Here is a 60,948-nt window from a genome sequence, read left to right on the forward strand (position 1 = left end):
CAGCAACTATTCTATGGCCAAGCTCCTCCTGCAATGATTCCTCAACAGGTACTTGTTCCTAATGTTCTTTTGTTTCAAAAGGCATTTCTGGTATTCTTTTTAGATAATGGATGCAAAATGTGCTGGTTAGAATGGGGTTGGGTCAAGGCAGATGTTTTTTTGATTGGGTTGAAATGGGCTCGGTCCGAAATCCTTTTTCTCGCACAATTTTTACTTTCTATTAGATACATCTATTGTCTTCTATAGTTAAAAGGTAAGAACATTTATTATTAGTGATCTAATTATAATAAGAAAGTTACATGAGGTTTTATCATACTTAGTTGGCTTGCAGCCAGTCTTTATAGCAACTTTCTGAGATATTTACTCGGTTAACCTGAAGCAACTATTCAAACTCTAATGAACCACTAATTTTCTTCTCATTGGTGTAACATCTGTTTATTGGCCAGCCAATTGACGGTTTTCCAAATATTATATTCTTGTTTCTTGGGGTTACAGTCACGTGTTTGTTGGTTTTAGGGTGGATTTGGTTACCAGCAGCAGCTTGTACCCGGAATGAGGCCAGGTGGAGTTCCTATCCCAAATTTTTTTGTACCAGTTGTCCAACAAGGTCAACAAGGCCAGCGGCTTGGTGGGAGGCGTGGAGGTGGTCCTGTGCAACAAAATCAGCAACCTGTTCCAATGATGCAGCCACAGGTATGTTAGAATAATATGATTTTGTCTTTGACTTGATAAAAAAATCTTAGCTACAAGTCTGCCTGATTGGTATTTATTTCAGATGCTTCCAAGAGGACGAATGTTCCGTTATCCTGGTAGGAATGCAGCAGATGGAAACATGGGTGGAGGAATGCTTCCGGTTCCTTATGACATGGGTGGTATATTGCCACGAGATGGCGGTATGCAGCAGTCAATGCCTATTACAGCATTGGCATCTGCTCTTGCTAATGCACCCCTAGATCAGCAAAGATTGGTACATTCTCTAACCTTTTACTGCACTAGAAAGATATAAATTGAATAGAGTAATGTGTTAAATCTGATAACCTTTATATATGCCCAAACGAGTCAGGTTTACTGAATACATAATTTGTCTAAAACTAAGTTATGGGTCAAAAAGTGTAATACTTACCTATATTCCAATCGACTTGGGTTACCCAAAATATTGTCTATAATCTTAGCTTTCAGAGTTGAATACAAATCTAATCATGTGGTTCATTACGAGTTGTAAGTTTAGTCGTCGAACTTTGTTAATTACAATGATGGTCCATGAAATGTGGACTTTGGCTCACCTTAGCTTAATAGTTCATGTGCACGACTCTTGGTAAAGAAAAATAACCAAATTGCCTTCATTTTTTCAGCTTTTGATTCTCCTATAGCTTTTTGTTTCTTGTAAATTTAAGCTTTGATGGGTTCTTTTCTGAATGAGTAGATGCTCGGTGAGAATCTGTATCCATTGGTCGACCAGCTGGAGCGTGAACATGCAGCTAAGGTGACCGGGATGCTTCTTGAGATGGATCAGACAGAGGTGTTGCACTTGCTGGAGTCACCAGAAGCATTAAAGAATAAGGTTGCAGAGGCTATGGATGTTCTGAGAAATGTTCAACAGGTTAACAGTCCTGCTGCTCAGCTTGCTTCGCTATCTCTTAATGAAAACCTCGTTTCTTAGATTGGTTCCTAGAATGAAGGCAGTAGATGTCTAGATGATGAGGTTTTATTTTTAAATTATTTTTGCTGGAGTATTTTTGAAGATTAGAAACATCATTGGGATGCCTTGGTTCTTATGGATTGTGGTGTTACTTTTGATGTGTGGTTTTTGTTTAATTTAAGTTCTGAACCTTGTTTATGTTGATCTCCCCCCCAAAACTAGGATGGTTGGTACTTGGTAATAACTAAGTATACTTTTTATAGTTGATCCTACATTTCTTATCATTACTAACTAGTTAATTTCTAGCATTTTTTAATCAAATCGATATCAAACGTGACAATTAACTCCGTCAAGTTGCAATTTAAAGTGATTGATGTTTTAGAAAACATGCATATTATTATATACCTTAAAAACCATGAATCGTTTTACGTGTTCATTTTGTTTTGTTTTGTTTTTTTTTCACACTTTTACACCAAACTTTTATATCTTCTACTTCTAACAAAAACTTAGTTTATTTAGAATTTTAGATTTTTAATTTTTGCCACCAAACTTTTATATCTTCTACTTCTAACAAAAACTTAGTTTATTTAGAATTTTAGATTTTTAATTTTTGCCACGTGACTTTAACATTTTAACTATTTTAACTTTTTTGTCGCATAATTTTAATTTTTTTTTACTTTTGACAAGAAAGTTTTGTTTTATTTAATTTTTAAACTTTAGTTTTTTTAAGTTTCGTTAAAAAAGTTTCATTCTCTTTACTTTTTATCATATAAACTTTTAACCTTTTATTAATTGTCACATAACTTTAAATTCATTTACTTTTAGCATGAAAGTTTTGTTTTATTTTGTTTTCAAACTTTGTTTTTCTAACTTTTGACACAAAACTTTCATTATTTTTACCTTTTATCACATATACTTTTAAACTTTTAGTTTTTTGTCACATAAATTTTATTTTTATAACTTTTGGCACGAGATTTTTGTTTTATTTACTTTTTAAACTTTCATTTTTCTAATTTTTGCCATGAAAGTTCCATTCTCTTTACTTTTTATCACATAAATTTACTAAAGTTTTCACCCTTTTACTTTTTTGCCACATCACTTTTCGTTTCTTTTACTTTCCATACAAAAGTTTGTTGTATTTACTTTTTATACTTTTAGTTTTCCAACTTTTGCTACGAAAGTTTCATTCTTTTACTTTTTACAAAAGTTTTATTTTATTTACTTTTTAGTATATTACTTTGAGTTTTCGCCACATAACTTTCAACTTTGTAACTTTTTTCACGAAAGTTTCATTTTCTATAACTTTTCACTTTTTAACTTTTGTCACGAAAGTTTTATTTTAAATAATTTTTGCCACATGTGTAGATGTTACGAAATATCTCCCGGAGCAACGCCAGGAAACAAAAACTAGTTTGTATCCATTCCAAATGATGATCAGAATTTTCATAATCGGATTACTTGGTGATAAGCTAGGCGAGTATTTATGTTCACCTCTTTTTTTTATGTACTACCCTTCTCGGTGCAATGAACAAGTTTTACACATGTGCATCGATTATTGTACTTCGAGGGATGTATCTAAGAAAGGGAGGTAGAAACCGGCGCTCGCGAGAGCCCTGTGGTTATATCGAGAAGTTATTGGAGGAGTACAAATAGAAAATAGAAAATATGTCAATAAAAGAACACTCTGCCACCATTCAGGATTTTGTAAAATAGATAACATATCACTCTAATTATATAAACATTAGGTAAAACATCTTAGGTAAAACAGAGAGATTATGTAAAATTCAAAGGGAGATTATGTAATATTCAGGAGGGGAGGTTATGTATGTTTATCAAATTCAAAGGTTTAATCTGTAATTTTTTTAAAGTGACAGTACCTAAGCTTAAATGAAGTCTGCAGTACGGATCATTTTGCCTAGAAAAAATGATACATGATTCTATTCATCCTGAATGGTGGCAGGGTGTTCTTTTATTGACAGCTTTTCTACTTGTACTCAAATAACTTCTCGATGTAATGTGTATAGTAATGTAGTATATCTGTATGTATAGATAACATAACACTCTAATCATATAAACATTAGGAAAAAGGATTGTCAATAGAAAAAGTGTTCGGGAAAAACGAGGGTCTCAAAGGTCCCCCAACAATCATAGCTCAAAAATAGATAAACACAGTCAAGAAATATGAACAAAAGAATTTAGTGGAAACTCTAAAATTGGAGAAAAACCACAAACCTCTAAAGAGAAAAGATTTTACTATATGAATAATTGTTACAATCACATAGACTAATCTTTTAAACCTACTGCCTCAACCAATACACTTGAAATCCACATGTCCTACACCGTAAAATAAAGACCATGACTTATCTTCTACACATAAAAAAGCACCCCACTTTAGTTTCACTCGGACCCTCACCGACTTCTTTTTGGTATTGTTGTGACTTTTGTGACAAGTATAATGAAAGACTTCTTTGAGATATTTATACACATGTAAAGTTTACACACGACACATTGTATGTATCTGAGTATATGTGGCAATCATATAAGCTATCACTTGTATGTATACATGACACTTTGTATGTATCTTAGTATATGTGACAATCATGTGCATTGTATGTATCCGAGTATATGTGACAATCATATAAGCTGTCACTTATAAGTTTTTGAATGGTCGAATAAATGCAATACACAAGATTTAAAAGTTCATTAAATACAATGCATATAATTAAAGTTTGATACACACTATGACAATTCATGTAAAATTATTCACATTTTGAAATATTAATCCATTAAAAAAAAAAAACGCCTAAAAAGAATACGCTATCTTCGAGACTTGCAAGTATCATAATGGATTGTTCAAAATTCAAATGTAAAAATCAAATGAGAAGAAGATAAAAATATCTCTTGATAATTATATTCAAATGAAAATTGAATATACTTATCTTATCAATATTACAAAATCAAATGGTCTATATTTGTATAGCACATATGTACGTAACATATCTTTCGGGTCGCTTCTCTTTAGTGTGTGTCTACATATATATGTATATATTACCCAAAATATGACATACGCAATTTACAATATACTTCTCTTAGTTATTGAAAAGAAAATGATAACCAATCGGTGCATGACATTTGACGACTCCAAGGGGTAGGTGATTAAGCACATAAGACCTCTGCCAACAGAGAGTCACCATTGTATCACAGAAGTTTCACCATCGTGACATCATTAGCTCGAAAGGGTCATGGGTGTGTCACCGGAAATCATGTCGCCACGGAGAATATGCAACGACGAAAATTCTTGCTTTCTAATATTATTATATATATATATATGTTAATAAATGCTATTTATAATTATTTAACACATTTATTTTTATATCGTGATAATGTTTTAGCTTTGTGCATTTCAAGAAATTCGAAGTTTGTAATGTTGACGTATATATCTCATACACGTAAACTTTTTTTTTTTTAAAAACCTCTATATTTCCATACTACAATGTTTAAAAAAAAGCAAAGAAACTCGATCACCTGCTAACAATATGTGGACAAACCTATTCGAAACTCCGTTTCCATCAACCATTAATTCTTCATTTTCACCGCAAACGAGTAACCCATCAGCCATCGCCAAGAGGTTTTGCGTCTTTCTCGGACGTTAATCCACTATGACAATCTTTTTTTAATCCATCAGGATATCAACATGTCCAGCTACAATAATGTAAATTTTTTCAATATTAATTTTTTTTAATAAACATAATGTTGTTTATTTATTAATGATTTTTTTTATATAAATTTGTGATTAATATCTGTATGTTTTATTAAAATTGAAAAATAATAAAATATTAAGGAAGAAATAAGGAAGAAGTGAAGAAGATGTATTGTTGAGAAGAGTGTGTCAAGAAATTTAAATGTAAGAAATAAATGATGTGGCAATGACATGGCAACGAAAAAGAGGTGAGGAAGTGTTCATGGTTGGGAAAGTCCTAAACTATTCTCCACGATGAAAATGTGAATGTCAATAGGGCCCATAACTGGGTCGATGCAGGGCCACCCTGTCAGCATCTTGTGGTGTTAATTGCACCCATATGTACCACTGTTCGGAAAGGAACTCTAGGGTGTTTGTCTTAACCGTTTAGAATTGGAACTCTTATTATTATGGTGTATGTTTTGTTAAAATATTTGAATGTGACTAATTATAATTTGATAACATTTATTTTTAAGAAAACTTATGAGCTTACTTTACAATTACAAGTTATGATAAGCTTATAAGTCCAAATCCAAGCCACGTAGCAAAGATAAACCAAATACATAGCAAGTTAAGTACGCGATCGAACTATTAATTCTACAAAATATTAGTTAATCAACCTGGATTGATCCCGGACATTTTAATTAAAATTTTTAAAGCAAAAAAATTTCTAATATATATATGTAAATAAAGGGTAACACTCCGGTAAGAACACTATTAAAATAAGAACGGTGAGAACACTTAAAAAATAGCTGTGTATTTTATATATGGTATATTGGATTGTAAAAGTATTATTTGTTTTAGGTATATGTATTAGGTACAGTACATCACTTTAAGGAATATGGTGTGATATTTTTGAATGTATAATTCAAAATAGTTGTGTATTTATTTATGGTATATTAGATTGTAAAAGTATATATTTGTTTTAGGTACAAAATAGCTGTCAAATTACAAACCACAATTATTATGATTAAAAGTTTGACCTGCTTAGTTTGAACTTGAATAAATACCATACGAAATTACGAACATTTGATGGATTACTAACATGGAATATAGAGTTTGACTTGTTTAGGTAAAATAGTTTGACTTTGACTTTAAAAGGTCAAGATTAAATTTGATTATGAATTTAGATAGTTAAGATCTACTCTTCAAATGATTTTTTTCTTTTGGCTATGGTAGCCATATATATATAATATAATTTTGATGCATTAAAAGTTCATAAAACTAACATATTGCATAACTAACTATCATTATTTAAGTGTTTAACAACACATTGACCCGCCAACATTGAAAAAATCATGTTTTTTGTTGGATGCATCATTTTCATGAATTTGCATCCAAGATGGATGCACAAAACAAAAAACATGATTTTCTCGATTTTGACAGACCAATATGTTGTTATACACTAAAATAATGATAATTAGTTATACACTATGTTAGTTTTATGAGTGATAATCAATCCTCCTAAATTATTAGCCTAAAAATCCTCATAATTAATAGGATTGTGACATGTGGAAAATCAGGGGGTGAGATTAGGAAAGAGAATTAGTGTATTCCATGTGTTAACAAGTGAATATATTAGGAGGATTTTTAAGAGGATTGGTTAGGAGTATTTATCATTTTCTTAGTTTTATAGACTTTTAATGCATTAAAATGTAGTTTTTAAGTGTTCTCACCGTATTCTTATTTGATTGCCCTATATATATATATATATATATATATATATATATATATATTATAACTCGGTTTGGAGATATTAATGTGACTAACACAATAAATTAATAGTACCTATTGTATTAACAAAACATAAAAAGACATTACATGATATTTTATAAAAAAGAAATTTCTTTGTTCTAATATAAAATAAAAAAATAAAATAAGCATTTAATGTGTTATTTACCTTTAAAAATATTATTAATTAAATATGATATCATAGATAAAGAAAACTTTTTAAAAAAAATTATAGGCATGTCATATTATAATTTTTTCTAAATTCCCTTTATTAAATATAAAGATATATAATGCAAATTTAGATATATAAATTGGTGAGTTGTAATATTCACCTTATAAAACACATATCCTAACACTATACTTTCACACACGTATGTGCGCGCGCATACGCATAATATCATATATATATATATATATATATATATTATATATATTGAAAAGTTATTTTGATAAAATTTTTTTTGCGAGAACCTTTGAGAACTTTTCAAATCAAGCACAATTGATGATTATTCTTTACATGAAAATTGTTTTTGGATTGTATTCTGAATAATTTATTTGTAATTTTGATGTTTATAATTGTGTGGAGGCATGAATTATCATCCGTTATACAATTATGTGGAAATTTGGATTCTTGATCACATGTGCACGAATATTGCTATGATTACTTGTGATCGACTTGCATATATGTGATCATAGCAATATTCGTGCACATGTAATCAAGAATCCAAATCTCCACATAATTGTATAACGGATGATAATCCATGCTCCTCGCAATTATAAACTTCAAAATTACACATAAGTTATTCAAAATACAATCAAAAAACAATTTTCATGTAAAGAACAATCATCGGTTGGGCTTGATTTGAAAAGTTCTCAAAGGTTCTCGAAAAAAAAAAGAGTTCTCGAAATAACGTTACCCTATATATATATATATATATATATATATATATATATATATATATATAAAAGAAAATGAGTATATTGTTATCTCATATCTAATTTAAGAATTATGGTCCTGTTAACTTTTATGTCTCATTGGCGATCAATATTTTGAGAGATATGAAAGATATTATATATTTTTATTTTTATTTGATTGTGATCTTCTGTAATATTTGAAACTTTTTCACTAATTTCATTCAATTAACTTGGTAGAATTCTACTTAATGGCATTTCAATCCTAAATTTAGAGGTTTATTAAAACTTTTTTTTTTCCCATACAGAAAAGCCGTTAGGAAAGGTTTCTGTCTTCAAAAATAAAGATTTTCCTTTAAAAAGTTTGAAAGATTCAACCTATTAATTCAATAGCTTTTTACATATATCTTCAACTAAAACTTTACAATGAAACCTCTCAACTAAAACAAATATATAGTTGAAAAATGAATGATATAGTGAAAATAAAAAAGTTATTATCTATCGATCCTATCTATAACTAAAAGAGTAGGTTGGGGTAAATTTGTCACCCTAAAAATCTTTGAAATGGTACTTTCACTTCTTTCTCTCCTACTGCTTTCTTATCTTTTTTTTTTCTTTTCATTTTCCATCTTTATCTTTTTAAAAATAAATTTTATTATTAATAAATTATCTAAAGTCCAATCTATTACATTTTATAATCAATAAAGCTATTTTTTCCATCGCTTAGTTTTTTTTTTTTTGTTTTATATCTGTAAAATCACTATCAATATTATTTTTGTATAAATCTACTAAGACACGTTCATTCTTTTGATATATGAAATTTTTTCAACATTTAGTAATGATCTATGATGTGCAAAATCGAGTCTTAAATTTATAAAACTAGTTTCACCTAAAAACTGACTACTATGCACTCACGAGCAGTGGACCCGATCGTTTGTAATATAATTAAGAGGTAAGATTGTGTTCATTCGCGGTAATTGGTATGAATCAATTGTTTAGTAAAGTAGTTTGGAAAACCGGGTGTTACACAAATCTCCTTTTTGACAGAAAATAAAATTTGTTTTGAGCAAGAACATAAAATGAAGAGAACTTCAGACAATATAATTAAAAGTCATCCACCTTGACTTCCTTCGACTTCAAATGTGATTGCATTTAATTAAGAACAAATTCACAAGAACTGACAAGATAATCGTGACTAGTTAAATACTCATGTGGTACCACCAACCATGAACACATCACCAAATCACCTAGATTACTAGATAAATTACCCAAACCGGTACCACCAGTTCCAAGACAACTTTTTCCAATAACTAGTTTGACTGACTATCAAATTACCAATTGAACCTATGTAAAAATAACATGGTACCACCAAACGTTACAAATTACGTTGACAAACTTAATTCTTTCATTAAAATAATATTCACTATCATAACATGAATTAGTGACAATTGCTTATAGGCGAACAATTCTTTTCAAATCATATATTAATTCAACTAGTACCACTAACGAAGAATTAATACATAACCAATATTATAATAATTATTTAAAAGAATTAAATCACCAAGATCTCAGAACAACGGTAAATAAAAATCAATCCTTTGAATTAAATATTGCAATCACATCATCTGTCTCGTTTCATCAAGGTGGATGATAAAACTTTTAGCCACTCATGATCAATCCATAATAATAATTAAAATAGAAGAGAAACATGATGTACTAATCGTTTGAAGAAAATAAATTGCAAGACAGTAAGTAGATACGATCTAGATGGGTGCCCGTGAATCTTTAATGAATCCGCCTAAGAAATTATCTTGATTGGAGATTGAAGAAACCTTGTAGAATAGCTCCTAGAAAGACTTTTGATAGATGCAAATTCGTCCCTAGGGTTTATATTTATACTCCTCTCCAAATCTGATGCAAAACCGACCTAGGGGTCTTTTTCCCGTGCACCCACTACGGCGCAGTGGGACTGTGTCTTCCCTCACTGCAGCGCAGTGAGGTGTTGTTGACTTTGACTTCGGCTGACTGTGGCGCAGTGGCTTGCGTGACCACCACTGCGGCGCAGTATGAATCCACGACTTAATTTCTTCTTTCCTTGACTGCGGCGCTGTGGGGCAAACTTCACTAATTTCCGTGGGATTTGGCTGCGGCGCAGTGGGCTAGTGCATCCCCACTGCGGCGCAGTCAACACTTGTACAAAGCAAACTTCTTTCGATCTCGTATACTTGCCACGCTCTGCCGTTTCTTCCACTCGAATCAACCTCCGACATCATAGATCACCTCTGGGCCAACAAGTCTTCCGAAAATGCAACAAATGAACGCGTAACCTGCTTAGAGCCTGTAAACACTAACAAACACCATAAACGCGCCAAATGCATACAAAAACGACTTAAAACATATAGTAAAATGGCCAATAACGATGTAGGTAATGGGTATAAATTAGTTACATCAATCTAATATCTAAATATTCTAATCATTTTTTTCAAAAAAAAACTATAAATTATTAAAAGTAAAATTGGCTCAAAAACGATTGTGGTTTTAATTCGGGTAAAGTTTATTCTTATATATATTTTGATTGTGTTTTAAATTTTTGATATTCATTTTATTATATCTGTTTAAAAGTGACATTCTTTCATGCATAATCGTATAAACAAGTTGATAAATTATTTATCAATCTGATTTGTTAATGTAGTATAAACAAAGGGGATAACTTATATGATGTTAACATCATTTAACTAGATGATGTTCTCTTCACCAACACCATAAAATTCATAGGAGGCTATTTAACATGTGTGTAATTGATGTGAGTGCATCACCAAAATGTTAACATCATATAACATTTTCCCATAAACAAATATGATATTTTAGTTATTTATGTGATTTTGATTTAACATTTTCCATTAACTAGAATTTTAAATTATCCTTTATGCTTAATGTTTTCTAGATAAACATATACTGTTTGATTAAATGTAAATTCTTTACAAACGTATAATCTATACTATATTATAAAGCAAATTCATTTTTCAACTTTCAACATTCAATTCAACAATATACACATATTAATGCATAATGTACCATACATCAATGCATACAACTTATAAAAATTATTCCTCTAATTCTTTCAAAATCTTTTATCGTAAAACCGTACATCGATAAATTATAAAAATTACATGGGTGTTCTTAAAACTTCATGCTCTTTCATTAGAGATGTCATTTGATATACTTTCGACGAATATTTAAATCCGAGTGTGGAGCCCATACGACTAAGGCATTTGACTATGACACTCTATAACATATAACCTCCTATGACCTATCACACTTTATGACCTATCACCCTCATCATTAGACCGCCGCAACGCGCGGGTACTTGCTCTCGTTTATGTAAGTGAAATTACTTTATTGGACATATAAAATATAGGAGTTCTTGGTTCGGACTGCTTTTTTGAAACTCCCAAAATGGATATAGAACCCGTGATACACAGTGTTAAATAACAAGGTATGTGATAGACCACTTGTATTAGGGGTGAGTATGGGTCGGTTTGAGTTGGTTTTTGGCTAAAACCGAAAACCCGAACCGATCCATTTGGCTTTTAGAATACCAAGACAATTGGATTCGGTTTTTATTCGGTTCGGTTTATCGGTTTTTGGTTCGGTTTTGGTTTTTGTTCGGTTTTTCTTAAAAAAAAATTTTTTTTTACTTTTTTGTTTATGATGTTATAAATTTAATATTCAATTGTTAACAAAGAAACTATGATATAGAAACTAATATAGAGAGATGCTTTTTTTTTTTTAACTAATTATGTTTTTTAGGTGTTAAAAATGATATAACTTTTATAAAAAGAATTGATTTTATTGTTTGTTTTCATCTAAATCATCTAAAACATACAATTTATATAGATTTGTACACTAAAAAGACAAAAAGTTTAAATATATTAACATATTTATAAATTATAAGTAATAATTATAAGTGTAATATGATAGAAATATAAAATAAATTAAAATATAATGGGTTAGGTTTGGTTCGGTTTTTGATCGGCTTTTTGGCATATAAACCGAAACATGAACCGATCCGTTCGGTTTTTGGAAAACAAAAACCAAACCAATGGATTTCGTTTGGTTTTCGGTTTTTGGTTAAGTTTTATCGGTTTTTGGTTTTCCGGTTCGGTTTTTGCTCACCCATAACTTGCATATCAAGTTATCAACACATGACCTCTTTTCTCTCTCCTTTTTTTTCTTCTTCCCATTACCTTTTATTTTCCCACTCTTTTCTCATTATTTTCTTCATCTCCCTGCCCAAAAAACAGCTATAGACAAGATTCATTTTTGGGAATATTCGTACTATAAATTTTAATATATCTACCAAAAGGTACAAGCTTTATAACATACTGTACAAGTAGTTAATGCATAGTATTAATAAGATAATCAACTTTTTGATACTAATATCATCTTCCACACACACACACACACACATATATATATATATTCCCTCTACCAAAGTTCTCTTATATTATTCATTGATTATAGTTTGTTTGATTTAATTTTAATGTTTATTAATAACAGGTAATATTTATTTCCATCATTGTATGGGGTGATATTGAATATTTTTAAGAGAATTATCACAAATCGTCCATTTGGTTTGCTCGATTCGCATTTTCATCCCTCTACTTTTTTTTCTCATTAGGTGTCCCTGTGCTTTTCATTTTCATTGCCAACCGTCCCTAAAACTAACAGCCGTAAGTTTTGCTCCGTTAAACCCCTCATGTGTAGGGATGGCAATGGGGCGAGGATTGTCGAGGATCTCAATCCCCATCCCGTACCCGATTTTCACTTGTAATCCCCATTCCCGTCACTATCCCCGTCGGGAATTAAATTACATCCCCATACCCGTCCACATCGGGTATCGGGGATACTTTTTTTGAATGAACATGAATTTATCTTGATAAAAGATATGTAGGAGAATGTGTATTTCGACATTTTATTTCTATGTATAAATTAATATATATGTTAAGTAAATGATTTATAAAGTATAACTCATAAAAAGTATTAAATAAAAGTTCTAAACTTGAAATTGATTCTAGAATATAGATAAGAACTTAAAGTGATTCTAATAAATACATATAGTATATTCGGGTTCGGGTATGGGGATCGGGGATTTACGGTTTCGCATCCCCGTTCCCATCCGCATCGGGGATTAGATTTACATCCCCATACCCGTCCCCATCCCCGGTCAACTTGGGGATTCCTCGGTCAAATCGGGTGCGGTATCGGATTCCCCATCAGGTATGAATATTTTTTCCATCCCTACTCATGTGCAATGCACATGGGGGTATAATCGTCAAATTCATAACCACATGGACTATTTGTAATAAAAACATTGGATTAAAAAAAAAATTTTTATATTACTTCTCCTACACAACTCCGACCACCATTCCTGACCGGCAGGCCACCATTTGTTACATCCGGAAAAGTTCGCCGGAAAATGAGAACCACCATCCCACTATGGTTACCAAAACATTGACAAAATTCGACCATTTCAGTCCCGAAAAATATTGACAAAACAGTGATAGTTCACGGTGGTGAAAAATGGTGGTGTATGGCGGTTCGAACCAAAACCGAAGAAAAAAACATAATAATCGAGCATGCTCATATCTATAACAACCTGAGTTGAAGCTTGGACATCTTTTCTTCTTTCTAGACCGTTGTTAGGTGGTGACTGGTGGTAGTCCGGTGGTGCATGGCCGTTGTGAGAGAGAAATAGAAGGAAAAAAAAAGATTAGGGTTTTTTAGAGAGAGGGGCGAAATGAGTTTGTTTAGAAGATCGTTACTTACGTCTCATACTTTCCTGGGATGTTATGGAGTTGTGTAGTGGTGGTTGGAAAACGAAATAACAAGAACAACGACGGTAGAGTGGCTCAGCAGCGGCGGCGACGGTTTTGTGGTTGTGATTAAGTAATGGGATAAGTATCCTGAAATGTAACAAACTTTGGACGAATGTCTATAGTAGGAAATAACTAAAGTTTTGTGTATTGTATGTAAACAACTTTAAAAAATGTTTATTGTATGTAAGAAAACATACGTGACAACCATATAAAGGTGCCACTTGTCTGATTTTAATTGGTTGAATACATTTTCTTACATACAATAAACATTATTTTCAAGTTGTTTACATACAATACGCACAACTTTAGTTATGTCCTACTATAGACATTCGTTCAAAGTTTGTTACATTACAAGATACTTATCCCTTAAGTAATTGAGGCTTAGGGTTAAAGATGAAACCCTAATTGTTAATGGGGATGATGGCCGGAGTTTTTTATGGTGAAAAAGTGCGGTGGCAGGAGGCTTTAAGGGTGACCGGAAGTTTGGCTGGTGTTCGGAGTGAGAGAGGAAGGAAGATGATGAGTTTTTGTCTTTTATTACAAATAGTTGCTCAAAGATGTTTTATCACATATAGTCCCTATGGTTACATACTGGACGAAAATGCCCATGTGCATTGCACATGAGGGGTTTAACGGATGAAAACTAACGGTTGTTGGTGGCAGGGACGACTAATAATGAAAATGAAAAGTACAGGGACACCTAATAATAAAGAAAACACACAGATCAAATTGTCAATCGAGCAAACCACATGGACGATTTGTGACAATTTCTCTATTTTTAAACATGTTATTATATAATTGTTTATATGTTATCGATTTATTTAGTTAGGCGAAATTCTATACGTAGTTAATCAAAAAAATCCCATAACATAATGAAAAGAAACATACAAAACATATGTTTTAAATTTACCCGTCCATTTAACTAGATTGAAGACTAATAGTTAAATATTAGTAGAGTCATTATATAAACTAAAAACTTAAATAAATGTGCAAGTTTTTTTTGTATGAAATGTGCATGTTCTTATAGCACATAATTTATTTTTAATTCCTTTATCAACTTTTGCATTTTTTTAAACTATTATTGTTACATGTTTATTTGTTTTTTTATTTATTTAAAAATTGAGTTTGAATATTTGAAATAAATTTAGGTGTAAGTCTTTTCTTGCGTAAAAAATGTATTCCGCAACAATGTGCGTGTGCAATATCTTGTCTAAGATCTTAAAAGAAACTATAGGTGCCTTTTTGTGACTATTTCATACCCAGTCGAGCGACATAAAAGCGCTTAACGACTTTCACAACGTTGGTTATATTAGGGTGGAATCAAGTAATGCAAATACCAACTCCTAGTAAAAATGGGTTAAATGCGTATAAAAGTAATCTATTTTATCACAAATTCATAAGAACGTACAGTATTTATATTTCGCTTATACAATAATTATGTTTTCAAATATATCTCTTATATAAATAAAAGAAGATTATTTCTAGAAATTTTTTACCTATGTGGCATGCCACTATTTTTTCCTAAACTATTTTTAAAAATATATGATGTCATAATAGATTTTATTTTATTTTAAAAACTATTTTTTATATTAGGCAATATGCCATTTTTTTTCCTATTATTTTTTTCAACCTTAATTATTTTTAATTAATATGAAAAATAATATCCCAACTAACTTTAGTTTCATATCTACTATTGATTTATGATAGTTACTTTTTAATTTTTCATCACCCTAATCGGTTTTATGTATTAATGTTCATCTTTACAAGTATGTTGCTATCTCCGTATCAAATTATAATGTATTGACAACAAATTAAATACATATTTCTATATATTTTTTGGTTTTAAATTTTTAATTAAGCGTCCCGGGTTAAACTCTGATTGATTAGCTAGTTAATCAATAAAAAGAATCTCGATCAAGGATTACAACTTCGCTACCTGTCAACATGGCATGACACTTGACACATGGTCATGTAGATAAATCACATCTAATCCAAGTCCACGAATGCAAATCTAACAAATTGACTATTTCTACCATCCAATTTATAAACTCAACAAAAAATATATCCTGTAACTTAAGAACTCATTTGATGATATAATTCCATAAATCCAAGTCCTCACACTCCTTAATCTGTTAATCACTCGACACGTCCTTAATTTTGGGTTGTTTGGCAGGAGCGAATAATAGATAATAGAAATGGAGTGAAGAATAAAATTAAATGTTATGAAAAAACAATAAATATCTGAAAAGAAAAAATAGATAATAAATATAGAAAAAAAATATAAAGAATAAACAAACTATATAGAAAAAATAACAATTTAACAAAACATAACTATTTTGTTATATGATAAATAATTAAACTCAAATTAATATATAAAAAAAAACCATTGAGAAAAAAAAAAGTAACTTGAGTCTGATCTTGTCATTTTTCACCTTTTTGGAAAAAAATGATGAGAATAGAAGAGAAGTGTTTTTCATTACCTTTCCACGTACTTTTTCCATTCCATCTTACCAAATGCCCATATTCTTCAAATTTCGACAATAAGTAGGCATTGGAGCGACACTGAAGTTCCGACAAACAGTGTGGAGAACAGGGAATTGAATATCTGGAACCGGTAGTTGTGATGATGGTGAATAAGAGGGTGTTTGGCCTAGCTTTTATTTTTTTGTTTATGCTTATTTTTTATAAGTGGCTTTTGGCTTTTTTATTAAAAGTTCATAAGCTATTGTTATCGTGTTTGGATTAGCTTTTGGCTTTTGAAAAGAAAATGAAGGGAAACTTTCTGCTTTTGTTATAAAAGTTTTATTTTTTGGCTTCTTAAAAATGACTTTTATAAGCTAAAAGCTTAAGCCAAAAAGCTAAAAACAAACACTAAAAACGGCTTTTATTCTGGGGAAAAAAACCAAAAAATCATAAGCACACTAAAATAAGCTAGGCCAAACACCCCATAAGGACATGGACATAAGCTAGGCCAAACACCTCATAAGGACATGGACATGGCATGGCAAAGGAGATCTTACCTTAAAAAAACTAAGGATATCCCATTAATAATTGAAAACGTGCGTATTCCTTTAGATAAACAAAATGTAAATACTTCCCTTCAGTTAGGAATTTTTAGTAAATAAGTAACCTCTTTTTAACCCTATAAAAACCAACATCACCTTCTTCTCAAGTATTCGAGTTGCTCTAAGAAACCTTTCGATGAAGTCTCCATTTGTTGAGATCATTTCAGATTTTTTCATAAAACCTGAGACAATAACAAAAGAAACCAACAAACCAACATATTTGTCACCATGGGATTATGCCATGATGTCTACAAACTACATTCAAAAAGGCCTCCTTTACACCTTACCAAAAAACCAAGATGATTTCAACATGACCACCTACTTAGATGACCTTAAACACTCTCTTTCAACAACTCTTGCCCATTTCCACCCACTCGCGGCCCGTTTAGCCACCCATAAAATTGAAAGCCCGCCTTCATTTGTTGTTTTCATCAACCCGGAAAATAACCCGGGAGCTAGATTTATTCATGGGAAGGTGAATTTGACTACAGATGATATTCTTGCACCAAATGATGTCCCATTGATTGTCAAGTCCTTTTTTGATCATAACAACGCTATCAGTCATGATGGTCATGAAATGTCGTTGTTATCGGTTCAAGTGACCGAGCTAGTCGATGGGATATTCATCGGGTGCTCGATTAATCATATGGTGGCTGATGGTTCTTCATTTTGGCATTTCTTCAACACTTGGTCGGAAGTTTTTAAATCCAAAAGGAAAAATGGTATTTTAACTCATGGCATCTTAATTTATGAGTCACATGACTAGGCATAACCATGAAATTATCATTAACAAAGCATGAGTCCCAATTAATACATTATAATTATTTTTGTGCTTTACAAATGTTAATTACTAATTTTTCATATGAATGTTTTAGGAAAATTTTCTAGCTTCGCTCCTATCTCGCGTCCTCCACATATAAAAAGATGGGTTCCACCAAGATCCGGCCCGATACTCTCCCTACCATTTACTCATGAAGATGAGTACATCGAGAGGCCAAATCCTGCGTTGTTAAGAGAACGAATATTCCATTTATCATCTGATTCTCTTTCTAAACTTAAATCGAAAGTGAATCTAGAGTGCAATACTACGAAAATCTCCACATTGCAGTCGCTTTTTGCTGTGGTGTGGAGATGCATCACTCGAGCATGGGGGTTTCCAGCTGACCAAAAAACTTGTTGCAGATTGCCCATAAACAATAGAGGCAGACTATCTCCACCCCTGCCTCAAACGTACTTCGGTAATGTTAAACCAAAAAACTTAATCTATTCTACTTAAAGATTTCCTTTTTTTTTTTAATTAGAAACACAATATCCACAACCTTGCCTCTGGAGATAAAAAAAAAAAAAGGAAAAAAAAAAGAATTCGATTCTCACTTCTTACAAGTCTAAAGGTCTTTTTTTTATCTTAGATGAAACCTGGATATTCTTACCTTAGGTAGATATAATTAAGGCTGTTTACATTTTACTATCCCTTATAGGTGAAACCTGGATAGTCTTACCTAAGGTAGATATAATTAAGGTTGTTTACATTTTACTATCCCTCATAGACTATTGGGATCTAAAACCCCCAGAAGACGGCACTGGGTTTAATTTTATATATTTTTGACAATATCTATATGCATAGTATTCACCTTCACTAGGATTTACCATGTGTTTAGGTAATTCAATTCAAGGTTTGAGATACACAACAACTGCTGGAGAGTTATTGGATCACAATGTCGGGTGGGCAGCAAAGATGTTGCATGAAGGGGTGGTTAACCATGGCGATAAATCCATCAGAGAATTCGTGAATTCGTGGGTCAAGCGTCCATTTGTGTATAAGATGAATCAGCTATTTGATCCTAGAAGCATACATATAGGAAGTTCACCAAGGTTTGATATGTATGGAAATGAATTCGGGTTGGGGAAAGGATTGGCGGTTTTGAGTGGATATGCTAATAAGTTTGACGGGAAGGTGACGTTGTATGAAGGACGAGACGGCGGAGGAAGCATGGATTTGGAAGTCTGTTTGTTGCCTGAAAATATGGAGGCTTTTGAATCTGATCAAGAATTCATGAGTATTGTTAATGGTGAAATTGACATATGAAGAAAAAAGATAATCATATGTAAGAATGTAATAAAAAGTTTGGTTTTCATTGTTTAATCAAATTTGTGGTTACTTATCAAATGCTATATAGTTGTCTTTTAACTAGATCACTTTATAAATTATCGTCACAACGGCACAACTTGTCCAGATGATGGTTTGGTTTTACTCCGAAGTCTCTACTTTTTCACAGGCAAAGCCGAATGGCATTAACTTTAAAATTTTAGAAAACAATTCAACTCAACGAATTGTTGATTTCTAACAAAATTATTCAAGCATATATTATTTTCTCATTATATAGAATATTATCAATCTTTAAATCATACAAAATCATGACCTATAAAACCAAGCATACATTCTACAAATATTCAAATAGTTTTTATTATAGATCAAGGCATCAAGCAGAAATTTAGTGCTATGTAGAAAAACTTAAGATGAAAACTTTTAACTTCTTGATGAGCAGCATAAATAAATGGAAAATTGATACAAGTTGGGGATTTGGTTCATAAAAAAATAATCTAAAATGATAACAACATACATAGACCTTTAAACTTTAATGGTAACAGGCAAAGAATATATTATTTGCGTAATAAAAAATTAAGTAGTATCATATCATTCGTGTGCGTAATAAAAAAGATTTGGTTTGTCATACGTATACCCATGGATTTTGTGGTATACGTTGTTGAATAAAATTTGTGGTTATTTATCAAATGCTTAAAAGTTATATTTAACTTCTCTTCACCACTTTATATCATTATGATGATTAGAGTAATAACAGAAGAAACTAACAAACGAACATATTTCACACCATGGGATTATGCCGTGTTATCTGTAAACTACATTCGAAAAGGCCTCCTTTACCTCTTACCAAAAAACATGCATGACTGCCTTAATTCTTAGATCACCTCAAACATTCTCTTTCAACAACACTTATTTATTTCCACCCGGCCGCTCGCAGCCCGTCTAGCCACCCAAAAACTCGAAAACCCACCTTCACTTGTTATTTTCATTAACCCGGAAAATACCCCCGTAGCTAGGTTTATTCATGGGAAGGTGAATTTGACTATGGATGACATTCCTTGCACCCACACATGGACAAATTATAGTTTGAACATTATAAATATATAGTTGACACTTAATTAATTTTTAAAGTCCTAATAAGAGTAGGTTTTGTTTTAACTACTAATTCTACAACTTCTAAATTAACTACTATACTATGCAGAATTTTAAACATTAAAGAGTAAAAACCATATGTTCCTGACTTTTTGTGCCGTCGTTCTAGTTAATTATGAGTCAATCCGCTTATTTTACATAGGGAATTATAAGTCATCCTAAACATTAGCCTAAAATTGATAATAGAGTAAATTACACTTTTCGTCTCTGAAGTTGGCACGTTTTGCACTTTTCGTCCCTTAAGTGAAAAAATTACAATTTTGACCATAAAGTTGGCAGATTTTTTCAATCATCGTCCCTCGCCAAACGGTGTAAGTTTTAGCCGTTAAGTCTCACACGTGCAAAACACGTTAGAGACTGAAAGTGCACAAATTTACAAGTTCAGGGACGAAGACTGAAATTAACTTTATCTTCTCTGGCTGAGTGGCCGGAAAATTCGACGGAAAACTTAAAATGCCGATATCTCACTCGTTTCTTTGAATTAGACCACGAAACCACCACCAAACTTCTCAAAATTAATTTCCGCATGAATCCTAACCAAAAGATGTCAGATTCAACACTTTCCGAAAAACTCAAAATCTCGCCAGAAAACCAAGAAAGTAGCTACAGTGATCCATCCAATTGAAAGTAGCTACTCATCTAACACATGCATATATATTTAGAGTTTATAGAATACAATACATAAACATATATATAGTTAATAAACCTCTGTGAAAAGTAAAGGACTTTCTTTAATTAGGTATTCATCTAAATTATTTATTTATTATTATTACTTTTTTTTGAAGGACTAGTTGTTTGTGGTTATAACTCAAGACTTGAAACATGGTTTTAGACAAAAATGACCAACTAAAAGCTGTTGTGCAAAACTAAAACTAAAACTCGGAAATACTATAATGCATGAAAAAAATGGAGCAAAACTAAAACTCGGAAATATTAATAATTGGAAAATACATACCACGAGTTTTCCATTGGCAGATGTCATTACAACACTTTCCGGCGAGATTTTGAGTTTTCCGGCAAGTGTTGAATTTGAAAATTTTTTGTTAGGATTTGTGCGGAAATTAATTTTGAAAAGCTTGGTGGTGGTTTCGTGGTCTAATTCGAAGAAACGAGTGAAAAATCGGCATTTTAAGTTTTCCGGCGAATTTTCCAGCCACTCAGCCGGAGAAGATAAAGTAAATTTTAGTTTTCGTCCCTGAACTTGTAGATTTGTGCACTTTCAGTCTCTAACGTGTTTTGCACGTGTGAGACTTAACGGCTAAAACTTACACCGTTTGGCGAGAGACGATGATTGAAAAAATCTGCAAATTTTAAGGTTAAAATTGTAACTTTTTCATTTAAGGGACGAAAAGTGCAAAACTTGTCAACTTCAGGGACAAAAAGTGTAATTTACTCTTGATAATATCTGATCCCTTGATTTACTACATAAAATTGCTACAAATGTTCATTAAAAATGTGTTAGGAAAATTTTTTGGCTCCACTCCTATCTCATGTCTTCCAATTATGAAAAGATGGGTTCCACCAAAATCCGACCCGATACTCTCCCTTCCGTTTGCCCGTGAAGATGAGTACATGTGCAGGCCAAATCCTTCGCTTTTAAGAGAACGAATATTTCATCTATCATCAAAGTCTCTTTCTTAAAAAACTTACGTTGAAAGTGAATCTAAAGTGTAATGCTACGAAAATCTCCACATTGGAGTCTCTATCAACTGTTTTGTGGCAAAAGCATCACTCGAGCACTGGATTTTCGAGCTGATAAGAAACTCGGCTGCAAAATAGAGGCAGATTATCCCCATCCCTGCCTCAAAATTATCTCAGTAATGTTAAACTGAAAAATTTAAATTAGTCGATTTGAAAAATTACTTTTTCTTATTTGAAACACAATATCCACAATTCCACATACAAATTAAATAGCAACCTCACTAGGATTTACCATATTCTAAGTAATTCAGTTTAAGCTTTGACAGCCACAACAACCGCTGGAGAGTTGCTGGGTGGGTGGCAAGGATGTTGGATGAAGGGGTTGTAAACCATGGTGATAAAGCGATCAGAGATTAGATGGATTCGTGGGTAAAGCGTCCATTTGTGTATTAGATGAATTAAATTTTTTTTATCCTAGAAGCATACAAATGGCAAGTAAGCGTAATGTCGTTTTTTATGAATTTTAAATTTTAATATTTTTATGGTTTAAGAGAAGGTTAAGATGTAGATATTATCATAAAGATGTAAAAAAAACTGTTTTTAGTTTCTATTTAAGATAGAATGACTTTTAAACAATCATTGACTTTTGATAACCACTTACTCAATGTTGATGGTAGATTTATGACTTTTCCAAAGTATCGGAGTATTTTGTATTCTCCGCCATAAAAATGTGAATAATAGGGCCCATAGCTCAGTGAACTTTATAAAGACGCGGAACCACCCTGTCACGTACGAGTACGTGGTGTTAATTTCCCCATCCACTCCGAATTGGAATACTAGGTATCATGCGGTTTCCTTAAGCATTACTTCAATGATTAAAAAATCATTTCCTTCGTATATGAGGTTTTGTGTTTAAGTCTTGGATAGGAGATAAGGAAGTCTGAAGGGACAGGGTTTACTCTTATTAATCGTCGTGCTTTTGAGCGGATTAGTAGGTGGTTTTTCCCCCATCGGGTATTTGAAATAGATATTTTTACTTCGAGGAAGCTCTCTAGCGCGGATCCGGTTAAGACAACGTATGCTAGATCTCTCGTTGTCGAATCGTGACACGAAGTTTTCAGCGAAATTTACCTTTTAAAAAAAAAAGCTATCATGAGCGGTGTTTGTCTTAGCCTTGTTTTGAAGCTTATATATTTAAGCCACTTATGAGTTTTTTTTTTCTTTTTAATTTTAATTCAAGTAAATTCATAAGTTCTAAATTAACTCACAAAAAAAGGACTTACACAAAAACATAATAAGCATATGTAAAGTGATGCTTTACAACAATTACGTACATGATCGAATTGTTGTTTAAAAAAAGTATATTATGCATATTTACAACGGTTAAGTATTTTGAGATGTATCTACCTTGTACATTTTTCTTATTGTTTGAAAACAACTTTCATTTTGTTCATGGTATTTAATTAACTTGCAAAATTGAACGAATTATGTAGGTAATGAGCTAAATGCTGATGTGGAGGTCACTCATTGTACCACGTTTCATATGCCAGTCGATGGTGTCACGTTAATATCCGACCGATTTCTTACACGATTTGTTCAATTTTGTAAGTTAACTACATACAATAATCCGGATGAAAGTTGTTTTCACAATATAGGAAAAGTTTACCAGTACATACATCCTCAAATACTTAACCCTATTAAAATTATAAATTAATTCCGTTGTAATATTCACCTTGGATACAAATTCTCACACAAGATAGATTCATATGTCAATACAACCAAATACTGAGTAAAAAGGTGAAAAATAAAAACAAAACATTACAGGATATAGTAGCATATATACCCTAGCCATGATTATAATTTAGGGATTATGATCCTTTTACGTTTTAATTATTTTTTTCAAGTTAGTGATTTGGTGAGAAAAGAAAAATAACGAGTCATTAGCATTATTTGGTTGTGACCCTTCATAATGCTAGGAGCTATATATCATTAATTCAACTTGATGGAATCAAACTTGAGATTCAGAGACTACAATTAGAAGGTTGGTGAAAATTTAATTATTTTTGCTATGAAAAAAACTATTGAAAATCTTTAATTATGTTTAAAAATAAAGATTTTTTCTGACAGAAGGTTGAAGATTTAAACATTGAACCAATTGCTTTCGTACGTACCAGAAGGTACCGTACAATGTTGCGGTGATTACGGCAGTGATAATAGCGACGACGGGTGACAGTAACAATGTGATTATTATTGTAAAAGTTTTGATATAAAGGATGTAGTGTACATAATATTAGGGGTGTTCATGGTCCGGATTGGTTCGGTCTTGACAAAATTTTAAACCGAACCGACATTTCCGGTTTTAAAATTTATCAAACCAAACCAAACCAAACCAAGTGTATTGTCTAACCGGACCAAACCAAATCAAACCATATAAGCTGGTCTGGTTTGTCCGGTTCGACGATTTCGTTTAGCATATGTTTTTTTCCTTATTTCTCTATATATTTATGCATATTTTTTTTATATGAAACAAATATACAATACAAATAAAAAGACATTTCATAATATTTATATATTTCAATTGCTAAAGAAATTTATAGATGTTAAACAAAAATGTCCCCAATAACTTTAATATATATGTGAAGGGAAAATTTATTTAGAGTTCACCTTATTATAGTCCAAAAAGGGTCCATTGATTTTCTTCCATCGCCTGAAATTCCAGCCACCTCCTACCACCACCACCATCATCTCCGACCACCATCATGATTTTCTAGTCGACGACGACCACCGTCACCACGACTTACACATGTGTAACGAACCTGATTCTCGCCGGAAAAGTCACCGGAGAAGATGGACGGTCTTACACATTTGTAAGTTAACTTACACATGTGTAAGTTATATGGACCCTTTTTGGACTCTAAATAAGGTAGACTCTATATAACCTGTCCCTATATGTGAATTAAATATACATATATATTATTTGGTCCAGTCCGATTTTTGACGGTTTGTTCTTTGCTCAAGCTGTAACCGGACCAGGGAATCCGGTTTTCCAAAAGTTAAATCGTCAAACCAGACTTTAACAACTCAATCCGACTAAATCAATACAAGTACCCCAGTTTGGTTCGATTTTGACAGTTTAATGAACATCCCTAGTAGGTATCTTAAGGATCAAAATATATATGTTATAAATAATTTTATTAAGGTTATTATAGATATACCAGGTGAAAATATTTAAATTTACAAATAAAAGAAGTGATAGTTTAGTTTTTTTTTTAAATCAAAAAGTTTAAAAAGAAAATGGTTTGTTTTATAGAGGCTGTAACACCCCGCTAAAGCGGAATATACGGGATGCACAAATAAGCACAAGCACGCACAGTACAAGTTCAAACACAGCCAATAACATTAAAAGATAAGAAGTATCATAAGTTATTACAGAACATGTGATGAACCCAGAATTAGATAATATTCCAAAAGACAGAACAATTGTCTTAAATGATCTTGAACTCTGAACTCGAACAAGCAGAAGGGGGTCTTCACAGCTACAGATCTTGGAAGAACGAACAATCGCCAAAGGAGTGAGCTTAGAGAAGGAAGACTCCTATGCTAAAGGATCTACTAGTCTAGCCTGAAAAGCATGTAAGTTCAAAAGGGTCAACTACGAAAGTAGTTGGTGAGATTCACATAAAGAACTTAATAGTTATACATAGTATTAATATATATCAAGAACAAGTCATAAGATCAGTACGTTTATCAAAAGTACTTTGTAATAGTAAGAACAATAATAAAAAAAAATAAGTAATGCACCCTGTACGTAAGTATATAATCACTGCTAACCCGATTGGCCAAATATGATCCATAATGTGCCAGTTAAGCTCACATAGTCACGTAAGCTAAATATGATCTAGATCAGAACAAGTACAGATAATATGCATCCTCCAGAACTATAGAGAATGAGGGTGGGCCTACCCTAACAGCGCTGTCCATAATTACCTACGGTTCATTCCCTGAACTGTGGGACATGAATTGATAGCAGTAAAAATAGAACTCATACATTGAACAGTAAGTACATAATAACGACATGTATATCAATATGAATGTATTCTAGATCCTGCCCATTCAAGATCTAAATACACTTTAGAAGATAATTCAGAATCATTTCATAAGTATTTTCATACGATCATATAATAGTTTTCATGCTTTTCACGTAGAATAGTTCATGAACGTATATATATATATATAAGTACAAAATAGTTTTCATGCTTTTCAGTCCCCGATAAAGAACATGAACAAAATGTACGAAAAGGGGATAAGTAAACCCACAGTGATCTGGTACAGCACAGTTATTGAGCACAAAGAACAAGCACAGAGATAGATGGGTTATATCTATCGGAATCCAAACACACCTTGACAGAAGCCTAAGTACACGTTGTTGATCATATAATATGTACACATATTAGTCTTGATGATCAATTAATCACAAAAATGTTCTTGATGATCCGATGATTTGGTCTTTAATGGACTTAGAACGTTTTGACACAAAATGGACTTTAAGTACTCGAACTGAACTCGTTTTGTACATCTTTGACACACACGACATAATTATGTAGTCCGTAGTTTGATCATAACTTTCCTTGTGAACTTTAGCTATAACAAGTCATTAATTGAACTCAGTTAGGGTTTGTACAAAATCAGATCGTTCATTAAACAATTGAAGAAACATGTGAAAGTGGAATTATAGTTCGAGGTCGTCTAGGGTTTTGTACAAAATTAGGTCATCTCCATATGTAATTTAGAAAAGATCGTTTTAAGTTTCTCAAGTTCAAGTCGTTTTGATTCAAGCCCAAGTTCCAATCGATTCAATGTTTTATCTTAAGGGTCGTGTTGGCACCGCTTCACATTTGAGTTTCTTCAGGATCCAAACTGCTTCCCAAATTACCAAGTAAGAACAGAAGAGATCGTCCTAGGTTTAGGTTCATTTAGATCGTTCTGGGTTTAGGTTCATTTAGATCGTTTCACTGCTTCATCTTTAGATCGTCTTAGCTGCTTCATCATTTAGATCGTCTTAGCTTTAGGTTAATTTAGATCGTTTCATTAGACAGCCTTTTCAGATCGTTCTACAAGCTGGCAAAGAGATCGTTCCAACTAGCAAAAGAGATCGTTCCAACTTTTAAAAGAGAAAAGATCGTTTTATAGTTATAAGCAGGAAGAGATCGTTTTAATTTCAGTTCAAAAGAGATCGTTCTAGTAAAAAGCAAAAGGGATCGTTTTGGCATGGACTGACTTTAGATCATTCTAGGGTGAATCCCAATTGGATCGTTTCACCATTCTGATCGTTCTAGCATTCAACTTAACACCATAATCATGACTAAAGTCGATTCAACATGAGATTGAGCGAAACCGATCATATGATCAGTTACCCAGAATGTGAATCAACATCAAGCCAACACAAACACGAAACAACATCGAGTAACAACAGTATAGGAGCTCAAGAACATGTTGCAGCAACTCTATAACATCCCACGAGCCAAACAGCCAAGAAATTACATCCATAGAGGTCTAGGTCGATCTTGGAACGAGTTAGGACGTAATATTAGTACATATTAACATATTAACACTATTTTCTTATCACATTTTCAGATTTCAGGATCAAATTAACACATGAACACTTTGAACTTCAAGAACAAGTTATGTTCATATTTGAAAATGGGTTTTGCAAATTAAATCGTGTTATGACTCAAATTTGTTCATCAAAATGATGTTAAACACATTTGGACACAAACCCATTGCTTATAAACATGATTTTCAAACAAAATCGGACCAAATCATCAAGAACAAGAATATAAAAAGTACACTTTTGTTTTGACCAAATTCTCAAAAGATGTTGTTATTACCTGTGATTTGTTGCTAGAAACGTGTTTTGATCGTCACAAGGAACCCAAAAGTACAAATGATTTCACAAAAACAACTCAAGATCAAAAGGGTGATTTTTAGTGTGTGAAAAGGTAGTGGAAGTGTTCCTGACTATGTGTTTTTAGAGAGAGAGAGGTGTTTGGAGGTGATGAATGAATAGTGAATTTTCTCACACTACAATATTCTATGTATACATTTTCCAAATGAATGCACTAGGTATTTCCAAGGGACTATTTGTGAACATTTTGCACTAGAACAATTATGGACATGAACATTTATGAACCGAACCTTCATATTTTATCGAATTAATTCATAATCCGTCACATAAATCAAGATTTAAGATCTAATTGACCTTCAAATAAGCACATATTTTAAGTCTAAAGTACGTCAAGAACTTAAATAGATTGGACTGTCTAGCCGTTCAGATGACGAAAGTACGATCTAAGAGCTTAATTAGAATATTCGTAAGGCGGTTGTTACAGAGGCGTAAAGATATTTTCGATTTAAACTTCCTAATGAAACTTTGTCAAGAAAAAAAAAACAATTATATAGTTAAATGATGAGAAAATGTCACAAATGGTCCTTGTAGTTTGTCACATTCGCATTTTGCCCCTGGTGTTTTTTTTCCATTGCAACTGGCCCCTGACTTTTTCATTTTCGTTAGCAGAAGCCACTGATACTAACTTCTGTTAAATTTCGCCGTTTAACCAACCACAAGGACTAAATGTGATAAAACAATAAATACATTAAGTGAATCTAATATACACACATGTAAATCTATATCTATGTCTCTGTAACTTATTTATATGTAAAAATATAGAAACAATCCATTAATTATCATACATTTTCATATCTCCAGCTCTTCATAATCTCTTCCCAAAAATAATTCATACACATACTGACATACAATATATGTATATAGATATATGTTTAGATCTATTATTATTCCCCAAACAAAATTTTTTTAATTTTTCCAACAAAAATATCTTATCCATGAAACAATAATCATTCAAATACTAGATTTGTGATTTGTAACTCAACTTCCAAACTCTATATCTATAAAGAATTACGGAGAAAAACGAAAAGCATATCCATGGTGGTTTGGTGGCGGCGACGCAGTGACGGTCGAGTATCTTAGTGACAATATTGACATCGATTGCATGTGGCTATTAAAGCTTTAGAATATGAACAACAAATCAAAGATTGTGGCTATTAAAGATTCATGAGTGTGATTTTCTTGAAACTATATATTTTTTTGTCTATTGTAATTTAGATTTTTTTGGATCGAAACCAAGTAATGATTTTGTCATGCATAAACAATTAGAAAATGGGTTTTTCTAAATGAACAGGTGATCATGAAAACCATGAAAACTTTTGGTTTTGTGTTCAAGAATTTTGATAGATTGATGGATGGATTGATCTTTGCAAGTGTTTAATGTTTTGAAATTTAAGGGTAGTTTTAGTTTTAATATTGTAAACCAAAAACTGTAGACTAAAAACGTATGAGATTGACCCTGCGTATGATATATATATGTATTCATAATTATTTGTGTGTATATTTGTTTAAAGATATGGTAATTTAAAAGATATGGTGATTTAAATCTTCGTTGTTTGATTTTATTATTATCATTACTAGTGAAGGAAATTTGGAAAAACCATGTTTGGCTGGATTTTAGTGGTGGTGGAAGAAGGAGAAGGAAGGAGGAAGAAGAAGAATGATGTTTTATTTAAATGGACAATTATATCCTCACTAACGGTCATAAACTAACGAATGTTAGTGTTAGGGACTTCTGGCAACGAAAATGAAAAAGTCAGGGACCATTTACAACAAAAAAAAAACACAGAGAGCAAAATACGAATGTAACAAACCACATGGGCCATTTGTGACATTTTCTCTTAAATGATTTTAAAAGTATATATAATAAGATTATAGGTGCTTTCTATGTACTTTCATAAAGTGCTTTCATGTCCAAGTTTCTGAACTTTGACTATGTCATCCTATTTTAAATTAGTGTACAATTAAAGTAATTCATTTACCAACCCCCATTGATATAGTATAAAAGCCATCATCACCTTCTCTTTTCAAGTAGTCAAATTGATCTAATTAAGCAACCTTAGTTTCAATGAAGTCTCCAAGTGTTGAGATCATTTCAGATTGTTTCATAAAACCTGAAATAATAACAGAAGAAACCAACAAACCAACATATTTGTCACCATGGGATTATTGCATGTTGTCTGTAAATTACATTCAAAAAGGTCTCCTTTACCCCTTACCAAAAAACCAAGATCAATTCAACATGACCACCTACTTAGATGACCTCAAAAGCTCTCTTTCAACAACTCTAACCCATTTTCACCCACTCGCGGCCCGTCTAGCCACACGAAAACTCGAAAACTCGCCTTCATTCGTTGTTTTCATTAACCCGGAAAATAGCCCGGGAGCTAGATTTATTCATGGGAAAGTGAATTTGACTATAGATGATATTCTTGGACCAAATGATGTCCCATTGATTGTTCAGTCTTTTTTTGATCATCACAAAGCTATTGATCATGATGGTCATGAAATGTCGTTGCTTTCGGTTCAAGTCACCGAGCTCGTTGATGGGATTTTTATTGGGTGTTCAATTAATCATATGCTGGTTGATGGTTCTTCATTTTGGCATTTCTTCAACTCTTGGTCAGAAGTTTTCAATTCCAAAGGACAAAATGGTAATTTCATGATCTCTTAATTTATCTCTTGTGATGTAAATCATGTGATTGAGGGCGGTCAAAGAATCAAAATATTTGAATCTTTTTAAAAATTGAAATTTATTTTTGTTTTTGACATTTGAATAATTAGAGTCTCTTTATTTCACTTATCAAAAATCAAAAATGTCATTCGAAAATATATTATTTTTAGGTTGATTATTTTCATTTTTAAATATCTTTTCAATAGATAAATATTAAAGACTCTGTATTACTATTTAAATGTATCTGTTTTTAAAATTAAAAAAATCGTATCTGTTAATAAAAAAATCCAAAACTAAGTCAGTCAGGCATTCACGACACATCACTTAAAAGTTTTAAATTTGTATCATACCAAAATTTAATATATATAAAAAGTCGTTAACCCCGTGACTATTCGCTTAAAAAGACATGAGCACCGTTACTTAAACATTACAAATATGTAGTTCATAATTGATTTTTTCAGTTGTAACAAATATGAGTAGGTTTTAATTTAACTACTATGCAGAATTTAGGTTCCTACTAAAGTACTAAACATAAGGACATTTTGTATAACTATTACCCGATCAGCTTATTTTATATACAAACAAACTTTACTAATTTTTCTTTCGAATGTGCCAGGAAAATTTTCTAGTTTCGTTCCTATCTCGCGTCCTCCGATCATAGAAAGATGGGTTCCACCAGGATCCGACCCGATACTCTCCCTTCCATTTACTCATGAAGATGAGTACATCGACAGGCCAAATCCTCCGTTGCTAAGAGAACGAATATTCCATTTATCATCAGCGTCTCTTTCTAAACTTAAATCGAAAGTGAATCTAGAGTGCAATACAACGAAAATCTCTACATTGCAGTCGCTATCAGCGGTTGTGTGGAGAAGCATCACTCGAGCACGGGGTTTTCCAGCTGATCAGGAAGTTGGCTGCAGATTGGCGATTAACAATAGAGGCAGATTATCTCCACCCCTGCCTCAAAATTACCTCGGTAATGTTAAACTTAAACTAGTCTAATTAAAAATTTACTTCTTTTAAAAGCAAATCTACTCTGTTTCTAAACTGCTCCAAATAATCTTAAAATTACCCATTTCATAATTGAACCGTGAACTTCATCCCGAGAGGTATAAGCCAGAGTGGGCTAGCCCTACATTGACGCCACATTTTCTTTTAAAAACACAATATCCATATAACATAGAATTCACTCTGACTATAATTATTTACCATATTTCAGGTAATTCGATTCAAGCTTTGAGACACACAACAACCGCTGGAGAGTTGTTGGATCACAATGTCGGGTGGGTGGCAAGGATGTTGCATGAAGGGGTGGCTAACCATGGTGATAAGGCGATTAGAGAATACGTGGACTCGTGGGTTAAGCGTCCTTTTGTGTATAAGATGAATCAGTTTTTTGATCCTAAAAGCATACAAATGGGAAGTTCGCCGAGGTTTGATATGTATGGAAATGAATTCGGGTTGGGGAAAGGATTGGCGGTTTTGAGTGGGTATGCTAATAAGTTTGACGGGAAGGTGACGTTGTATGAAGGACGAGACGGAGGAGGAAGCATGGATTTGGAAGTCTGTTTGTTGCCAGAAAATATGGAAGCTTTTGAATCTGATCAAGAATTCATGAGTATTGTTAATGGTGAAATTGACATATGAAGAAAAAAGATAATCATATGTAAGAATGTAATAAAAAGTTTGGTTTTCATTGTTTAATCAAATTTGTGGTTACTTATCAAATGCTATATAGTTGTCTTTTAACTAGATCACTTTATAAATTATCGTCACAACGGCACAACTTGTCCAGATGATGGTTTGGTTTTACTCCGAAGTCTCTACTTTTTCACAGGCAAAGCCGAATGGCATTAACTTTCAAATTTTAGAAAACAATTCAACTCAACGAATTGTTGATTTCTTAAAAAATTATTCAAGCATACATTATTTTCTCATTATAGTAGAATATTATCAATCTTTAAATCATACAAAATCATGACCTATAAAACTAAGCATACATTCTACAAATATTCAAATAGTGTTTATTATAGATCAAGGCATCAAGCAGAAATTTAGTGCTATGTAGAAAAACTTAAGATGAAAACTTTGAACTTCTTGATGAGCAGCATAAATAAATGGAAAATTGATACAAGTTGGGTCTTTGGTTCATCATAAAAAAAGAATCTAAAATGATAACAACATACATAGACCTTTAAACTTTAATGGTAACAGGCAAAGATTATATTATTTGCCAATAATTTATCCAAAGACACCACCTTACTTGTGATCCAATAAATGATACAATCTTCATGCCCTTATTCCGGCTCATGTATTAGTAAATCCCGTCGATTTACAGATTGGGCAGGAATTCTTCTGCTGCAACCATTGTTTGACGCAGCCATGATGGAAGTCATGCCCGCACTCTAGTGTTCCAAGATCATCTCCATCCTTATATTCCTCCTAAAAACAATATAAAAATGTCAAGATTTTGACAATCCAAAGTATTATTCTAACAGATCAGTTTATAATGTTTACCTTATACAAAAAAAGATTCAACATTTGATATGAATATAACTAATATATATCAAATAAGCTTAGGATAATCCAAAATCAGTTTGAGACTTGTGATAGAATAGTTGATTGTTGTCAAACAATCGTACCTGCCTCTTTTTGTATTTCAATCTCATAAGTCATAACTACTTAACACAAGGATGTCCTTTCCTTTATGGTCATTTTATTTCTTAGCTTCTTAAATGGCATCCATTACATTACAGCTGATTATTCGATTTTTTTTGGGAAACTTGGTTTTGGAAGTTTGAACATTGGATTACCTGGCAAATGCAGCATGGTTCTGCTGCAAGACTTGCTTCAGGCAAAACATATTGTTTCTGTTTGAGATGCTTTAAAATGGTTTCTTCTGTTAATCCTGTGTTAACATTTCCAATGCGTTCTTCCAACGCTAGTAGCTCCTGAGGGATGCAAACAGATGTTATGATTAGTGACCTTCTTTTATTATAATGAAGGCTCAGAAAAAATTTAAATAATAATACCTCATATGACATATTGTCAATATCAAGCCGCATATCTCTATGCCTATCGTGAATATCCGCTATTCCGTAGAAGACTGACTGATCTAAGAGCATAAGATCCTGCCATAAGGTTCCAAGCAACAACAAAATTAGGACCACAAACAGTATATTCTTTCTTTTAAATTCTATCACAATAACTAGAAGTAGGAAGAAGGGTAAATCAAGTGACTGGCCAATATCAGGTTGAAACAGGTTATCTTCAGTACATTCCGAAACGGTCAGGTTATGTTAGGAGCAAACACTTTTTTGCCCATTTTGTTAAAAGAATAATCACTTCTTTGATTATGATTACAGAAACTATATTGTCACCACATTAAGTTAATTCCTTGAATAAGAGGTTAGACACATTTAAGAAGGGTAATGGAGGGAACCCTAGCCCCGGTACCACAATTGGATACCCATCGACTCACCCTGTATGAGCCATATGATGCCGGTACGATACCTCCATTCTAATCCCCACATGATCGGAAGGATCGAACCCGCGTATTTAAACTTCACAGGTGGGCCTGGGCTTCATTGGTAACGGGTACCTTGAATGAATTATTTTGTGTGTTAAGTGGGGATCGAACATGAGACTTTAAGGTCACCAAGTGTTCTCTTTACCACCAGGCCAACTCCTTGTTGGTAGAGGCTAAACACATTTAGAGAAAAAGAACATATGTATAGCTTTTAACACGTTGACCTGATCCTATTTTAGCTTGAACATTTTGTAATTAATCCATTGGTTGTAGGCAAAACATGACTCTATAGACACATCCCTTAGGTACTTTTCTTGATTTCCCACTAACTCATTTTCAAATTATTATGAAAATTCATACAAGGGTGTGAAAAACTAACCTCAAATCGCAAGGGCTCGCCCCTTCGCATAAGATCCAGCACACTACGAATCTGCAATATATATAAAAAAAAAAAGTTAGAGAAAAATTCCAGAAATGAAAAGAACTTCTGAAGTTGAGAAATAGTAAGAATGTTTCCAGGTTCATACGTTGCAAAACTAGATCGCATACCACATACAAGTATACAACAAATCACAATAATCAAGTAACAAATTATCAGAAAAAGAAGTGATCAGAGACCAACCTCTGAAACTAGCCGGCCTCTTCCTTCACTACCAGGCGTTGTTGACCGTGAGAGATGTGGAAATCGGAGAGCACCATCAAGGTGCCGACTAAGCAATAATGAAGACCTTGAGTGAGGTTGATGATGATGACCTTGAATGCCAGCAACAGGCGGGCTCCCACTATCCTGTGAAGAAGATAAACTCCTCAGAACTGTCGGAATTCTCGGGAGAAGATTACCGGTTTGCCCTCCACTTGTCTCTGAATCTGCGGCAGATAACAAAGACCTCCTAAGATACGCTGATAATCTTCTAGGATGATAATGTGAAGAAGGCCCAGAACTAGGTCCACTTCGAGAAGACGAAGCACCACCCTGTGCTGTGGTGTTAACTGCCCCATCACCAACACCATTTGGATTCCACTCCAGTTCGGTTTCAGCACCATCTTGTATATTATTTTGTGGTGCAAATAAGGGACGATTTGAAATTGAATCGAGACCATTCCTATCTCCTGATATAACAAGATTGGATGATCTGTTGGCTCTCGACGCAGTATGTCGAGTCCATCTTTGTGTCGACTGAAGATTTCTTCTCAAAGATGGAATTCTCAGAACGGGCTGCCCTTGATGACTTGATGGAACCTCCGACGTCGGGTTAAGTCTCAAAGAGGAATAGTGACCTGCAATATCAGTTTCCTGATTGTTATTATTAATGGGTAACGGGTTAGCTTCTTGGTGGGAAGAACTAATCCTCGGATTCACATTTCTATGAGGGTTTTCAGATTGGTTATCCGAAGAAACAGTGCTAACATTCAATCCAAGTCGCGGGATAGTTGGGTCGAATGGAGGGTTTTCACCAATTGTGTGCCAAGGGCTTGAACCACCCTCATGCCTTTGAAAAGTGTTTGAACTCCCAACACCAGAAGAAGATTGTCCAATACTTAATTCTACTGCCTTCCTTTTACGGGAAAACCTGCGGTCATCTAACTCAAACCGATGTGAAGATGGGCCAAACGGATCAGAAAACGTTGAACTTGAAGAACCATTATCACCCAAAGATAGCACACTCGATGGTTGTTCAATACTTGATTTCATTAGAGTAGGCCACCCACGTTCTGGTCTAGGTTCGGTATGAGTTGGGTTCATTTGGTCTGGACCAGAGCTTGAACTAGGTTCGCCTAAATCCCACAAATTTTCGTTCTCCCCTTCCTCTTCTGAAGAATCCAAGGATATATAATCTGACAACTGGTTTGAAGAAGCATTTTGCATATTATCCCAACAAATTTGTGGATCAACTACAGGACTCGATGTTGAACCGTGTTCAAACACTACAGAGTCTGATAAAGAACCAATTGCACCGCCCCTCTGCCCTTGCATTAGATCCGTCTAATTGAAGTGAAAACACATTCAAACCGAAATTAATGAGCTGTAAATAAAAATCATCAAACAAGAATGCACATGAAAAATAAATATCCTAGTGATTAACACATTTCCCTTTATTGATTATTCATTCATACATCACAATAACATCAAATGTACACAACATGGTCATAATTTTACGAATTATACATATAAGTTTGTGATCAATAAATTATAACCCATGTAGTTATTTCAAGAAAATGACACATAAGCAGCCTAGTGATTGCACATTGCCATTCATTACAAATACCTTACATGAATACATATTGGCCACATGATTAAACAAGTTCAACACATTGTGATCACAAAACAACCAAATCAAAAATAAATAAATGACTGAAGAAGCTTTAATATAATCATATAAATTAACACAATATGAGTTAGCATTCACAGAAATAGATGTACTTGAAGAATTACAATATACATAATGAAAATTATATAAAAATTGCAGCTTTTAGTAACAGTGTTGAACTCTAGTACTACCATTCATCCAAAAATAGTCCACATTTGTGGATTTAATCATCAAGAAAGTTTTTCTATACATCAAAAACCATCAAAAATATTATAATTAAATAAATAAATTATATATATACACAAAAAGATTCTTCATATGAATCATCTGAACATCTAGACATCATATTAACAAGAACCTTTAAGAAATCCCAAAATTTGAACACAAAGTACTCACCTTTAATCTGTAAAAAGACCAAAACATGAACAAGTTTGTAACTTTAATAAATTATCAAAAAAGAACAAAAATTTCACCATCTAATAGAAACAATAGATCTTATCCTAAGCTTCAATCATCATTTCAAGAACATCTATGGAGATTTTTTAAAGAATTAGCTGGTAAAGTACACAAAACAGTAACAAATTGTATACATATAAAGAGCATGAATCTATGTCTAACAAAAACATATAAACCCCATGAAAAAACACACAAAAACCAACAAATTTTGTGTGAAAGTTTGCATCTTTATCAAAAATTAATCATTTTTCTTGGGAAAAAAATCAACACCCAGCTGAGAAAATAAGAAAACAAGAAGTGGGTCATGATCAAAAATCATACCAGAGGAAAAAACAAGATAAATATTGTGAAAAATGGATCTAAAAATACAATATTTGTTGAAACTGTTTTGTATATGACCAAATCTTGAACATATAAGTACATATATATAAAAATATACAAATCTTTTCACACACACAATCAAGAAATGAATGAAGGATTTAGATTACTGATCCATGAAGAAAATTGATACCTTGAAAAGGGGGGTTTTGAAAGATTGAGAAAGAAAGGGGGAGAATCAAAGATGAAGAAATGGTTGTGTGTGTGTGATTTTGTGGGTGTAATGTATATTGACAGATAGCTGGATTAAAGAGAGGATGGTAGTAATATTTAATTCAAAGAGGAGTTAAAATTAGAGTCAAAAGTACAAAGAAATTTACCATGTGTGTGTGTGTGTGTTTTGTTTGATGTGTTTTAGTTCACGCCAAGTACTTACTAGTCTCTATATTCATTGTCACGCTATCCTACTAGTGATTTTACTATTTAATACGAGTATTTTGATATAGTTTTGCTTTTTTGGTTAAAAAGATCATTACAAACCATTTTTGAATTTCAAACTCAAACTGGTACTATCAAATAAAAAAAAAATTGGTTTTGCTTTTAAGATTTTACGTTCAAAGTAGCGTATCCTAAAACTTCATTGGTCAATTTTATAAAAGAACCATTTATGCAATCATTTTACATTTTATTATGATTGTTTTAGACTTTTAGTATATACAAAATGAAATTATTGTCCCGCGTAATACGTGAGCTAATCATATTAAGTTTTCATGATAAAATACTTAATAGTTATAGATAAGACATGTTGAGATATGATGATATTAATATTTAAAAACTTGTATGTATCGAAGTTGTTTAAGACATGTTGAAATATGATGATAGTACATGTTAAGTTCTAGTGTAAGTGATTAGATTTATTAATAACAAACAGTGTAAAAGGATGTTTAAGTATTTTGTTGTAAGCTAAGTCAACTTATGCTCACTTAAATTTGTTCAGCTTGGATCTTTAATCTGATGCGGTATTCACATATAGTAATGTAATAAGCTTAAGAAGTTATTCTCAAACTGCAAATTGCATTAATGTAGATTATAGCTTTTCATCTAAGTTGAAAATGAAGAACAAATATAGAATAAAAAGTTAAGTGTAGATGTTAGCTTGACCTTACAGTCAGCTATGATGAACAACATTGACACGATCGTACAAATTAATGTCTTAAGCTGTTTTATTTGAACATTTAAATTGTAACGAAGGATAGAAGTAAGATTCTTTTAATGACAAAATATAGTTCTTATAATACTCCGACAATTCTAAACTATTAAACTACTCGACTCTAAAATTTGAACTTTTGATTTTAATTTCAAGAAACAAGCCTTTACCAAGTCAATCAATTGGCAAAAACAAATATTAGTTTTGTCGCACATATACATACAAAATCACTTTACCCGCTATGGAATATTTATCTAGCGTTATTTGTGATTAACCACATTGTTGATTTCAAGATCGTTAAAAAATGGTAGTTAAGTTAATCTTCAGGAATCCATTAATGAAGCCCACTCAAGTCGAAATTCATGTTACACTTTTGGTAACTACATAAGGATAATTATTTCATGTCGAGCTCATTATTCTAATATCATGGTTATATTTTATCAAAATATATAAAGTAAAAGAATTAATGTTGTGTTACTTAATAATCAATTAGGTAATGATACCATTATTTTGTTATAAAGGTTGTGATTAGAAGTTTGGACTCATGTAACGGCCTTTGCTTCTAAATAAAATAATTTAAGACCTTGTTATTATATATATATATATATATATATAATGTAGATGTAGTCATGTAGATGTTAAGATCCCGATAATAAAATCAGATTGAGAACTAATGATGTTACTAAAATGCCCTTTTATATAAAAGGAATTCTAATAAATACCAGATATAGATGTATATGAAATATTGAAGAAAATACGAAAATTCAAACATCATACTAATGGATTGACGTTGATACATTTAAATGATACATTTAAATAGTTAGTGTTATATACTTATACTAGGTCTTTTACTCGCACGCTGTGCGCGTGGTAAAAAAATTGAAAAAAAAGTAAAGATTGTAAATATTTTTAATATTAAAAACCCGTATAAAATATAAAAAGAAAATGGTTTCTCACCCATCGAATAAGAAAATTATTTGGAATAAGAAAAATGATAAAAACACAAATTTTTGATAAATAAATACTTTTCAAGTTTAAAAATATATGTTAAGTCTATACCTGTTTTAGTTTTGGTATGGGATTTGATTATGTTTTTTTTTAATGTACGTGCTTTAATTTTGATATGGGATTTGATTTTGTTATTTTTACTTATAATTATGTGTATATAAAGTTTTTATTTAGTTTAATGTACTTGTAGGGAATCCTACGTATATCCAAAGTTAAACTATTATATTTTTAATTTTGTATATCTCTTATATAAATAAAAGAGAATTGTTTCTAGAAGATTTTTGTAGAAAAATTTCCTATGTGTCAAACTCACAATCTTTCTTACAAATGTTTTTAGAAATTATGACATCATATTTAAAATTATAATTTTAGCAACATTTTAGTTTTTTAAAAAATTAATCTATCTTAACACTATCTTAATTATTTTATTATTTTTTAATATAACTTTATAATTTACAGTTAAGTCTTGATGAAACTTTAATAAATATAGACATTTTTCTATTTATTTCCAAGTAAAAAGAATATTTTGAAGTTTAAAATATATAACTACATATTGTTTTTTTTACATGCTAGATATCTTATATAAAAAAACATAAATAACTTGATTTAAGAAGTTTAAGTTAAAAAAATTATCATCAAATATATTAATGTTTGTTGTCTAAGTACATCAAATATATTTGATACACAAAAGCTTAAAGGTAGCTATATGCATTTGTTTATCAAAACTAAAAAATGTTGTAGTAAATAATCACATAGATATTTCAGAATAGACTCAATCCATTTCGTCGCAACTTCAGCAGGATGATCATACGCTTTTAAAAAACTATTATTAATATGCCCGGGTTGAACCCGGGTTAATTAGCTAGTTAGTCTTTATTTTAATATTTAAATTCTTTTTTGACATATATAAATAAGATAAATATTGTAAAAAATTATGGAGATGACACATATGATGTAATCCTAGGTGGTAATGTTTTAAAATAGGTTTAATTTTAAAGAGGGCTTTAAAATGTTAGGATTCTTACTCTTTTAATATAAATATAGATGTATTGTTTAGATTTAATTATAATACTTAATTATTATATTTGATCATGTTTATGATATTATCTAGAATCTTTTAGGTTATTTGTAATGTAATCTTGTTAATGGATATTTCATTAATAAAAATGTATTTTCTTTTGCCTGCTTCATATCTATACTACGAGCATAATACTCGCGCGTTGCGGCGGAATTTTGTTTTAAGAAAGATAGATTCAGGGGTAGTTTAGTCCAACTGTAGATGTAGGTATAGAAAGATGCTAGTTTGCTTTATAAGGAAGTATAGATTTTACAAAAATTATTCACCCCTATAAATAGAAAATATTATTCAAATGTTATATACAAAAGTATTAAATTGTCCTTAATAAACATCTAATATGGAAAGAGTTTTTATAAATTACCAACTTTTTCCTTAATAAAAAAATTTACACCCTAAACCCTTATTTTAATAATTAACACTTTAAGCCCTTATCTTTTTAAATATTCCACTATCACCTTTACATCAACCTATATCACTTGACACCGCCACCACCACCAATAATACCGTCACTGATACCACTATACCGTTATCCCCGCTACCTCCATCGCATTGCGCGGGTACCATGCTCGTTCTTAACAAACAATTTTGATCTAACAGATTAAAGCATATATTCAACAAATAAGAATGTTATAAACCTTGGCCTCTAGAGACAAAGTTCATGGGTTCGATCCTTGATGAGGGTTCATTTTGTGATAAAAACCCGTATCGAAAGGCCTCATTTCAATGTCTTAAATGAGTTAATATTCCAGAACTATCGATACTTAATGGATTCTATGTTTATGCAGGTTCTCGGAAGATGCGAGTAAGGTTATATGGCATCAAGTGACTCAAAATGAAGGCATACGAAGTTACAAGACACCAGGAGGTGATTCGGGAGCCAAACGAAGCGAAACGAGAACGAGAAGGAGCAGGAGCTGCCAGCGCCGCTGACCTATGCCCAGCGCCGCTGGAGCCCATCCAGCGTTGCTGGGCGGCCCAGTTCAGCAAACCGACTTAAAACACTATTTAAGCTGAAGCAGACCTCAAAACCCTAATGGAGAGTCGATTCAGCAGCCCTCAAAACCCTAAGAGAGAGCCGATTCAGCAGCCCTAGCCGCCCACATCAAACCCTAGGTCGACTTTGCAGATTCCAAGGAGGTTTTGGAGCTTATAACAACTTCAGATCTTCATCCTCAACCTAGATCTACTCTTTTGTTTTACTTTCCGTTGGTAAACAATGTTGTTCATCTTTTCAGACTTTGTTATTCCTTTAATACTGGTAGGCTAGTAAGCTGAATACTTATTTGGATCGATGTGATCATGTAAACGTTTATTAATTTTACTTTATTTGTTAGATTTATTGGAGTGTGCTTTCCTATTTATCGTAGATCCATGTTTTACTAGTTCTTCATATTATTATCGGTTCTATATCTAAATATATTAGTTTAAGTCTGATTGTTGTCAATGATCATACACTAGGACTAATTTACTAGGATGGAAAACACTAGTCGGTATATAACTAGATGTAAACGGTGATTCACTTATAACTGAGGGATCCATAACCATAGTAATTAAGATAAGTTGAACATGATGCTTAACAATGTCAGACACGATCAGTGACATAGAAACGTGCACTGTGGTCACCGGAGGGAATTATTATCTGTTCATGGCTTAAGAGCCAAGTAACTTAAAGATGAATTAGTAACACGAGCTTTAGGTCATTAATGCTTAAACAATGAATCTAATGAGAATTTGTTTAAAGAAATAGTGTGAGTCTAGGTACATCACTAGTTACTTGGGTAAAGTGAATCTAATGAGAATCTGAACTGTGATTAAGTTTCCAACAGTCTAGCAAGTTGGTAGAGTAATATCCGGTCGTATCATGAGATCTGAGATGCTAAACAAGTATTTTAATTTAATTACTGTTATTTGCTTTTTCAAACTTATTTTCAGACTAAGCGTCTCGCTGAATAAGCGCTTGCGGCTTCTATTTACTTTTAATTATTTTAATTAGTTGAATAGTAAATCGTGACAACCTCACAACCGCTAGAATTACACATATTACTAGATTAAGTAAAACAACGTGTCCTTGTGAACGATCCTGTACTTATCACTTAACTATACTACATCTGATCGGGTCCTTTACCCGTTAAGGTGTGTATGTTTTAAGATAATTGCTTGTACAACTTTTATAAATTTAATCACTAAACAAAACGTACCATCAATCCTCATCACATGCAAAGGTTGGAGGGCATTTTCTACTATTTAGGTAGAAAAATGGAAGCAGCCTCTCTATTTTAGTAGAGGTAAGATCTGGCTACATCTTAATCTCTCGCATACACCGTCGCAATATTGAGGCTCAAAGCACACAAAAGACAACATTTAGCAGTATTTTTCCTTACAACATGAAAATTTGTTGACTACCACATGGATTAGCAAATTCATTTACGGAAATCTTGATATTTTTATTCTTAAAAATTTGCATAAATAAATATAGATCTAACAATATTAAAAAACAAAATCAAAACATAATTTGATCAACAATTGTCTTATTATCTGAACGACTTGTGTCTCACTAAATTTATAATCAAAAATTCTATTTTTAAGATAATATAAATTAATAAAAAAAATTTAATTAAATAATATTCAAATACATACAAATACCTAACATAATTATAATTCTAGTATTAAAAGTCTTATTATATTCATTATTATCATAACTATCTATTATTATCGACACTCTTATTTTTGGGTTTAATAAAAAAAAGTTATCTACATTAACAATTCAGCCATTAAAAATTATATATATTTATAATTTGACAAACCAAAGATAAAATTATTATGTAATATATAGATATGTATCACTTATAAAATAACATAGTCACTAAACACATAAAAGTGTAACCAATCAAATGTTTCACTTGATCTTTTGTTTAAATTTAACTCAACATTTATATCATATATAAACATAAGGGCATTGACAACGTGTGGGTGGAAGGCGAGTAGTGGGTGGTCACCACGCGTGAAACACCGTCACCGGTGAGTGTCCATGCGTGGGTGGTTGAAAATGGGTGGACATTCCACGTGAGTGGTGAACTGTGGCCTTGGTGACCGTTGGCTAGCAAACGACTAGTTTGAATTTATTTATTTTTTATCCTCCTTTTTCTATTTAAACACTCTCACATTCACCCATTCATTCATACATAAACATTCATTCATATTTACAGATACATTTACCCATTCATTAATCCATACTTTTTACTTCAAACATGGCAAACAACACTAAAATGTCTCTTTGGGATGTTAAAATGGCGATGCAAACCCACATGAATAACGACGACAGACACCGATCTGTAGTAAACAACGTCATTCAGAGCATATCTGACAACAAGGGGCTTACCAAGCCGAAATCGACCGAATTGAAGCTCCCACTCGGGTTCGTAATGCCGCCGAAAATGAGTATGTTGTATATCTTCGACTGAAGATCGATTAGCTGGATCAAGTTATTTTCCAGCTTACCACCAGCTCTACGATGTTGACAGCCACGCTAGACCACAGGACGTTGATAACCATGCTAGGAAACGGGGTATTCTGGCAAGGCAGTGTCAGTGTTGGTCGGTATGTAGATTATCATACTGACCCGGGAGAGGAGTACGTATCTCCTTAACCCGGCTACACTGTCGTGTCTCCTGAACCCTACCGATACATTCATCAAAACGACGGCGACCGTATCGTGGATTTGGACTATTCCGAGTGTTGGTATTACGTATTTTAATATTATGTAATGTTTTTATTATGTTTTATTTAGTATTATGTAAGTTTTTTTTTTTACTATTATTGTAACATCCGTCATTTTAAAACCTGGATTGTAAATTTTTTTGCCAAACGACGTTTAAAACATAGCGGAAATAGATCACTTTGAAAATTGCTCCAACCAAAACGGTTGGTACCTTTCATAAACGGTGTTACTAATAGCATCATCAAAATAATGTAAATGAAATCTAAGTTATGGCACTAACATAAATGTCATTCATTATTACATGTATCATAAACGTTGGTAATGTAGCCGAAACATAGGCTATGGGAAGTCTATGCATTCAACAATCTATGCTAGCCTTCTTTATTGCTTCTACCCATCTCACGAGCTAAACCTTTCTCTAGCTCAACCTGCATATCCTTAAGGACATAATATTTTCATAAAAGCAAGTGTTAGCTAATAAATTAGCTAAGTAAGATACACACAATTTGATAAAACGTTCTTCATTTTACTTTAATAAAAGTACTTCATATTTTACTTATTAAAACATGATCACATTACACTTCATCCACAATTATCGTATATCAACCCATACTTTCCTTTTTTCCACATTCCATCACATTTCATATCACATCAACGAGTACATACAACTTAATGAACATCTCTTAACATATCAACATATCTTACAACTTAGTCAACATCTCATATCATATCGTCATATACTTTCAACATAATCAACATCTCATAACTTATCAACTTATCAACTTCATCAACGTAAACAACTTTATCAACTTATCAACTTTGATCACCTTTAATCAATGTATCAACTTATCAACGTGTCAACTTATCATCTTATCAATTTATCAACTTTAATCAACTTTAGTCACCTTTAAGCATCCCATTACCCTTTTAACATTTGTGGTTAGTCACTCCACCCGGGAATACTAGATCATCAACTATGCCGCAAGAAAACACTTAAGCGACCACTTATTGTATCCCGTCATGCTTTTAACATTGATGATTAGTCATTCCACCCGGAAATACTAGATCAACGATTATGCCGCAAGGAGCCACTCAAGCGACCACATACGCACTAGCTTTTCAACTAGCACGGTTTAAGCTTAAAACAACTTATGCTCGAGACTTCATATCTTTATTAGCTTAGGCTACACTTTCACCTAAACTAACCACTTATCAACATCTTTACTTTACCTTTATATTAGCTTAGGCTACACTTTCACCTAAACTAATCGCATACATCTTTCTTTACTTTAGCTTTAGGTATATTCATTACCTAATTAGTTTCACATCTACTTCAACGTTTAATCTGACTAACGTGCACAACTCATAACATTTCTTTCGTGTATCTAGTGAACTAGACATTTCGTACTTAAGAGCCACATATAAGTTATCACATATCAACAATAAGTCATATCAACGAAATGAATCAATAACACATATCATATTCATAGCAACATCAACGTAAGCATTATACTACACATGCATATAATTACTTCAATTTTAAATGTCATCATAACATAATTAACTACTTCAACATGTATATGTTCCCATATAACCTCCCGGATAACCCAACACACATAAGATAATCTGATTAGAAGGTTAATTAAAGAAAACTACTTTTGTTGTGCCTACAGCGTGATAAAAGTCATGTATCTTACCTAATGACGAGCACAGCGATCAATAAGCAACTTTAAAGTATCTTGTTCGAGTTCCCGACTACCTATCACACACATATAATCGACATGTAACATAAACGGGACCTTAAAGAACATCTCCAAGCTCCTAAACATCAAGGTAACTTATACTTAAGGTCTATGGGTCAAATGAGCGCTAAAACAAGCCTAAACGACAACCAGACCTAAATATGCGCCGCATGCCCCATCCATGTGCCGCATAACACAAGTCAAAAAGTTCCAGACGCACTTTATGCACCGCATGGAATCCCCATGCTCCGCATATCGGGGTTCAACCAACAACTTCGATTTTTTTGTATCTCAAACTCCTTCCAAACGGATCCCAAACCTCCACCATGACTAGCTTACACCCATTAAATTCACATTCATTAGCTCACATTTAAGCTTTTGAAAATATCAATTGATCCTTGAATCAAATACAACAATGATTCACTCTTTAAAACACAAGAAAAACGTAAAATCGGTAACGTTTTGATCAAAAACTCAATACATCAAATGGGTTTCCAATTAACCACCTGGAATAGGCTTTAATACATATATTCAACATAATTCATCATTAAAGTTTGCAACTTGATGTTGTTAACCAATTTAATTAACAATTTAATTCATGAAAACGTCGTTTTTACCTGAAAACATCAAGATCAAGCAACCCCAACCATCATGGCCAAATCTACAGGGACAAAACCTAATTTAAAACTTAATTAACAATCAATAGGTGATGCTATACATGTAGAGAGGATTAACGGATCGAAAAGCAAGCGAAATCTCTTCTGAAATCCCCCGAAATCAGTTATAGCTTGAAAAATTGACCTAGGGTTTTGTGTGTAAGAAATTTCTAGGGTTTGGATCTGATTTCCCAGCATAATGATCGTGCATAGGGCCCCTTATATACTGGAGAAACTTTCAAACTTTACATCTAAGCCCTCGCACTTCCTTATAACTCGTTTTGACACTTAACGGCTCGTTAATGCATTCATAAACACTTAACGACCCTTATATCTTCTCGGGTTCACTAATTGACTTCATTACTCATTATCAAATTTAATTTCATTACTTTAAATCACTTTAATACATATCTCACGTAAATCGTTTAATTCACATAAGCACATATAAAACACATAGTGACTAACGGTCACTAACGACAAGTTAACGGTCAACGTCAAAAAGTTTTGGGATGCTACAATTATGTAATTTTTTTTAGTATTATGTAATGTTTATTTGTGGTTTTAGTAATTTATGTAATGGTTTTATGTTTAATAAAGTTTAGTTGTATAAATAAAAAATAAAATTGTAGTGAGTGGTGGACGAGTGGTGGCAATGCCAACAAAATTTGGATGAGTGGTGGGTTTAAGTGGCATAATGTGATTGTTTGTAAGTGAATGGTGAGTAGAGGTGATGCCAAAACCATAAATAACAACTTATTGCTATTTATAATATTTTAAAATATAAAACTTATTTGGCTTAATCCATAAGATGGGTTAAATTAATTTTTTTTAGATGACAAATCGTTATAAATCTACTTTTAACTTACACGAATGTTTATGATGTAATTAAGGACTTTTGCTGTTGTTTGAGAGCATCTCTATGCTCAAATAAGAGATTTGTGTAGGCTAGCTCTAAAGAGCAAAATAAACCGTAAATTATGGTAATAATAGTCTCTCGAATGTGAACAGACGACAATAAGTGATTCATCAATGGGACTGGATTAACTTATTGAGAGCATCTCTTATAATCAAACAATTAAAAAAAAAATTCACAATTATGTATCACATGTTTATATAATGTGCCAGGATTAGGCTAGCTACGATTTGCCGTTCTATGTAAAGAGGAGGTGTGGTGTGGACCGACTTATACAAATTTCATACAACCAAAAAGGTTGGTTAATAAAACAAAACGTTTAGGGCATCTTCTTGTTCTATGCTTTCTTTGTACTTCAATTAGTTTTAAAGTTTGTTGGTTTGTTCCAATGATTATTATGAGATCCCGGTTATGTTGGTGCCTTGAAGATAAGTCGATTCAAAGGTAAACATTGCCAACTATTTGTATCCTCTTTCTTTTGGTTCGTTCTTCATGGAAAGAATTCTCGTTGCATGTTCATTAACCATTGGATCTTTGTGAGATTTTAACAGGAGAACTATTAGGTTATGGTGCTCTAGAAGTTCGAGATAGAGAAGTTTGATGGGGAAGAATTAATGACTTTAGCTTGTGAAGGATGATGATGCTTGTTCAACAAGATTTGTACATCTCATACAATACAACCGGAAAAGCTTAATAAATAAAAGCTATTGTTTTTGTACGTTTTATCTTGTTGATTTTATTACAATGGAACATTGCAATTTATCTTAATTAGTGATTCTTCCATAACTTAAATTATTTCTTTGCTCTAGATACATCTATTAGTGTAGAGTTGCCGACTTGCCGTAGATCCAACCTTTTAAAATGAGACCTCAAAGATTTCATGCAATAAGTATTATATATTCTGATCATATGTCAAGTGTTATAATCGAAGACCAATTCATACGGAATAGCTACAGGATCAATCGACACCATGCATTTTATTGCACAAAATTGGTAACTTACAAATCATACGGACATAAGAGAGGTACAACTAGCTAGATAATGGGTTGTTGGTGGTTCAAGTCTTCAACCCCACACTCAACTTCAAGATTATTTTGGTTGGTGTTGAAGCAATCAATTTGTGGGTTTCATTTACCTATAGATTCTGTCCTTTTATATATCAATACATTTAGGTAGCGATGTAAATGTGTAATGAGGCCTTAATAATTCATTTTCTTCTTAGCGTTTTTGTCAGCGTTTATAAAGATGTACTCTTTATATGATTTTGACATGTTTTAGTTTATTTATATAATTATATAGGGAACCTAGCATTGCCCTTAATTTTAAAAATTTACTATTTATGTAGGATCGAAGCTCTATACCAAATACAGGAATGCTATAAAGTATTTGTGTGTGGATACACTGATACACACAAACGAAACATTTGATGAACTCATGAAAGTCGTTGGAGAAATAAATTCATGAAACCATTACCAAGTAGGTGCTAAGGCTAAAAAGACTGGTACTGCTTGGGGCCTGGGGCAAAGCCACTTGCAACATATCGCGTCATGTGACATTTGGAGTTGCTATACGTTGCCTAAGTAAAAAAAGGGAGTGGAGTTGTCTAATGATAGATGTGGTAGTCTAAAACTCCTAATGATTGGTTGAGGAAATAAAATGAAGAGAATGATAGAGACATACTATCTTGTGATTGGCTGCGCTTATAATTAGTCAACACAATCTTGGCAAACCATGAGGATTGCTTTTTATGCATATCGTCTGGTTGGGGTGGTGTAGCAGGTGACTCATCGGCGAAATCCGCATGTATCATCTTCCAACCGCCCCACTTTGTTTAGCCTAAATGCCTATGTGTGAGGAAGCATATATTATTCTAGGTGCTAATTAAAAAGCTTGATAAGGCATCATGATCATTCGTTATTAGTGAAAACATCTTATTCCTAAATGAATATTTAAGATGTCTGTTGTATAAAAATAATGATGAAAACCTGCTAAGATAGAGGCATGCAAAATTGCAAACTCACTGTCAAACACAATGCAAATACGCAAACATATTTTATCTCTATCTCTATTCTCTTGTAAAATAAAATGGTCATTTTTATTTTAGATAATTCTACCTTTGAATTACTTAAATTGCCCTTGAATTTTTATATTTTACACTTAATAAATAAATTTACATTCTAAACATTTATTTTAATAATTAACACTTTAAGCCCCTATCCTCTAAAAATTTCCACTATCACAATTAGATCAACCTAAACCACTTGACAACGCTACCACCACCAATAGTATCATCATCGACACCACTAGATCGCCTTCCCCACCATCACCGCCGCATTGCGTGGGTACCATGCTCGTAATGTTTATGAAAAGAGTAGTGATATTCATGGGCGGTACTAAAGGGGGGGCAAGGGGGTCCAATGCCCCCTCCAAATATAAATTTTGTCATGTATTTTTAATTTTTTCATAAAATTTTAAAAATTTTCTATTGGTTTTTAACATTTTGTCCCCTTTTAGATTTATTTTTCATAAGTTTTCTAAGTTTGCCCCCTTTGAAATTTTTTCCTGGTACCGCCTCTGGTGATATTTGTACCACTATATTGATACATCTATTATAACCGTGCATTAAATATTTGTATTGTACGTTGAACAATTTGTATTCAACACGTGATAACTTTATTAATTCTTATTAAATATTTGTATTTGTACGCTATACAATTTGGATTCTATGGTAGCCTTATTAATTCTTATGGTACTAATATCACCACTCTTATAAGAATGGCGACTTTTTACTAGTATATAGACGAGGCGTCATCATAAAAAATTTTCTTATGCATATGCACAAATGGCTTTACCATGCTTTGTTTTCATAGTTAATCATTTGAAATCACGCCAAAATTTTATTTTGAACACTTCTTTTGCAAATTGCGACTATAAGGTCTCTCCCTAAAGGAGGCTCTTCCATACCTCTTCCATCCCTCTTCCACACTGCCACATCAGCTTTTCTCTCTCTTCATCCACCTTTTCCACAATCACTCCCTATAACCCCTCTTCCACACTTTTTATTTTTTTTTTATTTTATATTTATATAATAAATATATAATTCAACATTTATTTAAAATTAAATATTAAAAAAGCACATTACATTTATTAAAAAAACACATTACATTTGTTTAAAAAAACACATTACATTAATTAAAAACAAACACACATAACATTATTTTAAAAAACACAATAAAAAAAACACTACACTCAATGTTCACGTTGGTTTTCTGACAAGTTCCAAATGTGCTCGACCAGGGCGCCTCTTAGACGGTTGTGTGTCGCCCTATCACGTAACTCCCCTGTCATACGTAACTGAATGTCAACACGTTCGTCCCAAGAACGCGTTGGCGGGGTATCGGGAATTAGCTCCAAATCCAAAGGACTGATTGCACGCCCGTTATATTCAACGACCATGTTGTGCAACAACACACAAGAATACATGATGTGTTTAATTTTGTTAATACTTAATGGATGCGCACCCTGTTGAATGATTCTCCATCGGCCTTGAAGTACCCCAAAAGCACGCTCCACGTCTTTTCTTGCAGACTCTTGGAAGCGTTTGAAAACAAATGTCTTAGGGTCCATGGGACACTTGAAAGACTTGACAAGTGTAGCCCATTCTGGATAGATACCATCAGCTAGATAATGACCCTTTGTAAACTGTTGGCCATTAGCGGTGAAATTTACCGCAGGAGCTCTATTTTGGAGAAGCTGGTCGAACAAGTCAGATTCATTAAGGACGTTCATGTCGTTGTTCGAACCGGCGGGTCCAAAGTAAGCATTCCAAATCCACAAATCATATGAAGCAACCGCTTCAAGCATAATCGTTGGATGTCCTTTGTCACCACGAGTGTATTAGCCTTGCCATGCCGTTGGGCAGTTTCTCCATGCCCAATGCATACAATCAACGCTTCCAAGCATACCCGGAAAATCATGCACCGCCTCGTGTTTAGCGGTCACGCGGTTAACATCTTCTTGCGTCGGTTTTCTCAAAAACTCTGAGTGATATAACTGAACAAGACATTTGCAGAAGTAGTTCTAAGAACCGGAAGACGTTTGGGAACCCATTTCGAGGTATTCATCTAACTGGTCGGCAGTAGAAGCATAAGCTAGTTGCCATACAGCGGAAGTACATTTCTGAAAAATATTTAACGACGGGCGACCCGTAACGTCGGTTGCAGCGTTGTGGAAGAATGCAAAGTGTTTTGGTAATGGTTGTATGGCGTTAAAGTGATGTATATCGTTCACTATACGAAGAAACATTTCTTTGGGTATTCGAAAACGCCTTCTAAAATAATCGGCAGGGTAAACGGGTTGCGGGGCAAAGTAATGATTATATAAACGTGTGGCGGCTTCCACATGGTTTCTGGGTATTGTTCTTCTTGGTATCTTTGGTTTGATTGCTATTCTCGAGCTCTCTGCTTCTTCTTCTTCGTCAACGAACGTCATGAAAGTGTTTAAGATTTCGGCATCTATTGTATACTTACGAATGTATGAAACTGAACATATTTAGTGAAAATGTATAGAGTGAAAGATTTTATTGATAGTGTAAAGAAAATGGAATGAATTGTGAAGAAAATGGAGTAGGTGATGAAGAATGAGATGTGAAATGGTAGTATATATAGATGAAAAGTTAAAAAATAATAATAATAATAAACTAAACTAAACTAGCCGTTTAATTTAAAATTTTTTTGAAATATTATTTTTTTGGGTTTTCGTTAACCGACCCCACCCCACGCTCTTCCCTCTCGTCTTCGCCCATCGATGGATCGAAAAGCTTGGAACGAATGGCCGTCGACGAGGGAGCTCCTTATAGCTTCGACCACGAAGACTTGATCGACGAGCGGTCGATGAAGCTATAGGAGAGGCCTAAGAAACTTGTATGTTGGAGAATTATTATACACAATATTAAAGGAAATGGGTACGTAAAGAGTTACTATGTGTCTATATAATAGACCGTACGTTTTTTAATATATTGTATTCCATTCGAGTTTTCTGTTACATGTTATTTATTGGTGTTTTACACATTAATTCTTTTTGGGTTTCCAAATATTTATTCCAACCTTATTGTGACAATATCACGTGTCATTATGAACCACTATTTGTTTTAATTTTTTTTCACACTTTTCTTCTTTTAAGGTTTTCATTTTATATATTGAAATTTTCATTCAACTTTTTTCTTTTGTTTTTTTTTATTTGAAAAATGTTAAATGCAGTCCTTAGAGCTGCACTTAACGTCCACAAATTTTTTTTTATCTTTCATATTAAAAACACACCCCTGAATTTTATGATAAATGTACAACTATTTAATATACATTAAGTGCAAACCTAAGGATTACATTTGGCAAAATCTTTTTGATTTTTGCTATAAAACTTTTATTTACGTCTGTTGAATCTTATACTAAACATTTATTTCATATCCCAAAGTTTTAAGCTAACATATATATATATATAGCAACATATAATCAATAACAAAATGTAATTGCACTAATTGAAACCGTGTAATGTGCATACATAAGCTAATTTGTTCTGCCCTTAAATAAATATATATATATGAAACAAACTATATAAGAGAATGATTTTTAATTAGACGTTTAGTTTGACGCAAAGTACATTAAAAAACTAGGTGATACCCGTGCGTTGCACCGGGCTATCTAGTCGTCTACATGATTCATAGTAAATGGAATGTAACGAAAAAAACATAGTTAATCCAATTACATAAATCAATTGTGAAAATCATTAGCACCGACAAACTATCGGATATCAAAACATATATAACATCAAAATCGAGGCTAAAAAAAATAATTCTAAATGGATAACAAAATCATGATTGAATAAAGCAAGCAATCCATCAAAGCTTACTATTCCTCGTCACCACATACTATACGTCATTTTTATCGATACGATATAGTCACCTTTGCAACTTCTTCAGCAAACACTTTGATATGTTGCTACAGGCAACAGATTGGACAAACGAAAACAGATCTCTATTGAAAGTTACCATAGTGCAACAAATCCTTACTTTGATATGTTGTTTAGCTTCTCTATATTAAACTCACATATACAATAGAACTTCCATTATAGTTTATAGCTCTATACAAATTAGTGCAATTTTTTTGTCTTGAATCTACAGAGAGTGAAACCAACACAAAATATTGGATTTTGGTATTAACTAAGAAAACCCGAATTTCATATATCGATTTTCTGTAAGAAAAAATAATACATATAGTTACACATACATCGATCTTGCCGGTCAGCAAATATTTATGATTTATATCTCCAAAACACAATTATACTCAAATATGATTCATATCTAAAAACCTATACCGAAATCCCTGTATATAGTTTTCATGATTTCATTCGCATACATACAAATAAAGATTGATGAAACTAAAATACAGTGAAAAGGATTGAAAAATCTAACCTGGATGAAAGGATCGGATATTTTGAATTTGACAATAAATATAAAAAAATAAATTAGAATGTTGAAAGGATCTGTTTTACCCATCAAATTAAAATCGTAAAGTTCTAAATTGTAAAATTTGAGGTTATAAGAAAGGATTTGGGTTGCTACACTGATGTGAAGTGGGAACCATCGGAGGAAAATTATTTTCTAAATTTGTGTATAAAGAAATGATCATTTATTAATTGTTGCTTTCCTGACTAAAAGCAAAACCAATCTTGGTTCAGCTGGTAGATATGCTCTCACAATATTTGAGAGGTATTTGGTTCGAAACTTACACTCGTTAATTTTTAATAAAACTAAATTATCGCTTATACTTGCTTTTGTGGACACTCCACATCCGCAAATAAGTCGCCTACATAGTTGTCGGCATGTCACTCGAATCATTCTAGTGACGCCACGTAAGAAAACGCTGACGTGCTGACTCAGAAAGCGTCACGCGAGTGCTTTCTGATAGCCTTTTATCCGATGCAATCATTTTAAAACGAGCATTGCAACTTTACTTTAGGTAAGATCTTAAGGTTACTGAGAGAAAAATTAGACTACGCACATAAAAGGTAGAATTGCAGCTTATCCTATTTAGAGGTTTGATTATATGCCCATTCTCACACCTCTTAATTAAATTTCAAAGAAGAGGAGCTACTCTTTTCTTTTTTAGGGAAAAGCATGCTAAATGCCTACATTACACACCTTTCAAATTATTCAAATTGACTTCCAATCCCAGATATCAATTGTCTCATGTTTTTATCAATCACTTCAAGAATTGCAATTTAAAATTTTTATATGATGATGTTGTGTTGGGACCTATACTTTGTCATTTAACCCATACATTATTGTGAATGACAAAACCTATAATACACTTCAAACATTTTTTTCTAGAGCCAATTTGATTGATACAATTCGATATGATGTAATATAACCTATGAGAGACTATCTATATCTAAACATAACGAAAAGTAATGAAGGGATTTGTTAGTCGTGCTTCCAAAGAACTTGAGAAGGTTAGATAACTTTTGGATCATACACAAGAAGTAAACAAGTCGGCGACTTTATCAGGACTAATGGGATGGGCAACATATTTCTACGGTACAGTACAAGTTTTGATTTTGCAACCAATGCCCTATCATTTGATAAGGGGAGAATCACGTGGAGAAAAGGGGCAAATTTGTCTCATCTGATCCCACACATTTTTCATACTTCAGTCACCTTTATGTCATTTTTTATCCGACATATGAGATCAGAAGGGGCGTGATTCGCTCCTTATGATATTCGTCCCTTTTGCTATCTTGTTTGTTTGTTCTTTTCCTCCCCTTTTTATGCATGACCAAGTGACCAATGTAAATCAGTGTGATGCTTTTTTCTATTCAAATTAGGTATGTACGGTTTTGTTAATTTATAAGTTATTGTTTTGTTCATAATTATAGAAGTGTTGTTTGATTTATATAGATACATATATACACACATACATAAGTAATGTGGTAGTGGTCGCAGTGTTGTGGTGGAAGTAGAAGGGTGAAAAGGAAATGAAATCGAAAAGTGAGATCTATGTTTTAAGTCGATCAACAAGGCCAAATTTAGTCAAAGGTCAAAAGGGGTGAATCTCCCGGGTTAGAAGGGACGAAATTCGCCCCTTTAAGTGTAGTGTCAATAAATACATTCTTTGATATCAATAGTATGTCACTTTGATAAAGATTTAATGCATCTTCTTGCAAGATTTTGCAACCATTCTTCAATTTTGACTTTTGACAAGTTTTGATGTAACATATTTCTATTGGTCGAAAAGCTTATTATAATTAGCAAGTTGTCAACTTAACCCTCCTTAAACATTGTGTTTCCATAGCATATTTATTGAAAAAAGCTAGGCGGATATGAAATTAACTAAGCAAGAAACATTAATAATGCTAATTGTCTCTACTGTGTCATTTCATCCTTGATAATGATGATCACGATGGTCGCTCTTTCCCTTTATGGTAAAATTATGATGATCACTGCACGCTTGCTTTAATTAAATCTACAGAGTGCATGTCTTATGTTTCAATAAAGCAATAAGTTTGATTACTAGGTAGTACAAGCTACATGTCTTTATTTGCGAATTTGTTCGACAATCTTGGTAATATGATAATCGTTTTTATGCTCTAATTAACCCAAGTTAAATGTATCTTCTTTTAATTAGTGTTATTTCTAATTTTGTCCCTTTCAACCATTGTTCATGTATTGTTATTACTTTTCATATTAACACAATTATATATGTGGTTCTTTTATCACCGTATCACACATTTCAATTTGATATTCTTATCACCGTATCCCACTATAAATATTTTATTTTGAAATTTTAAAGTCATAATGTGAATGTCAACAATACTCAATGTTGTCATAATAGACTATTGGAGAGGTGAATTATATATTGAGAGATAGTATTATCTTTTTCTACGGTTAGATACTCCTGACTGCCTATTACGGCCAAAAGTGTTGGAAAGTAATCGCCGTGCGTGTGTGTGAAAGATACGAGCAGCGTACATCACCAATTAAAGCTAAATTAAGCTCAAACTACTTAAATAAAATTGAAACAAATCAATCTAAATTATTACGAGCTATGAAATATCCATTCTCAACATTCAGGGGTTTGCTTAAAACCTTCAAGCCTAAACACTCTTTGATGATGTTGACCAGTTGTTCAATTTTTTTAAGTCTTCACTGAAATATTGTCACACATTGTCTCAAATGTGTAACAAACAACCTATATATATTATTCGATTTCAAAATACTACAATGGTTATAAAATAGTATAGATATAGCAGAGGATCTCAATCTATAAATATTAGGCAAACAACAATTACAAGTTATGTAATATGAAGAATCAAACAATAATTTTAAATTATTTTTCGAGTTTTATATAGTAATTGGTTTTATTTGAAATTGAAATATGATATATATATATATACACACAATTACATAACTCATCTATAATACTATAGTATAGTTTTTGTTGGATGACGATTGTTGAAGCACGTTGATATCGTTATTCGACCCTGAAAACATGCCAAATCCAAAGATCTTGAGAATCGGTTGCTTTTTAATGACTGACGTTTATCAGCTCTGGTATATTCATCTATAAGTCCATTTAGATAATTTTTCCATGTCAATGCATATTATCAATGCTTTGACTGGGAATGTTAATATAGATTTTTGATATTGTTGAGTGTGGTCTTCCTCAAATACACATCAATCCTGATGCAGGCCCAGACCCAAGTATTGAAAATCAGACCGTTTTGTACATAAGATCAAGACAAAAAGAGGGATTCACTAAAATGGCCATAACTTTTGCTACAGAGCTCTGATTTCGACGTATGACCACTCGAAACGACCGTTGGAAAGAGGAGCATCAAGTTGCAAACTGCCAAGTTTAGGTCAGTCTTCGGGCCCAAAAACGCTGTTTTCTAGGAGTTATGGACCTTTTTATTAGTTTTTCGGTGTTTTTGGGATTTTGTTTTTGTAATAACTTTTGGCCCGCTTGTCTTTTAGGGCCCATTCGAATTTTGCAGCTTTATTTATACCTTTGTAATCATTGGAAAGTGATCAGTTTTCAGATAATCAAAAAATCATTTTTTCCCCTAATCACATGTGTGTTTTAGTGTGAAATCCCTAAATTTTGGTATTCAGTTTGAATAAACGAAAATTTAAAAGAATTGTTTCTGGTTATTCTTAGAATCAACAGAATCAGTTATTTATCTTCCTCAAATACACATCGATCCTTATACAAGTTGACGTAACACAACTGTACATTTCTGATAAATTGTAAAATGGAACTTTGCCCGCCGTGAAATCTGGTCTGGCATGAAATAGGCAAGAGGTTGTTCGGAGAAATTTTTAATACCTTAAGTCATCCCGCCCAAACCTTTCTTTTGCTCATCTGATATCTTCTTGCAAATTGTCCATAAATGTATAGGTGACCTACCCAAAACGTATACTATTTATGAATTTCGATCTAAAACTTTACATCAAGCACACAAAAATCTAGTTGATATATCATCTGTTGATTATTAGCATTTAGCAGGTTAGAATATAAGTTAAAATTAATCAATCTCTTCATGTATTTGCCCACTATCCCTCTAGGAATTGAAGTAGGAACACATTAGAGATGTAGTAAATTCTTATGCAAGTGTGTGTGGGTACGGGACAATCACATGGCTTGGTTGTCTAGAGCCAAACTTTCTTATTTTTTGTTAAAGAAAAAGTTTTACAAGAGATATGGGATAAGTAAAATGATGTTATGGGACGAGTTTATATGATAGATATGATGGTATATTTTTTCGGTTCCATAATGTTAATACGTGTTCATGTATTATTCCTAGCATTGTAATCGAATGATGCGGCGGCGGTTTGGTGGTGGTGACGGCGGTCGTGGTGGTGGGTGTAAGTAATTGATTTAATGTAATTGATGTAAAGAGGTAGTGGCGATATTTTAGAAGATAAGAGATTAATGATGTAAATTAATTTATTAAGGATAAAATGGTAATTTTGCATCTAACACTTTTATAAGAGAGAAAATATTAATTATTATAAGATAGTATATATTACGGAGTATTTTTATTTCAAAAATAAGTAGACTTTTATGTGTTTACCGATTAAATATTTTTAAAAGGTAAAAAAAATATTTACTTAATTAAATAGTACAAATATAAATAGTAATATTCGTATCATTTTTAAATATGATAATCCGTTTAAAGTTTATTTCTATTGTATGCGGTTATATTTCTTTTTAAAGTTGTAATTTGTATGTCAACTTCACGGACACTTATCATGAGAGGAAATTAGTATTTAACTTAACAACGTGTGACTTTTGTATAACTAGTCACCAAAATATAATTTATAGTCGTTATGATATTACTATCAAAGACCTTTAACCAAGCACTCTTTCAAGGTATAGTTTGAAGGTATCCTCTTTTGGTGGTGGCCTGCTGGGTGATAAAAAATATATATACTTTTTTTGTTGGTAAAAACTAAAAAGTGGTGCAAATGGTGCAAATGGGAAGAGTTGGTTGGGCAAGTGACTAAATTGGGTCAGGGCTCTTTTGCAAATGGAGCATCATGTGGGTAGGTGACAATATCACAACCGATTGAGCTACAAACAACTCATGCCGACTTAATAATTGCCTATACAGTACACCAAAAACTTACCAACAAGACCAACCGACCTAAAAACACTATATATACCGAAAATTGAAACACCAACGTAACCAAAGTGCATAAGTAATAAGTTGTGTAGGAATATAAAGATTTGGTTAATCAATATTAATTAATCTTTTTAATGTGAGATTAGCTCATCTCTATCTCTATATATAATAAAACAAGATTGTCTATATAATATATTTTTAGAAAAATTCTGATGTGTCAAGCTTGAATTATTTCCTACCAATATTTATAAAAGTACATGATGTCATATATGTTTTCTTTTTATTTTTTCTATTCACACATTTTTTCAGAAAAAATTTAATAAATAAATTGTTTTTATGTTTTTATTTGTGTCTTTTAATATTTTAATTTTAAAAATCATCCGTTATATGTCTTTAACTATGAATTTTCATGTTATAAACAACTATCTTGTTAAGACTTATCTTGTCAAAAATTTCTTAGTTTAATTTGCATACTTGTATTTTTTTTGTTTTAAGTAGTCGTTATATTTGTTTGTGCTAATGTGTTTTTTCTATTACTATTATTATTGAAAACTTCCCCCGAATTGACAAAAAAAAAATTCCCAACACGTCTGGTTAAAGTATATTTTATCTTTACCACAAGCCATTTTCCGGCTAAATTCTTTAAACTTTGGCACATATTTGCGGGTTCATTAACAATAACTAGAACATTTTTTTTTTAATCTAAACCTTTTTAGTGTAGCTCTTAGTTAATAAACTTATACATTTTTGCAAATTAAATATAAATCTATCAACAACACAAATAACATATTACTTACTTTTTGTTAAAAGATTTATAAAATAACCCGGATTTAATCCGGGTTGATTAACTAGTATAATAGTAGAAGTTCTTGCTTTCTAGAAAGAATATCATTTTTTAATCACTTGCACCATCAGCACCGATGCTTATTAATTTTTACAGTGTAGTATAAGTGTATAAAAATAAGATATATTTGTCCTTAAAAAAAAATATAAAGTAAATTACACTTTTCGTCCCTAAAGTTGGCACGTTTTTGCACTTTTCATCCCTTAAGTGAAAAAATTACAATTTTGACCTTAAATTTGGCAGAATTTTGCAATCGACGTCCCTTGGCCATACGCCGTTAAGTTTCAGCCGTTAAGTCTTACACGTGCAAAACACGTGAGGGACTAAAAGTGCAAAAGGTGACTAGTTCAGGGACGAAAACTGAAATTTACATTATATATTGTCATCATCTTCATCTTCTCCGGCTGAGTGGCCGAAAAATTCGCCGAAAAACTTAAAATGCCGATATCCCACTCATTTCTTCGAATTAAACCACGAAACCACCATCAAACTTCTCAAAATTAATTTCGCACGAATCCTAATCAAAAGATTTCAGATTTAACACTTGTCGGAAAATTCAAAATCTCACCAGAAAATAAACTGCCGACCAAATTCAACGAAATGAAGAAATCATCACATCAACATGCTCAAAATTCTATCGCGAATAAAAACTTGTGGTTTCCAGATCCATTTGAGACAGAAGATCAGTAACATGAAACCATGACGTTTTGTTGCCTGATCTAAATCCAATGTGGAGTGTATCACTAGACTTATGAGAGTCTTTTTTCTTGTTTTGGGGTTAAAAATCAATTTCTACAAGTCTAATCTTTATGGAAGAAGTGTTGATGACCTGAAATTTCTGAGCTAGCGAATAAACTACATTGTAAGTCATACTTTTCCTTTCACGTATTTGGGTCTTAAGGTATTTATTCAAGAGTTGAAAACCAATATTTGATTTAGTGGAGGCACGACTCTCGTTATGGAAGGCCTTGGTTTTATCTAATTGGAGGG

At 32.4% G+C, this 60,948-nt stretch overlaps 4 protein-coding genes and 1 long non-coding RNA gene across 5 annotated transcripts in view; 4 read left to right on the top strand and 1 right to left on the bottom strand.

The window, feature by feature from the left end:
• LOC122606798 (polyadenylate-binding protein 2-like) overlaps positions 1 to 1,837 on the top strand; it is a 5,500-nt gene extending 3,663 nt beyond the window's left edge. The window contains exons 6-9 of the mRNA XM_043779654.1: positions 1 to 48; positions 517 to 693; positions 776 to 967; positions 1,424 to 1,837. The exon at positions 1 to 48 is cut by the window's left edge and continues 90 nt beyond it. Coding sequence (XP_043635589.1) covers positions 1 to 48; positions 517 to 693; positions 776 to 967; positions 1,424 to 1,660 — 654 coding nt within the window. The 3' untranslated portion in view covers positions 1,661 to 1,837. The remainder of the gene's footprint in view (positions 49 to 516; positions 694 to 775; positions 968 to 1,423) is intronic.
• A 15,255-nt stretch (positions 1,838 to 17,092) lies between these two features.
• Positions 17,093 to 19,198, top strand: LOC122608557 (protein ENHANCED PSEUDOMONAS SUSCEPTIBILITY 1-like). Its single transcript, XM_043781654.1, has 3 exons — positions 17,093 to 17,687; positions 17,841 to 18,203; positions 18,624 to 19,198. The coding sequence occupies exons 1-3, from the start codon at positions 17,102 to 17,104 to the stop codon at positions 19,049 to 19,051; spliced, it is 1,377 nt and encodes a 458-aa protein (XP_043637589.1). The 5' UTR covers positions 17,093 to 17,101; the 3' UTR covers positions 19,052 to 19,198.
• Positions 19,199 to 29,820: 10,622 nt separating this feature from the next.
• Positions 29,821 to 32,229, top strand: LOC122607844 (uncharacterized acetyltransferase At3g50280-like). Its single transcript, XM_043780905.1, has 3 exons — positions 29,821 to 30,478; positions 31,115 to 31,477; positions 31,721 to 32,229. The coding sequence occupies exons 1-3, from the start codon at positions 29,893 to 29,895 to the stop codon at positions 32,146 to 32,148; spliced, it is 1,377 nt and encodes a 458-aa protein (XP_043636840.1). The 5' UTR covers positions 29,821 to 29,892; the 3' UTR covers positions 32,149 to 32,229.
• A 346-nt stretch (positions 32,230 to 32,575) lies between these two features.
• LOC122607236 (probable E3 ubiquitin-protein ligase RHG1A) lies at positions 32,576 to 37,415 on the bottom strand. Its single transcript, XM_043780172.1, has 6 exons — positions 37,307 to 37,415; positions 34,653 to 36,014; positions 34,410 to 34,460; positions 33,534 to 33,632; positions 33,315 to 33,452; positions 32,576 to 32,943 (listed from the first exon to the last, which is right to left on the bottom strand). Exons 2-6 carry the CDS (start codon positions 36,003 to 36,005, stop codon positions 32,809 to 32,811), a joined length of 1,776 nt encoding a protein of 591 aa, XP_043636107.1. The 5' UTR covers positions 36,006 to 36,014; positions 37,307 to 37,415; the 3' UTR covers positions 32,576 to 32,808.
• Positions 37,416 to 47,725: 10,310 nt separating this feature from the next.
• On the top strand, positions 47,726 to 48,203 carry LOC122606508. The gene is made up of 2 exons (XR_006324923.1): positions 47,726 to 47,879; positions 47,987 to 48,203. It is a non-coding gene; the product is annotated as an uncharacterized LOC122606508 (long non-coding RNA).
• The last annotated feature ends 12,745 nt before the right edge of the window (positions 48,204 to 60,948 follow it).

Source organism: Erigeron canadensis, chromosome 7 (assembly GCF_010389155.1).
Source record: "Erigeron canadensis isolate Cc75 chromosome 7, C_canadensis_v1, whole genome shotgun sequence".
Lineage (NCBI taxonomy): Eukaryota > Viridiplantae > Streptophyta > Magnoliopsida > Asterales > Asteraceae > Erigeron > Erigeron canadensis.

Excerpts from the sequence above, each read along its gene's own strand:
- LOC122608557 (XM_043781654.1), top strand. The coding sequence starts at position 17,102 with ATGAAGTCTCCATTTGTTGAGATCATTTCAGATTTTTTCATAAAACCT. Across the intron at positions 17,688-17,840 it reads TAAATCCAAAAGGAAAAATG|GAAAATTTTCTAGCTTCGCT; the intron begins GTATTTTAACTC and ends TGAATGTTTTAG. Across the intron at positions 18,204-18,623 it reads CCTGCCTCAAACGTACTTCG|GTAATTCAATTCAAGGTTTG; the intron begins GTAATGTTAAAC and ends CCATGTGTTTAG.
- LOC122607844 (XM_043780905.1), top strand. The coding sequence starts at position 29,893 with ATGAAGTCTCCAAGTGTTGAGATCATTTCAGATTGTTTCATAAAACCT. Across the intron at positions 30,479-31,114 it reads CAATTCCAAAGGACAAAATG|GAAAATTTTCTAGTTTCGTT; the intron begins GTAATTTCATGA and ends CGAATGTGCCAG. Across the intron at positions 31,478-31,720 it reads CCTGCCTCAAAATTACCTCG|GTAATTCGATTCAAGCTTTG; the intron begins GTAATGTTAAAC and ends ACCATATTTCAG.
- LOC122607236 (XM_043780172.1), bottom strand. The coding sequence starts at position 36,005 with ATGCAAGGGCAGAGGGGCGGTGCAATTGGTTCTTTATCAGACTCTGTA. Across the intron at positions 34,461-34,652 it reads GAGGCCGGCTAGTTTCAGAG|ATTCGTAGTGTGCTGGATCT; the intron begins GTTGGTCTCTGA and ends TATATATTGCAG. Across the intron at positions 32,944-33,314 it reads AACCATGCTGCATTTGCCAG|GAGGAATATAAGGATGGAGA; the intron begins GTAATCCAATGT and ends TATTGTTTTTAG.